Raw genomic sequence first — 72,089 nt, forward strand, 5'->3', positions numbered from 1 at the left:
GTTTCTGCCTTGTGCCCTGTGCTAGCTGGGATAGGCTCCAGCACCCCCTGCAACCCTGTTCAGGACTAAGTGGTTTAGAAAATGACTAAGTGTATATATGTAGTATACAGTATATATATATGCATTTATTGCTTGTTATAGTACTTGCTGGTCTTAATTTTAAAACTTAATTGTCCATGCTGTTCTAACACCTTCAAAGACATTTAGAAGAACATGCTATTTTCACAGAACTAATAAAATTCAAAGATAAACTATAGCAATACAATTACTCCCAGTTTTTGTATCCCCATTTTGTAAAATTATACCAATAATTCCAAACCAGTGTAATAGAATTATATGCTGCAAGTCGAAATTATGAGAGACTGTTGTCTCAGAGCAGTGAGCTGCTCTTATTGTTAATATTATACAATAATAACTTACATTTGATTTGCGGCTGTAATAGCCGGTGTACCAAAACTCCAGCTGCTATGTGAAAGTCAATATTGGCACAACTGACTAATATCCAGTTTTTACAGGTGTGCGTCTCTTTTGTTATGCATCAAGCAGGAAACGGGGTAAAGTGTGGCATACAATGAAATGGACATTCGTGGCTGACAGACCTTGACTTTGCTGACAACATCACACTGCTCACAGAAACAAAAAACAGTCTTCAACATGTAATAACTAATTTAGAAAGGGCTACAGGCAAGGCTGGCTTACGAATCAGCGGTGATTAAAACTAAGACCATGGATAACAGTGTTAGCCAACCAAAAGCAACCCAAATCATGGTCAACCAAACACCAGTTGAAGAGCACAACCGGCTTACCTGGGCTGTATTCTGACCAAAAATGGTGACAATGAAGTTGAAGTAAATTACAGCATTGGGAAGGCTGCAGTGGTCTTTTACTAAATGCGTTCAATATGGTCAATGGCAAGTATCAACACCAATATCAAACTATGCCAGTACAACTCTCTCATCCTCCCTACTGTGACATATGCTAGTAAAAAATAGAAAGTCACTGTGCAAAAAAACTGAACGTTTTCCATCAGATGTGTTTAGAAAGAATACTCCATGTCATATACATCGATCATGTTCCAAGTGAAGAGCTTTTCTGTAGGGCTGGTTCCAAAACACTGCAAGTTATTATCACAGAGCGAAGATATTGTTTGGCTGGCCACATCTTGCTGTTACCAAACAGCAGATATATAAAGATAGCCATGAGTTGGACGCCGACAGAAAACCAAGACGGCCTAAAAGACATGGCGCAGTACATTCCATGAAGATCTCCAGCACGTGAACATTAATTGGAAACATGTTGCAGAAACTGTGTTGAACAGAGCAGAATAGCGTCTGATTGCTGTCCAATTTGCCTAGCATCATGGGTGGACCTAAGTCTAAGTCTACACACAGGAAAAGCAGAGGGACCAGATGTAGCCTTCTCATTTGAACCTGTAGGGTGACATCACATGAATTACTTTCAGACAACTTGCACTTACCTCTACACCATCTGTCTTGGAGTTGCAACCCCACCTAAATTTTCGTTTTTTCTCCCAAATATACAGTTCCTTGATATTTTCACTGAAACACACCATACAGCAATGGACACATACCATTTTCAACATTTCCATTTGTTACTAAACTAATTCCGTTGAAATTTCAAATTTCAACATATTGCTCTATATTTACCAGAATATTGAAATGTTTTCATCGTGACACCTTGTAGCTGCTCCCCAAATAACATATAGGCAATACCTGAGAAAATATAATTTTGCACATTTAATACAGTGAATGAGAAATATTTCATACTGATAAAAATGAATACATACACGATTTAAACCCAAATTTTTTCTTTTCAAGGCAGACCCCTACACCACAGTTTCTTTGGAAACATTACACACCTTCCTCATTATTCTAAGTCAAACTGTGTCCTTCTCTTGCCTCCAAAATGGAGTAAAAGTGAGTTTTACAACTCATTTCACATATGAGGCACAGTTCCATTATTTCCTTTCACCTCTATCTGTTGCTCTTTGTACAGATAATACTGTCTGATATACAGTATCAACTAAGAAAGAACTATAGACCAGTCTTACTGGTGGTGTGGTGGTTAGCATGCATGCCTCTCAACCAATAAGTTGCAGTTCAATTCCTGTGCATGACTTATACTTTTTCCTTTAATGATCAACAATTATTTCCATATATTTGTCATTATTGCTTGCCACTGCTTGTCAGCTTACATCTCTCATAGTTCATGAGTGCAAAAAGACATTTTTTCATACTGCCACCTTGTACCTGCTTCCCAAGTAACTTTAGGTAAGGCCTGAGAAACTATGACCACACTACATACAAAGCAACCAATGACAGATTTTGAAATAAAAATCCTTTGTAGGCAGGATTTGACCACATAGTTTTTCATTTAAGGGCGGATATGCTAACCACTACACCACAAATTGGTGGCAAATTTTTGGCACAGATAAAACTTTACTATTTCTTGACAATCACATGGTGCCCTCCAGCTGCTCCTAAAAATAATGAAAAGTGACTTTTACAACTTATTTTATATATATTAGGTAACATTACATTATTACTTTCCATCTCAGTGTAATGCTCTTTGTTCTAATTGAGAAACAGGTGCTCACCAGTATTAACGGTAGCATAATGATAGGATACACATCTATGAACCAACACCTCAGAGTTCAATTCCCACAGATGACCGACAGCTTTGTCTTTCCTTAAATTAAAAAAAAAACAAAATACCTCATCCATAGTTGTCATTCCTCCATGACACTCCTTTTTAGGTTTTCTGTGTCTCAATTGATTATGCTTTGTTTTCCAGTCAAGGCTTAGTCAATTCCACACACAAAATATGTTCTTCATTACCTTATTAAAGGCGTCACCAATCCACATTTATGTGTACACTCCTGATATTCACATTGAGAAGCCACAAGAACAAATCATCACCAACATCTCTCATAGTTCAAAAAGCACAGCAAAGTGCAATATGTTCAGATTAAACGAATGTGACTTTAACAACAACAACAACAACATTTATTTATATAGCACATTTTCATACAAAAAGTAGCTCAAAGTGCTTTACATAATGGAGAGAAGAAAAATAAAAGACAAAATAAGAAATTAAAATAAGACAACATTAATTAACATAGAAAGGAGTAAGGTCCGATGGCCAGGGTGGACAGAAAAAACAAAAAAAAAAAAACTCCAGAAGGCTGGAGAAAAAAATAAAATCTGTAGGGGTTCCAGGCCACGAGACCGCCCAGTCCCCTTTGGGCATTCTACCTAACATAAATGAAATAGTCCTCTTTGTAGTTCGGGTTTTTCACGGAGTCACTTGATGCTGATGGTCATACAGATTTCTGGCTTTTAATCCATCCATCATTGTTGGAACATCATGGTGCTTTGGGTAGATGGTGGTGGCACACGCCACCACCAACAGGACACCGGAAAAGGAAACAGAAGAGAGAGTAGGGGTTAGTAAAGATTTTGAATGAATAGTTATTATAATGAATTAGATATACAGAGTATCAGGATTAAATTACAGTGAAGTTATGAGAAGGCCATGTTAAAATAATGTGTTTTCAGTAGTTTTTTAAAGTGCTCCACTGTATTAGCCTGGCGAATTCCTACTGGCAGGCTATTCCAGATTTTAGGTGCATAACAGCAGAAGGCCGCCTCACCACTTCTTTTAAGTTTTGCTCTTGGAATTCTAAGGAGACACTCAGTTGAGGATCTAAGGTTACGATTTGGAATATAAGATATCAGACATTCCGATATATAAACCGGGGCGAGATTATTTAAAGCTTTATAAACCATAAGCAGAATTTTAAAGTCAATTCTGAATGACACAGGTAACCAGTGTAGTGACATCAAAACTGGAGAAATGTGTTCGGATTTTCTTTTCCTGGTAAGGATTCTAGCAGCTGCATTCTGCACTAGTTGCAAACGATTGATGTCTTTTTTGGGTAGTCCTGAGAGGAGTGCGTTACAGTAATCTAGCCGACTGAAAACAAACGCATGAACTAATTTCTCTGCATCTTTCGATGATATAAGAGGTCTAACTTTTGCTATGTTTCTTAGGTGAAAAAATGATTCAGATTACAATCAACGGTTACCCCTAAGCTTTTTACCTCCGATTTGACTTTTAATCCTAATGCATCCAGTTTATTTCTAATAGCCTCATTGTATCCATTATTGCCAATCACTAAGATTTCGGTCTTTTCTTTATTTAATTTGAGAAAGTTACTATTCATCCATTCTGAGATACAAGTTAGACATTGTGTTAGCGAATCAAGAGATTTGGGGTCATCAGGTGCTATTGATAACTACAGCTGTGTGTCATCAGCATAGCTGTGGTAGCTCACATTGTGCCCTGAGATAATCTGACCTAATGGAAGCATGTAGATTGAGAAAAGCAGTGGACCCAGGATAGAGCCTTGTGGAACACCATATAGAATATCATGTGTCTTTGAGTTATAATTACCACAACTAACAAAGAATTTTCTCCCTGCCAGGTAGGATTCAAACCAATTTAAGACACTGCCAGAGAGGCCCACCCATTGACTAAGGCGATTCTTAAGAATATTATGATCAATGGTGTCAAATGCGGCACTCAGATCTAAGAGGATGAGAACAGATAAATGGCCTCTGTCTGCATTTACCCGCAAGTCATTTACTACTTTAACGAGTGCAGTTTCTGTGCTGTGATTTGTTCTAAAACCTGACTGAAATTTATCAAGAATAGCATGTTTATTGAGGTGCTCATTTAACTGTATAATGACTGCCTTCTCTAGAATTTTACTTAAGAAAGGCAGGTTAGAGATGGGTCTATAATTTTCAAGAGCAGAGGGATCGAGATTATTTTTCTTAAGCAGGGGTTTAACTACCGCAGTCTTAAGACAGTCTGGGAAGACCCCCGTATCTAATGACGAGTTTACTATGTCAAGAACATTATCACTAAGCACACCCGATACTTCTTTGAAAAAATTTGTTGGTATTGGGTCAAGGGCACAGGTGGAGGGTTTCATTTGAGAAATTATTTTATGTAAATCAGGTAAATCTATCCTAGTGAAAGACTTTAATTTGTTTATTATGGGGTACTGGGGTTTAGGAGGATCCTTAGTGTTGGGGAGATATACTATGTTATTTCTAATATCATTAATTTTTTGATTGAAAAATACAGCGATAGCCTCACAGGTTTTACTGGAAGTACTTAGGAGGCATTCCTTTGAGTTACCTGGGTTTAACAGATGATCAATTGTTGAGAATAAGACTCTGGGATTACTAGCATTGTTATTTATAATCTTAGAGAAATAGCAGCGCCTCTCAAGACGGACTGTGTTATTGTATTCTGTTATTTTAACTTTTAATATTTCATAGTCAATAGTTAGTTTAGTTTTCCTCCATTTACGCTCAGCTCTACGGCATGTTCTCTTTAAATCAGACACTCTTTGGGTCTTCCATGGTATAACAATGCTAGAAGATTTTTTTAACTGTCTTTTCAGGTGCAACTAAGTCAACAGCAGCCCTCACTTTAGTATTAAATCTTTCCACCTTACTATTTACATTCTCCTCGCTATTATAGTTGGCACTATAAACGGACTGATTGGTTAGAATGTTTGAAAGTTTTAAAGCTGCTGATGAGTCAAAGAAGCGTTTTTTAACAATATGCTTCTCATGAGTGTTTTCTATCATTATTTCTATATTAAATAGTAGAAGAAAATGGTCTGATAGACCCGTATCAATGACCTGCTTTATATCAACTTTTAGTCCTTTAGTAATTACTAAGTCTAACGTATGACCTGCTTTATGTGTAGGCTGATTAACGAGCTGTCTCAAATCAAAAGAGTCCAGGAGGTTCATAAATTCTTTTACTTTTTGGTCACATTGATTATCTATATGAAAATTAAAGTCGCCGACTATTAAGAGTGTGTCATAGTTCGTAATTAAGTGACTTTAAGTGCCAAGCTGCTGGAATCCATGTTGTATTACAGTACAACTTGGTAAACATTACAGCTTTATTTAAATGTCATATATTAGAAGACAATATTTCAGCAGTTGGTCAAGAAATAGTATTCTTATAACCTTTTCCCATCCTCCTCTGCATGATTTTGACTTCTTCAGTGATTACTTTCACAACTCCATGTTCACAAACAAACCAGTTTAAATAGCATAGTGGAAAGGGAGCACAGTTGTTGATTGGGGGCCAGGGTTCAGTTCTTGCATTATACACACACTTTTGACAAACACAGCAGCTTTTCATTTTTCTTATTAAGACTGTAATAAAGTAAGATTTTCCTCTAAATTCAAAAGAGAATACAATTTCACAACATGTTGCTCTTCTCTTCCTTTTGCTCTTATGCACTGTGCTCTCTGGCCACTTCTACACCTATACGGTCTGTCTCCTGTTGGATGACCCCATGCTGTGCCACCATCCATACCTTATGAATGTAATCTTTAAGTAAGTCATTAATGTACAAGTGTTTCCTGAAATCAATCCTTAACCCTGCTTTTCCAGAATAGAAATGCAGAGAAAGTGGAGTCTATCCCAGAAAGTCTTGGGCACAAGAAGCAATCCCTGCAAAGGGCACCAGCTACACACACATCAAGGGACAACTTAGCATCAACAGTCCAAGTAACATGCGCATCTATGGACTCTGAGAGGAAACCAGACTACCTGGAGAAAACTCACACAGGGAAACATGGATACTGCACAAAGGGTGCACTCGTTACGTGAATTTCAACCACTGAACCGATTCCAAAATCCCATTGTTACAAAGTGGCATGCTCTTTCGTTATCTCCACACTCCTCAACCAATCAGCAGTCACTAAGAGTTCCTTAAGTTGGATACCTCTTGCGCCCACAGAAGTTGGCAAACAGTGATCACCAGACTAAGCATATTAAATTAACGTCATTACATTTTCTCAAGCTTTGAAAAGCTAAGATTTACAATTGAAATTATATTATTTCCAGAATGAAATGCATGTGTATGATAACACCTAGAGTACAGTGTCTCTGAGCATTATTCTGCAGTGCAGCTCTATTGACATTCTTTTACAGTTCTTTCTGACTGCTTACACTTGATTTCTGAAACTACAGCTCATTTTATCCAAACTCTACACACAATACCCATACACACTCACACAATCCAAAACATGTCAGACATCTCATGTAAATCACACACTTCACTCAAACCATGCTAACTCTTCTAAAAATGGTATTTTATATCAAAACTCCACATCAAAACATCATATGAATAGCTAATTCTAAACACCAACAACACACTAATAGGAAAATGCAAAGTAATGCAATCCATTTTGCTTTTCAGTGTGTAGTGAAATTGTTGGTATCCGTATTTAACTCTGCGATCTGCTGCTTATGGATTAAATACAAGCTGTCTCTCCCTCTTTCAGAGTCTTTTTGTACTTCTGAAAAAACACACGTTTACTCATCTTTGTGTATTTTTTGTGAAATGTCCCATATCTAAATCTACAGGTACTATAAGTATTGCACTGCAGAGGCCACAGTTACTGTACCCATCTTCATTTCCAAATTATTACATTATGCCAGCTACTGTAAAAAGCAACACATTGGCCCACACATGTTGACCTGCTTCTCTCATGTTCAAGCCATGGTTGATGACATGGTCAACTAGTGTTGCCTGCATCTCATTTGAGACACTAGTGTCTCTGCCTCCTCCTCTACTCCCTCAGTTGCCTCCATGGTGCTCCGCTGGGTAGCAGGTAGGCACAGAAGCTTCATCACTTGCCTTTGTATTCAGTTCACTGCTCAGGCTGAATAACAATGTGGTAACTCATTGGTTGAACCCTGCCTGAAAGGTATGTGAAATTCCTCCATTGTGTGGCTTTGCCCTATATATATGTTACAGGCCAAACCCAATTTTAGGACAAACTAATTTAGACTAATACATTACCAGCCAAACTCAATTTTAGGTCAAAATATCCATCCATCCATCCATTGTCCAACCCGCTGAATCCGAACACAGGGTCACGGGGGTCTGCTGGAGTCAATCCCAGCCAACACAGGGCACAAGGCAGGAACCAATCCCGGGCAGGGTGCCAACCCACTAAAGAGGTCAAAATATGCATATATATATATATTGTGGCACGCGGCTGGGGGTGGCACCCAGCCGGGACGCCCAGGAGGACAGGAGGAGAGCTCATGCCTCCTCCGGACCACGAGGGGGTGACCACCCTGGTTCCTTTGGGGGCCACAGGTACAGAGCTGGGAAGCTCAACCCTGTAGGGGCCCATGGTCACCGCCAGGGAGCGCCCCCATGCCTGGAGAACCCTAGACCCCAGCACTTCCACCACACCAGGAAGTGCTGGGGGGAAGAAGACTGGGGACACCCGGAGGGGAGTGTCCACGGACGAGTGTCGGGAAGCACCTGGAGCCCATCCAGGTGTGTATAAAAGGGGCCGCCTCCCTTCAGAGATGGCCTGGAGTTGGGTGGAAGTGGACAAGAGTTGTGTTGGAGAGGAGTGGAGGCGGCCTGAAGGAAGCAGGCACTGCAAAGAGAGGCCTGGACTTTGGGGGATTGGTGCTGGAGGCACTGGGTTTGTGTAGTGACTTTTGTAAATAATGTACATAATAAACGTGTGTTGGGTGATATAACAATGTCCGTCTGTCTGTGCCCGGGCTGCTTCTCACAATATATATATATATATATATATATATATATACAGTACCCCTCAAAACTTTTTCAACACCTCAGTTTTTCTTCACGTTTAATCAGCTGAAATGCAATCAATGACCTAAAATGCTGATAAGAGAAGCAGTAAACTGCCAAAGGTTTACATTTTAAATTTAGCTTCACAAACACTGAAAATGAAAATATCAGACTATTACAAATGGGCCTTTTTCAGGGACCAACTAATAGGTTACCACCTAAACATGTTCTGCAGCAATTCAAGTAAATTAAGCCTTTCAAATTGAAGCAAACAGTTTGCACAGATGTTTCAACTTCTGTTGATTACTTCAAAAACTTCTGTCTGTCTTAAAGCAGAGTTGGAACAGACTGCATTATTACACCTTCTGATGTACTGCATGGACAATATTACATTGGCAGTAGTGTATATGCACACTCTGAAGGAACTATCTGTTATGTATAGTGCAGCAGTGGTAGCTTTGCATTCACATTATTGTACAAATTTGGCCATGTACCTTGTGGGCTTAGTGGTTTGTTGCCACCTTTATGTATTTGGTTTTTTTTATTCAGTCTAATGCTTCTTAATGATATCATATTTACAATATCATATTGAATGGCACTGGTAGAGAAGTGTGCAGAAAAATTCTGCAGTGTTTGTTCTGTGGAGTTCTGTGCTATGTTGCTGATTTCCAGATGTAGGTGTTATCTAACATAACATTAGGAAAAGGTGACATGAGAGTTCATTATACTTTGTACTTTAGTGATTGAAATCTGTGCAATCAGAAAACATCATCGCACTAATGCAATATTATTTGAAAACAAACATCGTCAGATTGGGTGTAAATTTATGCGGATGCTATTACTTAGGGTCAGATCCTTGGGGATGGAGGGGAGAGTGTGAACGTGACGGAGAGAATAAAACTGAAAAAAGCTACCATAAATTTAAACCACTGTTCGTTTTCAAATAATATTGCATTAGCGTGATGATGTTTTCTGATTGGTACTATTCAGGTCATAAAATGATTTCTTCAAAATGTCACATATATTTGTCTCTTTTTTTTTCCCGATGCTGCGTTGGCATCATGGACCAGAAGGCATGAGCTTATTCAGTGCGAACAGGAGCACGCAGGTGGCCAGTTGCTGTGTGCTACAGCAGGCATTTACTAGGTCCATTGAGAAAAGAAGACTGTTCTTGGCTCACCTTGCAGACGAACTTCGTCATAGCTTCTTACAAGAAAAGGCGATGGAAAAAGAAAAAGAGGATGCAACATCGACAAGCTTCTGTTCCAAGACCGCCGCTTCCCCCAGGAAAGCAAACTCAGTCAGTGTCAAGTGCCCCTTCAATATAACAGGAACCACAGCATACAGAGAGGTGTGTACATTGCAACAGGTACACATGTCGTAAATGTAGGAAGGACGGTCCTTGGGTGTGTGGGAATTGTTAACATTTGAATTTGATGACTGTATATAGTGCTGTGTACGATTCTTTCCTCTGCATGTCCTGGAGTACAAAAGAAACAACACCATGCACCAAAATGTGGAGATTGGGCGAGATCGAGGGAAAAAAAAAAAAAAACTCAGTCACTGATTATAAAACCTATGTCTGTTTTTTTGTCAGTGCTACTTTGACATCATGGACCATAAGGTGCGTACTAATTCAGCGTGAGCAGGAACACTCAATAAAACTGAATAAAAAAATTTAAGTGACAATGAGATACCAAGAAGGCAGATTCACCAGAGTTCATGTGTCAGCTTTTATCCCTCCAGATTAGAGAATTTCCAGTTCCATTGTCTCAAAACACCACTCACATCTACAGTTATTCCCAGTGTCAAATAAAAACTAACATTGTCAGATCTGGTGTGGTGGTGGTGGGGGTTGTATCGTGATCGTGGCTGAGAGAATAAAAGTGAAAAAAAAACACGCTAACTTTACAAGTACTATAAATTTACACCGGCTGTTACAGACGCAAATCAAATATATGTTTTTATTGTATAATATTAACAATAAGAGCAGCTCACTACTCAAAACTGTAAATATGGGTGGTAGCCAGGATCGATCCAGTGATCTCTTGATTACAAGTGAGCAGTTCTTACCGCTGCACCATGGAAGCTGTCATATTACACTTGGCCCTTTTGATATTTGGACTTCAGGCTTCACACATTATACATTTCATGTCTACAATTTGTCATTTATTACTAAAATATGAAAAACATTTGTCTTAACGATGTGTTTACACAGATTGTTGTAGACACAGAACATACATGAAATGTATGTATTCCAAATAACAATATATTATTTACCCTCCACAACCTCCAGCACTTCACTCTAAGATAAACACTGAGCACTGAGAACATTCTTTGCGAATTCAGCTGTGACGGTGTGTGAGTGGATGGGATAGCAGGCTGCTTGTGTTGATCGACACATTTACAAGACAAAAGTCGATGACAGAGAGATGTGAAGGGATTTAAGGTGGGCCGGGACTACTTGTTTTTTTGTAGGCTTTGCTAATTTTAGTGTTAAGGATGAGAGACTGGTGGAAAGGAATCAGTAACAACAACATTTACATGAAAAATGTATAAAAGAGTAGTGGCTTCAAGCTTCTTTTACAATTACTGTCTTACAAACCAAAAATTAGCATTGTTTATTTAAATGAAACGTTCTTATTTTCTGGTAATTGCCATTCATCTTACCTTACCTGAATATTTTTTCTCTTGACATGCTGAAATGCTGATTTTCATTTAATGAGTACACACTATGAAATATAATGCTGACCAAACAGGTTTTTAGAACCTTTTAACACCACTAAATTTGTTATTTTAGTATGAATATTGTTGTATGAAATTTCACGTTAGGATTACCCTTGGGATTATTTCAAGCTTCTTTCATATTATTTTATTTGGGACACATTGTGTTCATACCCTTTAAAATATGGCTAATTTGATCAGAGTACCACTTTTTTTCATCTGTGTGATGTGGATAACAAATAGTACAAGTCTAAGCATTTCACATTCATTGTTCACTAGAGTTGATGATGATAATATATATCTTTAGGAAGGTAAAGTTAACAAAATTTTAAAAATCTGCTTGAAAACAACAAAAAAAAATCTCTTCCACTTTTCTGTCTTTACCTATGTGTATTCTCTACATCTTATACTCCATGTGGTGGATTTGCAACATGAATGAATAAAATAATTTGATGAACACCACAACACTGTGTGGAATGCCATATGATTTTTATATGCCTAATAATTGTGAAATATTCTGCATTTCAACATGTAATGTTTTATTCAGTCTTTCATAACTGCTAAAACACAGCCTAAGGTCATGTGGCCAGCTGAGAATATTTTTTTGTAATTAAACCACTGATTTTTTATTTACTGTTTGGTAGAGGTAGTTTTCCAAATTCGATAAGAACTAAACACTCAACAAGGAAAATGAACAGATTAGTAAAATAACCATGTTGTTCAGTTATCAAAACATGTACAATATAAAGTATACTTACATGTACAGTATAGTTTTATGTCCTCCCAGCTATCGGATCTTACTTTATTCATTGTTATTTAGTACTGCCTAATGTTATTTTAATTTTTTATAAACTTTTCTTTTTTCATCTTTAAAGCACTTTGAGCTACACCATTTGTAAGAAAATGTGCTACATCAACAAATGTTGCTGTTGTTGGTATTCACAAGCATCTTGAAACCATTTAAAAATGCAACATGTAGAAAAAAAAAGATCATTTAATGTTTATGTGGCATTCTTTTGGCTTAGAGCGCTATAGAAACTACCAAACACAAATTTACCAACCAAATTATCAAATTTCAAGCATAAAGACCACAATTTTGAAGGTAATGGTATTTGTCAGATCATTCAATTTCATATCATCAAATTGATGTCTGAAGTCTGAAACAGATGTACTTTAGGAACACTGACAGTCAATGCATGTGGTCATAAGGCAATTTTATAACTAAGCATTTAACATGCAATGAAGAAGCCTTATGGTCTGATACTCGAACAGCATAGTGTTACCTGGGGAAAAAGTCTCTTGACATCAGTAGAGATAGAAAAAAAAAATCGGATCTTTAATAGCATAACCTCCAAGGCATATGTGTTCATCTTGTTACATTAACTGAGATAACTCTGCTTCACCTGCTGACAGCACTCATTAGTTTTGCATAATCATGATCAGTACAAAGAAAGAAGTGAAATGAGTTTAATTATGTTCATTTTAATTATGATAGCATAGCTCAAAACTAATTAAAAATCACTCAATAAAGACAAAAATGACATTTTGAGAAACTTTTTCAATCTCAATTTTTCTTATTAAAAATACCTGACAAGATTGCTACTGCAATTAAATCCCAAAAGTTTTACAACAGAAATGTGTTTTGGTTGATAATAGCAATGGGATATGGAGTTCCCTGTAGTCTCCATTTATTCTGTAATAGCCAAAATCTTAATTTACTTTCTTTTCATTAATAAAATAGTTTGCTAATAAAATCTTAAGTATTCAGGGATGGGGTGACTTTTCAGCAATGTAGGGCTATCTATAATATTATTAATGAATTGGTGTTATGCTATAAAGTTTAATAGCTTGGGCAAGGGAGGACATACATTCTATCCAAACCCTCAGGACACAACTAGATCCACTTTCCTTATCTATTTAATCTTATTCAGGATCATGGGAGATTTTGAGCCCACAGTGGTCCACAGCATGGGATATAAGCATGGATGGGACAAAAATCTCCTGCCGAATTCATCCACATAATGAGGCATTTTATTAATTTTAATTAACCTCAAAGCATATTTGTAGACTAGGAGGGAATGTATATAAACGCAGGGACAACAAACAAAGTGCCTGCAGAAGTATACATTTAAACCAAAACCCATGATGCCGTTATGACAGTTATACAATGTATAACAGTAAAGGTCTATTTCTCAGTAAAAGAAAATACTTCTTTAGATCAGATTTGCTCTCTGAAATGTGATCAGATACATTTGGGTTTTTAAGGTAAATTCTATGCCATTAATTAACAACTCAAAAAAGTTATTTTTATCTGGTGTAAAGTCCAGTCACTGCCAAATGATATTTCTAAGTTGTTTTTAAGGCCAGTATTAACTAAATATCTAATATTCTCTCACTGTTTTTTGCTGGATACTGTCTAACATTTGGTCCATTCCAGACATTTTAATTTGTTATACAAAAAAAATTGACCCTGTGTATATATTAAATAGAAATTTGATCATGTGTGCCATAAATATGTCAATACTGGTTAATTTGGCGTTGTTCAGTATCTATTATATGACCTACTTATTCTTTCAGTTTTTCCAACCTGCTTATTCCAACACAGAGTAAGTGTCTTGTCAGTTTCTCGGTGACAAAACTTAATCACACACACTCAAATAACTCAAACCTAACAAGAGTGTTTTTATAGTGTTAAGGAAGCCATAGTAATTACAGAAAACTCACGTGGACACAAGAGGAACATCTAACTTTCATGCTGATAATCTGGATTTGAATCCAGAAATGTTACCCACTGTGCCACCCACTGGTAGAAATTAGTTTAAAAAAATAAATTAATAAACAAGCTTTTGTCTCTATTTACCACCAGACTACTTGCACTAATGGGGCAGAAGCTGTGTCAGATGCATGTAAATCCAATTGTGAAAGAATATTTCAGTTATTAAATAGGCAGTTTTCAATGGGAAGTCTACAGTATATATTTCACTGTTGTAGCGAAATATAACAGGTAATGATTACCATTGATATTTTCTTATTATGTGATGCAGTAAGTAGGCTTGCATGCCTAAATTTCTATGTACGCCCCAGGTGATTTAAAACTGGACACAATTCAGTGCTGAGTTGTTATTTCTTTCCTTTAATTCAGCACACCCCTAGGTCCTACTAATATGATTCCAACAGTGATTTCATCTCATTTTCACCACCACTGTTTGTAATGTACACTATTTTAGCCAGCAAGCAACCCTTCATCCTTGAGCTTTTGGGATTTCTAAGTGCCTAAGTGCTTTGTCATTACAACAAATTGATTTTTCACACACCATGTTATTTACTGTACATCCCATACTTTCAAAGAACAGAATGACTTTTCTGAACTTACCAAAGACTTTTTCATTGCTTAGAGGAGATTAGGCTTAATCAGTAATATGCAAGAAAGACAATATTATTCAGCATTTATTAAACTAAGAAGGAAATTGAACATATTTTTAACCAAATAGGATATTGTGATGTAAGGTCTCTCTTATAACTTGAGTCAAATCAAATGTAATGTATTTCACGAAATGCATACATATTTGAATTCACTCTATTTGAATAATAATAATGTATTGATTAATTAAATGTTTGCAATAAATTAGTTCATTGAACATTTTCATTAAGGCTGATATATAAACCAGTACATGTAAAGCAAAAGTAAAACAAAATGACTAAGAAGCTAGTTATAGTTATAAATTAAAAATGTTACCTGTTTTTAGGAAATATTCTCTGTCTCTTGGACAGATTTCTAGAGATTCTGAACTTTGTTAATTTGAATTGGCACTTTTAATTTGCTTTTGCAGTCACTTCATTTAAATGATGGATTGCTTTGTATGAGTATAATTGAACTTTTAAAATAGAGAAGGAAGTAGTGGACAAGCTATCAATTAAATAAACTTGAGCCATGGCTCCATTAATCAAAAAGGAAGGGTTTTGTGCCCCAATGGAATGAGAGTCCTAGCAATCAAGGGATGGCCTGACAATAAAGGAATGAAATGTGCTTTCCTCCTCCTGGTAGCTTTCCCACCTTAATGAATAGTGATAGAGAATCTATAGCTGACACGATGGCTAATAATTTCTTTAGCATGCTGTCAACTTTATTAAATAAATAAACTTAGTCTCACACTGATGAATTTGCAATTTACATGCCATTTCTAAAATGAGTAATGTAATGCTGAACCATAGCCACAAAGCACTGAAATTAATGTCCTAAGTTAGAGAAGAATATTTTTTGTTGGAGAAGCTTACTCTTTTAAATTGTGATCTTAGTGTAGTCTTAAAATGCTCTCAAAATTTGACATAGACATATATTTTGCTTGTAAATAATTATTCTTCATTTGAGGTATGATTAACATAAACAATGGAGTGAAATATTTGTGTTAAGTCATATCTGAAATATTTTCTCATTATGTTTCACTGTCAAGTTGTATATGCTAACTGGCATTAACTTATTTTACTTAATATATACAGAAATTTTGTTTATATTCAGTTCTTGTTGAAAAATTCATTTTGTTAGGCATGAAAGTATAGCTTTGGTTATCATGTCCAATGTTTGTAGTTGTGCTATCGGCTGGAAAGCATATTGATTTCTTTCATCTTAAATACTTAAGGGTATGCATGAAAAGATAAAGAAGCTTTCCCATCTATTTCTGTAAAGGTAGTGCTGGTAGCTAGTGGGGGGAGAGAATAATAATATCAAAGTTTGTGGAAATAATACAAATTTAAGCATATTCTTCTAATACACCACGTTAACTCAGTTTTTAGGGTGGCAATGCATATCCCAGCAGCCTCCAGCTAAAACAGGAATTGACCCCCAACTTGAGATGGAATCCATAATCACACACACAGCCACATTCATTCATGCAGGGCTAATTTTGAGACACTAGGCCAGCATTAAATATGTATCTTTGATATGTGGGAGGTATTCATATTAGTTATTTTTCGTGTCAAATCCAATCTTTTGTTTAAGCAAAAAAGTAATCCAAATTTGTTGTGAGATCCCAGTCACTAACTTGTTTTCCAAAGAATAACAAACAAAAGAAAGGTAAGATTTTTACAGAAAGTACCCACTTCTAAACTGTCACCCTGATGACCCTGTGCAACGTCTGGGAGATATAACTTAACTTAGGAGAAAGTCCTGAACATCAGGCACTTAGCATAGTGCTGCCCAAAATGGCAATGATGTCATTTTGTTACATAACAAAAATACCTGTAACTTCTATAATATTATAGCTACAGTTAATAATAAAAATAAGCATATACACGGAATCTTTATGTTTCTGTCTAGAAGTTATTACAAAAAATTATTACACTAAATAAAATATATTAACCCTGGTGAAATTACATCATCATGCTATTCAAATAATCTGGTAGTCACATTCTGAAGTCGAGTCGTACAGGGTGTTTGCAGAGTTTTCTTCACCTTTTTGGTTCCTTTTCACATCATTTCTTTTTTGGTGTTTCCCTTTGTTTCATGATGTCACTGAGGTGTGTTTAGGTGTTATGATATTTGAGTATGGTCAAGTTGTCACGTTGTCTTGATGGTCATTTTGACAGGTTGAAAGCATTATCAGATCATCAGTTTTTCTGGTCATTCTGGAGGACCCAGAGTCTGTACTTTTCAGATTCAATTATCTTAATATTTTCTAAGACGTTTTCCATGTGGTTTTGTATTTTTATACATTATTTTTCTTTATGTTTTTGAGCATGTTTTGTTGGTTAGTGTTCCTATCATCTTCGCTTGCTTGAGGCTGTTGTCTTTCAGTCCGTATCACTATGTTAATTTTATGCTTATTTAGGACTTAAAGTAGGACAGTGCTTCCATTGTCTGAGTTAGCATCATTGGATGAAGCAAGGCTCTTCCATTTAGCTGTATCTTTCAGGCTGATGATAGTAGTTGTTAAGGCTTACACTAGCTACACTTTGTATGTACTTTGATCTCATGTCTTTACTACAGTAATATTGTGGTGACAAACAGGCATGTTTGATTCTTAATTTTTTTGTACCAGGTCAATTGTGACATTGTCGAAAACAGACAATTGTCAGTAAACTATTCATATCTATCTATCTATCTATCTATCTATCTATCTATCTATCTATCTATCTATCTATCTATCTATCTATCTATCTATCTATCTATCTATCTATATTATTTTTGGCATTATGAATGCAGTAATGTTAAGGCCATTCTAAACTGTATGCATGCACTGGTCTCATAGTTAACCAAAGACACTTCAAAGAAATCAAGTAAGAATAGAGTGACTGATACTTGAAAGCCTAAAGGCACTGTTTGACAAATTAATTTTATTATATCACCATTGTACAAATAGCCAGAAGTGGTCTTATAAATTACAGAAACACATATAGTATTAATCAGCGGATATGGTTTCATTACATACAAAAATGTAAAATAAATAAACTCATAAGTGCTGGGACTGTTAAGTGTTGCTCATATAAAAGTGATCTGAGATTGAATAAGCCCAGCTTCTGAATCTCACTAGCTGATGTTGTACTTTTCCAGATGTTTTCACTTGAGATGTATGTTTAGGTTATACAGGTATGATATTTTTGTGTCTTCTTGAGTTGTCTTGTTGGCCATCTTGGGAAACTATAACAGCAGGTTGAAGGCATTATCAGATTGTCAATTCTTCTGATCTTTTTTGTACTTTTAAAATTGAGTTATATTTATATTTCCCAAGACTATTTCCATGTGGACTTGTATTTTTTACATTATTTTTCTTTGTGTTTTTGGGGATGTTTTGCTGGATAGTGTTTCTATACTCTTTACTTGCGGTCACCTTTGACTAATTAGCACTGTGTTAATATCATGCTAATTTAGGACTTTAAGAAGGGTAGTTCTTCCAATTGATTGTGTTAGAGCCATTGAAGCAATGTTCTGCCATTTAGCTTTATTTTTCAGGCTAGTGATAGTGTCTGTTAAGGCCTGCACCAAGTGCAATATCTATGTATTTTGACCTCAAGTCAGTACTATTGTCCAGGTGACTAATTGGCATGTTTGACTGTCCTTTTTTATTTTAGTTTTGTACCGGATCAAATTCTATATCTGTATTCAAAAATATAAGCTGAACCAGCTAAAATATTTGGAATGATTTAGTGGGAGCCAAACAACTGGTTACTTTCTCCTTTATCTATACATACTGCAGAACTTAGGTCTGATTATAGTAACATCTAGATATCCATCCTGTGTATTTTTAATGCATAACATGCTAGTTTGAATTATTTCACATTATATCTTTGCAAAATTTAGAAAATGTCAGCTCTGTTCCTAATGTGTAATCAAGCACTGCTTCTTTTTATCAATATATGTTTTAATAATAACTTTTGAAAATCAAAATCTGCTTAATTTCTTACTATTTTTAAAAGACCACAGATGTATAAACTTAATATACAATATATTTTTTGCTATTTTAGCAAACCACACTAACATTAAACTGTTGAAGCAGTATAAAATTATTTATAGCAACAATGGATAAATTACCAAATATCTTTCAAATGTTTCATTACAGAGAAAATCAATTGCCCTTATCAAAGTGTAAACAACATTCCATTTGTCTACGTTTGGCAGTGCAGTTAATAAAATTTAATCAAGAATACACAATCATGTCAATTTACCTGCACGTCTTCCAGCACACTTTCAAATATTCTTTGTTAAAATGGTGTTGTAACTTCCAATTTGGGCTGCAAATGACTTTGGAAATTAGTTTTGTATTGCTATGAATCATGTTGTATTTCTGTTTAAAATCTGTTCAAAAGATGAGAAATCTTACATTGAAAAGAAAATGTTTTGTGAAAATAATTTTTAAGATAAAACCGCAATTTTTCCAGTCAGTCAATCTATTGAATCTACAGTATGTACATGAGTATGGATTGTGTGTCCTGCAATAATAATAATAATTAATAATAATAATTTTTTGCATTTATATAGCGCTTTTCTCACTACTCAAAGCGCTCAGCAATTGCAGGTTAAGGGCCTTGCTTAAGGGCCCAACAGAGCAGAGTCCCTATTGGCATTTACGGGATTCGAACCGGCAACCTTCCAATTGCCAGTGCAGATCTCTAGCCTCAGAGCCACCACTCCACCACAATGACCAGAGACATCATATTCTGGATGGTTTCCTGCCTTGCACACAATACTGTCGGGATAGGCTGTTAGGCCTACAACCCTAAACTAACTTAAGTGGATTTGGAAACATATTCAATAGCAAGAACAATCACAAGGTGCTTTACAAAGCAAACATGAAAACAATACATTATGAAATATATAAATATGAGTGGTACATGAAAACTAATACAGAAAATGAGCAAGTGCCACATTGTTTGGTAACAGCCTGTAGGCTACAAATATTTCTGACCATTTTAAATAAATATCAGAAGAAGCTTTAAAAAAGAAAGGCATTACAAAGATACAATATAAGGAAAAGAACATCAAAAAATAACAGTACAAAATTGACTTTCACCTCAATGATTAAAAAAATATTCAGTAATTCAGTGGGATAACAAACCAAATTATTACATGTACCTGCTTAGCTGAATCATAACACTGTTATGAATTAATAAAAGATAAAACCTGACATTTTTAGTAATCATGCCTTATTTGGTAAAGTAGAACAGTTAATTATGTATTTTTTGTGTCATTTTTGTAGGCTCAAAGCAATATCAATATCAGATTACCTTCCAAACTTAACAATATGAGGAAACATAAATTCCAAGAGCAAAAATTAAAAAAAGTAAATAAAATGCAATTTTAACAGGATCACTCAAATTATAAAATTGGAGCGATGGCCATTTAAGTAACCTGCCTGGTTCACGTGCTGGACTAAACTTACAGCTTTGATTTTTACAGTTAAACCCTTTGTGCACAGCTTACCTGCTGGATCAATAATTAGAAGTGTGAAGTTCTAAATTTTTTATCATAGTGCAACTTGCATGAATTTCAGTGTTGTTTACTTTTATGGGTGAGTGGTCCAGGTTACATTGAAAAGACAGAATCATTTTGAAAGAAAGACAGTTATTCATAGTTTTTCATTACCCCTTCAGCCCTTTTATGCTATTAGAAACACACTCAACTGTTAAAATGTTGTCGGAAAAGTAAACAAAATAAGAAAAAGAGGAATAAATGCAGCAAACATCAATTTGTAAAAAGTAGATTTTGCCAGAAGGAGGTACCTGATAGTTTTTAAATTAAAGGAAAACATAAACAGTACTGCATAAATTCTATATATTGTACTGAATTATTTGTATTTTTACCTTTGGGAAATTTGCTGTGCTATTCACCTAAAAAAATATTTTTTAAAATCTAAGCTGCCTTTTTTACAGAGTCACTTCTTTATTTGCTAAATGCCATCTATGGCAGGACAATGCATTGTAGTTGAAGTCAAGGTAGGAATTCAGTTGATAAAGTGTAAAGGTTCACAAGGAAGGTATTCTTATTTATTTCTTTCTCCTTTACCTGAGAAATACAGCCACAAAAGAGGCCAACCAGGAAACTCCGCTTTTCATACACATACATTGTATAGCTCCATACATTTTCCCATACATTTCTTACTGTATTTGGAATTTATGAGACCAACTGAACATAGTGAATGTTAATGCAACGTTTTGATGGGGGTGAAATGAGTTGTGTGGCTCATAGGGAAGAATATAAGTTTGGAAGGGTTATTTGGAGAGTTCTGTCGAGTATTTCAGTGGTAGATATAAAAGATCACACGAAGGTTGTGAGGCTGGTCCAGATTACAGAATGCATATGTTGGAGGGAAAAAATGCAATAGCTGTTTGGTTTGATATATTAATTAGATAAAGTAATAACAAAAGTATTTAAGGTGTTTTAGTTACTATATGTAATATCTCCCTTGAAGACACCAATGATTTATGCAAGTTTCAGCATACAGCTGTGGGAAATTGCAATATTCAAAATGTGGCTGCAGTCATGCATATGAAAAATGTGAAGAAGAATCTGAAATTATGTGTTGTTCCTACAGAGGGGCACGTAGCACTGCCAAGGATTTTGTCTGGTATTCTAAAAATCTTGGGAGGCATAGAGGATTAAAAGGCTTATAAAATTACTTAGTGTATGTAGAGGCAGCAGAAAATTGATTCATTTTCCACAAAGTGCCAGGTGAATTAAGGTGGGTTGAGATACTGTATGTAGATGAAGTAAAAATGTTTGCTGAGGCTGCAAATTTGGGAAGTACAAATTGATTGACAAAATTTCACAATATGTAATGACCGAAAGATGGATTTTCTTAATGTGTGCCAAAGTAAATGAGTGTGTTATTGTGGAAAGAAAATACAATTAAATATGGTATAACTAGATATTCAGAAATGTCTTGAATCCCCACACAATGATTTGCACTGTAGAGAGGAGGTACGCATACATTGACTTTAAGGGAGGTGACTGAACAGTAAATTGGTATGGAGTTGTAAGTCAATATACTCTGAATGTAAGCAAGCATTTTAAATTTAAATTTCAATGAAAAATAGGAAGAAATATAAAATCTTTACATGTGAAAAATTCTCTATACAGTGGAACCTCGGGTCACGAACGTCTCAGACCACGTACAAATCGGGTTACGACCAAAAAGTTTGCCAAACTTTTGTATCTGTTCACAACCACACACTCGGGTGACGAACAAGCCAGTTTCCCTTCCAGTTCGTATGCGCCAATGATTTCCGTACGTGTTCAGTCTCTCCCTGTGCAGCGAGAGAGAGAGAGAGCATGAGAGAGCGAGCGAGCGAGCGAGAGAGGGCTGGCCACGTAAGGCCGAGAAGGCAGTTAAAGAATGCACCGGGCTTGTTTTTAAAGAGACTGATTCGAGCATTGTTTTGACCTCATTGTATTTAATGAAGACTTTTTTCTATTGGATTTTAACCTCCACCTCTGTTTACAGCGATCCGTTCACAGCGTGCATTGTTGCAATGTTACTTTTCTTGGTTGTTTATTAAATTACGGATTTCTCAAATGTTCATGATTTTTCCCTGTGCTTAAAACTCATTAAAAAAAAGTGCTTACAGCGAGCGGTTCGTAAGGCTATAGCGTGAATACTTGCAATGTTACTTTTCTCTGTTCAAGGTTTTCTCAGTGTTATTCAATGTTTTTACATTTAGTCTAATATTATGCTGTGCATTCTATGGTATAATTAACTATTTTTGTGCAGTTCGTACAGTCTGGAATGGATTAATTGTATTTACATACAGTCCTATGGGGGATATTACTTCGGGTCATGACCAAATCGGGTTACGACCAGAGTTTTGGAACGAATTACGGTCGTGACCCGAGGTTCCACTGTATGTTATTTGTATACAAGACACATTTCTAGGTAGACAATTATCCTTTAAAATACTAATTTGTTCCTTTCCAGTTTGGGATTTTGGAATATAAGGATTTCATTTCTTACGTTAGTGTTTTTTTTTTTTGTGGTTTGATGGATGTTATTTTTTGTTTCTGTCTTATTGGCTCAGTTGCATCATTACTGAAATAGTATTGTACTAGCTGCAGACCAAGACTAGTATGATACTAGGTGGAGACAATCTTCACGTCTAAGTGCTTTTGCATTCAACAGTGGAACAAGATCAATACCAAGCTTAAAAATAATAATACACCGCTATTCTTTTTGTTGTTTTGTGTTTCTCCTTAGTTTGCTCAACTGATAGTCTGATTGCCCATTAACACACGACACACCAGAAATTAGCGCCTTGATTTGAAGGGATAAAGCACAGTAAAAAAGTACTGCATGTCCTCATGCTAACTTAATAGAAATTATTGCAATGATTAAGCTACTTTATTTCAAAATGGATTTTGCTGTCTTTTTTATAAATACTATTCACATTGAGTGTCTGAAAAGGTCATGAAATATATGGAAAGTATATAGAAAGTAATGACGACAAAAGGTAAATGTTTTAAAATCATATGCATAATTGTTTTTCTGCACATGGGTGGGAGTTGATTTGTTTCAAACCTAATTTTGTTAAACTTGCTTGAATGTTATTTGATTTAAAAAAAAATCAATAAAATGCTTAAAAAAAATTGTCTTTCTGCAGCACCACATGGATGGATAATGATCTTCTATCAACAGGATTAGCTGCCAAAATTATCCCTCCCCTTTAACACCAGACTGGAAGATCAGAATCAATTCAGATTCCTTCTGCTGTCATCAACTGAATTGTGATACACCTACAATCATGAAATTTCAAACATCTCCCCCTCCCTCTATAGCACCAGCATCTTTCAGTTTCAGTGATACTTCACAATCTTCCATATAATACACATACGTGATTACTCATACATTATATTGTCTCCCCTCAAACTGATGTGCGAGTGACCACAGGCTTACATCTCTGAGGGAGAACATCCCCCCAGTTCATTTTCTTTTTATATGTGCTGTTCACAGAGTGTATTTATATGCATGTGATACCCTGGGGCCTCTAGGACTCTTAATCTCGTAATGCTAGAACTAATTTTCTCAATTACATAGGTAATACAGAAAAATTGATACTTGTGATTAATTATACACCCAGCATTTCCTAATAAACAAATTAATCCAACAGTCACCAAAGCATATTAAATGCCTGTTTAGAAACGGTACAGTATTTGTAAAGAATGCCTCATTGCAGTGCAAATTTTACAATAGAGCACAGGCACTATAATACACAGCATGAGAGATCTTATTTTAAATCTGGAGAATACTTGCAAAGATACCACTGACTCTCCACAGGCTTACAGTATTGAGGAAACTAGCAGCATCATTTAATGAGAACTCTCTGAACAAGCAGCCGAGTGATTTCTTATTTAGAGACACAGACTCTGTGCCTTTTTACTGAAGATTAATGATATGTATGTATATTAATTCATATTTTTCTATTTCTTAGATTATGCAATATAAATGTTTCAATCCATTGCTTGACTTTTTCTTTGGTATTGTGTTAAATATATTTGATTAAGTATCACACTATATTTAATTTCAAACATAAATCTAAAATATGTGTTTTTAATGGCACATTTGTGATTTTTCATGTTTGTAATAGTCTGATTGATGTGTGTGGAATTCATTTTCTGATATGACCCACCATATTATGTCCATTAAACAATTTCATGAGGTGGTCTAAATTAGTACACAATTTTGTTCACCTTTCCCATCTCCATGAAGCACATTACAACTGCACCTAGTATTATATTTGATCTTCTGCTTGTCTGTAGCTCTGAGGTACACTGCAGTAGTGCTACTCCCTGCTAAGCTAGTGTTGTTATGATAAATTCATACAAAGAGAAGACCAGGGGGGTATTTTCCGTACGTCGCTTAAATCATCTGAGATCAGATGCCTCATCTTGGATGAGTTAATGCCAGTGAAACTCATCCGGGATAAGTCGGTTTTTCAAACGCAGCCGTGTACAGTAATTCCTCCTCCATCGCGGGGGTTGCGTTCCAGAGCCACCCGCGAAATAAGAAAATCCGCGAAGTAGAAACCATATGTTTATATGGTTATTTTTATATTGTCATGCTTGGGTCACAGATTTGCGCAGAAACACAGGAGGTTGTAGAGAGACAGGAACGTTATTCAAACACTGCAAACAAACATTTGCCTCTTTTTCAAAAGTTTAAACTGTGCTCCATGACAAGACAGAGATGACAGTTCTGTCTCACAATTAAAAGAATGCAAACATATCTTCCTCTTCAAAGGAAACAGAGAGTAAAGCAAACAAATCAATAGGGCTGTTTGGCTCTTAAGTATGCGAAGCACCGCCGGTACAAAGCTGTTGAAGGCGGCAGCTCACACCCCCTCATGAGCAGGGAGCGAGAGAGAGAAACAAAGTCAAAAATCAATATGTGCCCTTTGAGCTTTTAAGTATGCGAAGCACCGTGCAGCATACTTAAAAGCTGCACACAGAAGGTAGCAACGTGAAGATAATCTTTCAGCATTTTTAGACGAGCGTCCGTATCGTCTAGGTGTGCGAACAGCCTCCCTGCTCACACCCCCTACGTCAGGATCACAGATAGAAGAGAGAGAGAAAGAAAAGTAAGTTGGGTAGCTTCTCAGCCATCTGCCAATAGCGTCCCTTGTATGAAATCAACTGGGCAAACCAACTGAGGAAGCATGTACCAGAAATTAAAAGACCTATTGTCCGCAGAAATCCACGAACCAGCAAAAAATCTGCGATATATATTTAAATATGCTTACATATAAAATCCGCGATAGAGGGAAGCCGCGAAAGGCAAAGCGCGATATAGCGAGGGATCACTGTAGTACATTAGTCTAGCTGGATCTAATCATCCGAGATGAATGCGCGCACCCGCGCTGATTGAAAAGCACATATATATTGAGTCTAGAAAACATGATCAGCAAGTCTTTGATAGGCTGTAACAAAATGACAAAAGACCGGGCACATTTTTTTTTTCACACAAGCAAAGCAAGACCTTTCATTCGAAGGACATGAAGAATTTCAAGATTTAATATGCACAAGGGGTAACACTGCAAAAGCAGCCCAAACCAGAAAAGACGTCTGGCAAAAAGTGGCTGACAAATGAAATGTGTGTGCAGAGAGCAGCATTTCATTTCCTATGTGTCAGATTAATTATTATTTAATATGTCATAATTCCAGATCAAACGTGAGCACAAGGAGAACACAGGAACAGGTTAAAGTGAAGTACAAGAATATACTTTAAACTGGTAAATATTGGTAAATAACTATTTAAAGAATTGTTGACATAAAGAATCATATGTAATGTAAAGAACATCAATTTTAAAGCTAATAAGAAGACAGACAAGCAAAAAACAGGTGGAGGTCCATGCGGTCCAGACCTAATCCCTGCAGAAGAGTTGGCTCTCCAGCAAAATGCCCATCGCCCTGTTTCTGAGGGCATTCCACGGGGAAGCTCCTCCTCAGAACCAGTGGCAGGATGCAGTGGTCACTTAATTTCAGGTAAAGGATGGTCATTGCATATATTTGTCCTCAATGTGTGCCATAGGTATGTACCTATAGCCCTCTTTTTTTGTTGGGTCAGTTGCAGGGAATGTCATATCCCTAGAACCTGTGTCTGACCAACGAGATATTGACAAAGGTCAAACATTTGATGAAGACACTGTGTCTGATTATTCATCAGGAGGAGAGGTACATTTTCCAAATAATGTTTGATCAAACTCCACTCTGATCAGTCCCATGTGCCCCAATCACATTTGGAAACCCTGGGTAATGAGAATGTTAGGCTGATTGTGAGATTCTTTATGGAACTGTGGGTGTTTTAGCCTGTGTATTACCTACCTGCAATGGCATGAAACGCCTCTTTTGTCTGCACACGCAGGTGTCCAGGAAACACAATGAAAACCCAAAGGAAATATTTCAGAGCCAAACAGACTTTACGAATTGCCTGGCAAACTGCACTTTTAGATAGATTTTCCACATCGCCTACACTCAGGGCTATTCAATTGGCGGCCCGCGGGCCACATGCGGCCCAGAATCAACCTCCGAGTGGCCCAGCCCGTGGTTCCACCCATAGATAATAAATTAATATATATTATTCATAAATTGTTATTTAATATAATTTAATATAAATATATATATATTATATTAATATAAATATATATAGTATATTAATATAAATATAAAGTATTTATTATGTCTATGGTCCCGCCAAAAACGCGCATTCCTACGTAAATTACGTAGCCTGCAACGCGCAAACAATGCAGATCGTGCCGGTAGTAGCTTAGATTACTATCAATATGTCTTTCTCAACACTGAAACGTAAAATTGCCAATGAAAACCGTAAGTTTAACCCTGCCTGGACTGACAAATACTTGTTTATTTTACTGCCACATCCAAACGCCAAACCGATGTGTTTAATTTGTAATGAGTGCGTTGGAGTATTTAAAGATTACAATGTGCGGAGGCATCATGTTGAGAAACACCACACTTTTCGCACCAATTTTCCAGAGGGATCTCAAGAGAGGGCTGCAAAAGTGCAGAGTTTGATTGCATCTTACAACCGGAGCAGTACTACCATGGTGCAGTCATTCACAGCCCAAGAGAGAGCTACTGCAGCATCCCTTCGTGTTTCCTGGATACTGGCAAAAAAGAAAAGGCCATTCACAGACTCTGAAACCGTGAAGGACTGTATGCTGGCTGTCGTGGATGAGGTGATAAATGACGATAAAATTAAAATGAGCGTGGTATCTGCTATAAAAAACGTACCCCTGTCAGATACTTCAAACATTCGTAGGGTTGAAATTCTTGCTGCAGATGTGTATGAAACGCTGTTAGGAGACCTGATGAAAGCTGATACTATGTCTATAGCAGTAGATGAATCCACAGACAAAACTGATACTGCTCAGTTGTGCATATATGTCCGTTTTTTTGATGGCAAATGCTTCCAAGAGGAGCTGCTCGGCCTACTGCCGTTAGAAGGACACACAACTGGCGATATAGTCTTTGGGAAAATTTCCGCCTTTTTTAAAGACAGTGGTCTGGATATGAAGCGTGTGTGCATGCTTGTGACAGATGGAGCTCTGTCCATGACAGGGAAAGTGAATGGTTTGGCAGCACGTTGGTCCGCTGTTGCACCTCAGTTGATCTCCTTACACTGCATTGTGCATCAGGCGGTGTTGTGCGCAAAACTAAGCGGGGCGCTCAAAACGACAATGGACAGCGTTATGGCTATAAGTAATTTTATTCGCTCCACATCAAGCCTCCAACACCGCTTATTCCGCATGCTGCTGTCAGAAATGGCTGCTGAGCACCACGACCTTCTTTTGCATAATGACGTAAGGTGGCTGTCCAAAGGCAAAGCACTTGAGCGTTTTTGCGGTCTCAGAGAAGAGATCATAATTTTCCTCCGCGGCAGCAAGCAAAAAAAGGCAGAAACGCACTTAAGTCGCATACTGGATGACAACTTCATGGCCGATGCCTGCTTTCTGAGCGACATATTCAAACACCTGAACGATCTCAATTTGGGACTACAAGGCAGAGACAAAACTGTCATCGACCTTGTGGAACAGATGCGCGCATTCCAAGTTAAACTGGACCTTTTCGCAAATGATTTGAGTACAGGCCGAGTGCTGCATTTTCCGACACTCCGCAAATGCATTTCATCCTCCGCACAAATCACAGATGTGATGACAGATTTCATTGCGATGTTGAAAAATAACTTTGCTGGTCGATTGGGTGGACTTGATCTGCCCACAGAGTTGGCCGTTTTTGTCAGAGACCCGTTCACTGTTGCAATAGAAGGGGACTTATCCGGGAGATGCTAAGAAACTGGTCCCTTCCATTGACGAGGGGAAATTCACACTCGAACTTGTTCACATGCAGTCATCTGTAACCATGGCACAGGAGCTTTCCACTAACGGGCCTGCAATGTTTTGGACTGATGTCAACGCACATCAGTTCCCTAACATTAAGAAAGTAGCGATCGTCATGCTCAGTATGTTTGGATCAACATATACATGTGAGTCAAGTTTTTCACACATGAACTCCATAAAAAGCAACTCTCGTTGCTCCCTGACTGACCATACTCTCCACCAATGCCTTCGAATTGCATTGACAACTTACGAGCCTAAAGTCACGGCTCTCGTTCAAAACAAAAAATGTCACTTCTCCCACTAAGTCAGCAGGGTAACTAGCCTACAATACATCAATATAATATGGGATGCGTAACAGAGGCATGCCTAATCACACATGGTGATTTAAAATATGTTCCCTCAGTGTTGTTATAGTTGTGAATACTGTGCACTTTTTATTTTATGCACTTTGAGATGTTCCTGGGTCAAATGTGTGCAAGTTGTTTATTTTGTTTCAAAAGGAAACAATGTTATTTCTAATAGCCTACTACTGTGCACTATTTTGTTTTATGCACTTTGTGATCAGATAGGTCAGATATGTAGCCTAGGTCAGTTTTTTTTCTTTTGTAAGTGGAAAAAATAGGGGCTACCTCAGATTCTGTTAATTCAGCTCTTTTTGTATGCACCTTTTGCTCTGCAAACTGACCAAAGTTAAAAGAGAAACAACGAATAAACCTTATGTTTTTCAATAAATTTGTTTGTGTTGGTTTTAAAATTTGTCATTACGAGCTGCTTTGCCGCTAAAATGACTGGCCCAGCTAACCTTCTTGGTTTGACAATCTGGCCCAACTGAATTTGTAATTGAATAGCCCTGGCCTACAGTATATAAAAAAAGTGCCGCTTGCAAAAAACCTCAATGCAATACATACTGTCTGTGTGGTTGTGAGAGCCTGACTTCGCCGAGTTTGACTTTGAATATAAGGTCCTAATAAATTTTTGAGGTACAATATTCCCCCTCGGCGAAAGCAGTATCTTTTGAAAAGAATTTCCTCCGGGAGGAATAAGGGATCTTGCAGATCGCGCAAACCCCTTCTATATGAAATTCTCTTCTTATAATTTGCGTACCGATATCAATTGGTAGACAGATTCAGGATCAGGCCAAATCGTCAACAATTACATCCGGCTAAACGAGTAATCCACGGATGAAAAATAACCCCAGTTCAGAGCACCCTGCAGCTGAAACATTTTGTTGGAATTTTGTCAAATTATCGTCATGTTCCTGTTATAGTTTTGGCAGGAGGTTATGTATGCAACATCACTAGTAGACATCCCTTGGTGGATTTTATTTATTTATTTTTCTGTTTATTACTCAACTTTTGCTTTGCCCTTTGGTTTTGTTTACTTGGTTCTAACTGTCTTTCTGGCTTTAACCCTAACTCACACCCTGACCATATGTTTTGGCACCCATATACTGTCCTGTTTTTATTACCAGCTAATAATAATGCCGATCACACATCTAGTGGTCACAACAGATTGATGCTTTACGTTAAAAAATAATAAGAATTTATTTCATGTATAGTCCAAAATCAAACAAGGAATGCCTCAAAAGGTTCGTTTTTTTCGATAGGCAGAAAATGATGGTGAATATAACTTGGAGAGGAGGCTCTGGTCTGGGCTTGATTTTGTATCAACATATCTTATTAGGGTCAGTGATTGGGATGTTTTTGATGATTATATTGATTACATTGAATATGTATCAAAAGTAATGGAGATCTCTAAATAAATGGAGCTTTAAGAGGGTACATTGGAGAACGTTTTATAACATTTGTTATATATTGTTTACTCATTTTTGACTTCATTGACCTACAGAGTGATTTAATGTAATTTAATTACAGTATTGTTTGAGCCAGCATATCAAGCTATTATGCTACATTTGAGGAGAACTGAAAGAAAATGTTTTACCTGGTGGACTACTGATTGTACAGTTTTCTTAAATATGTTTTGACTTTAGAGGCTTATTTAGATTATCGAAGGAAAAAACCTTAAAAAAGTAATAAAAATGCAAATAACGGGGCATAATGGTGGGTTTTTTTTACAGCTCACTTGGCAAAGAAGTAGAATATCTATGTATTTTGAAGAATCTTGAGTAGAATGGATGGGATTAATAGATTTAAAATAATTCCAAATTTGATAGACATCAGGATTTCACTAAGCTGAATGCTTAGGCAACTGCAGTACAAAAATAGTGTGCGGATGACTGTTTAAGAAGTTGTCAAAACTGAAGAAAAAATACATAAATATCTGTTAAAAAAGTTAGTTATTTTTGAGTTTGTTAGATGCTGAGCTAACTAAGTCTGAGATGAAATTAACTAGTAATAGGGCCAAAAATATACCTCTGGGATAGGATATGATTACTCATGTAATGAAAAAGTGTTTACCCAATTCCTCATTGGTTATTCTACTACAAATGTATAATGAAACATATAAGAATGGCTTTCTTCTGAAGAACTGCAAAAAGCAATAATTTATGTTGTCAACTTCAGAAAAGATCTCTTCAAGTGGGTATTTATAGCTAAATCACCTTTTGCATGTTTTATGTAAATTGACTGAAAAGATAACAGTGGCCAGAGTGAAGTATTTAGAGTATAAATGATCGATGAATTCTTATCAGTGTGGACTTTGGAGAAATAGATCAACATTTTTCAGTGACGACTAGTCCTAGATATTGAAAAAACATACAATATTAGGGACAAAGGAGCTTCTAATTGAGTTAAATCAAATCAGTATTAGTGGTAGATTGTGTAACTGGATATTGGACTTCTTGTTCAGCTGTTCATTTAGAGTAACCCTAAGCCAGTTTTACACTTTGGTAAAACATGATAATGATATCTAGTAAGGCTGTTGGTTGCTTCCTGTCAGTGCTTTATATTAAAGTAATATTTGCAACCTTTAAAGAACAGTTAGGCATGTCCCAAGAACAAGTCCTCCATAAAAAAAATGCTTTTGGGATTTCAGTGTCTTGTACATAAGTAAGCCATTGCATGCATTCTTTCATTAATAGGTGCTCATCAGCTAAACTTTAACATAAGGAGTTTTAGGAAGTTGACTAAAAGCTTGGTCATCTTCTGAGAAGCAGCTTATCATAGTCCTTACATTCCTGCATCCTTTCTAGAAGATTGGTAAAGTTTTTCTTTATACTTCAATATTTTCTTGGTGTATAGTTTTTGATCCATGTGCCAGTCAGGAAGATAAACTTTGGCAAGACAGAACCTTATTGATTAGTGACCGCCCAGTATAATGCAGGCAAATGGCTGTTCAATTGAATCTGACATATTCCTCCATTGCTGGAAACAGCCCCTAGTATGTGATTGATGCCATATGGTGAAGTTGGAGTATTGCCTCCAGAACACAAGCCTGGGTGTAATGATATGAAGATCAGCTGTTACCCATGTAGCGTAGCATATCCTTTGTATATTGTCGATAGCTTCAAAGAAATGGGACTTGATTTTATATAATTTGGCACCAGTGATGTCACAGGAACTGTTGACAAGATACTGAGGCTTTCCAGTGCATTCACAAGGCAGTGAAAGACTCATGAAGACAGCAGCATATAAACTTCACCACTGCTCTACAGCAACCTTATGAGAGTCAATTGTGTCCATACAATATTTTATTTTTACATTAAATACAATCTGCTTTATTGCATTCATAATGCTGATTATGACAATAAAAAATGTCTGCCTATTTTCTTTAAAAAGAATAAGGATCAATGAATAAAACAATTAAATAATTATTAGAATAAACTATGTAAAATATATTTTATGACAAGTTTTGTGTAATAATTGCCAATGCAGATAGAAACTTAAGTGCAAATTAAATCTAACATAATAAACCAAAACAAAGTTTTAAATGAAATAATATTTACTAAAATAAGCAACCCTATAATATCTACTTCTGTTAAGTTGTAAACTCTACAAGAGCAAGATTATGGCAGCAATCAAAAAGATTAAAAAATTCTTTTAAAGCACCCCATAAAAGATTTCACTAGTTTTCTCATATGGTCTTACTGTCTCGGACTGTTCTTTGTGTCTGTTTTATTGTGAATGTACATAAATGCTTTATTCTCCAGACATTATTCTCTTTTGTGGGAGGGAGTCAGACTGTCTGGAGGCTTAAAAAAAATACCTCATTTTAATGCAATCCATAATACAGTAAATGAGCAAAATACCTAACAATACCTTTTAATTTCATATCCTGGTTAGTGATTTTGTTTTTATAGTTTAAATCATTTTAATTTTTCATCCATTCTTGTTATTCCCCACAGTCCAACTTTAATCGCCTACAAAAGTTCGTCCTTGAATAAAGTAAGCACAAACATACCACAAAAGCAGGTCAGGGTCGTCACGGGCCAGCCCAAAAGAGTTTCAGCTCTGACCAGCAGCCACACCGCAACCCCAAACACTTCCTGTTAGGCCTCTGCCTGAAAAGGCCTAAAGTAGAACAAGTGGCTTTTAATGTTCAAAATATCAAAATGCCTCAAACAAAGAGAAACTGTGAAAAACACTGGCTTATTACAAACCACATGGTTAAGTATTATAAATTGAAAATGTATTTAAGTAAATAAGGAAAAAAAAACAAAAGAGCAAAAGAAAACCAAAAGAAAACTTCCAGTATGAAAAACCAATGACAAATCCAAAAAAAAAAAACATAGAATAAATAATTCACAAAAAGCAAGAAATCCATCATGAGAATACTCATAACAAAATACTCAAACCAAATTTGTTGAATCCTTTCTTCTTGGATACTAATAAAGACAGATGTAGGACCCAGCAGCAGTAACACCAGGGTCATAATAATAATACTTTTTATTTAATAGGCATCTTTCTTGGCCCTCAAGGTCATCTTACAAAGAATTAATCAACTGTAATAAAGATAAAAACAAATAGAACAATAAAATCAAATAGCAATGAGGTAGAACAAACATCAAAGTCTGTATTAGTGATAAAATCATAGTTGGTATGCCTATTTGAAAAGATATGTTTGAGATTTAAATTTAAATTGTTTTGAGTCCAGCTGACAGATGTGACAGAGAAGAGAATTCCAGAATTGAGGGGTATTATTAGAGATTTCTCTAACTCCCATTGAACAGAGTTTGATGTGTGGTACAAAAATTAAACATGCAGATGAGGATCTGAGTTTGCAAGAGGGAGTGTAAGTCTATAGGAGATCAGTGAGGTAGATAGAAGCAAGATTGTAGAGAGCTTTACATTTTAAGAGCAGTATTTTGTATTGTAGTCAGTAGTAGATAGGAAACCAGTGAAGTTGGGAGAGAATAGGTGTGACATATTCAGTGCACTTGGAACTGGTAATTGTCCTAGCCACAGAATTTTGTAAGCAATAAATAAGTCTTTTAGGGATGCCAGACTGAATAACATTACAGTTATCTATACGTGAAGTGACTAAGGCATTAACCAATATGTCAGTACTATGTTGCGTAAGAACAGGACAAAGTCTAGAAATGTTTTGCAGGTGGAAGAAGGCAGTTTATGTGTTGATTATATGAAATATAACCACTTGAATGTGGTCTATCTATCTATCTATCTATCTATCTATCTATCTATCTATCTATCTATCTATCTATCTATCTATCTATCTAAGCTCGTTATATTAATTATAATTGTGTCACAAAAGTAATAACAAAATAATACTAACAGTGTCATCAGGAGGAGTGTGAACATGTTTCATAAACTGTGTATCAGTCTTTTAGCCAGTGACAGTGATGTGAAGAAATTGTGTTGTCTGTTCTAAATAAGGAGATGCACTGAATGTGAACCTTTCATGTGCTTGGTGTCTTTATTTCTGAAAACGGTCTTCATTCTATTGACAGAGCACTCTGCAAATAAACCCCTTATCTGCTACCAGTCATCCCACAGGGGAAGGACTTTCTTAGAATGTTGCTATGAGGCTTAAGGAGTCATTTCTGGACAAGTGCAGAAGTGTAACAACAGACACCTTCTTCACATTGCTGTTGCTGGCTAGCAGATGGTGGCAAATTACACTAAACACTTTTACTTAAGCTCCCCCCAATCTGACAACTACTAGTATTATTTGTTCAGAAATGGCTCCATATATTGAGCTTATGTCACTTTAAGGTATTTATAATGGCACTGATAAACAATTTGTTGTTTCTCACTTACTGATACAAGTATCCTAAATTTACACAGACTGTTACTAATTTATATCAAAAGTATGTTTTTATTATATCAAATGTAGCAGGCTGAAAATGAAACACAAACACAGACATATGCATGAAAACATCTTTATATTGTACTGACTGATAGTTGGACTTCACAGTTACAGCAACATGTCATTTGAACAATTATTTTGTTATTTAGTTTTTTTGAATAAAAGTACACTTGTTTTGTCATACCTTTTCTGAAAGTGATTATTTTATATTCCATTAATCACTTGAATGACAATCAAATCTTTTTGTCTCTTTTACTCTCTTTCACTTGCGCATGTATACAGCAACAAAGGTGCCTACAAATAAATAAAATGTATTATTATTATTAAAAAGCAAATCCGTGCTTGAAACACGTTCACGATGCCCTTGATTTGACACTGTTAGTATTATTTCGGTCTTACTTGTGTGACACATTGATAATGTACTAGGGGGCTCGCCCACCCTCCATCTATCATATAGTGCCTGTCACTATCTATCTATCTATCTATCTTGATATTGACAATCTATAGATAAATAGCTATGAAAGGTATATATATAATAGAGAGATACATCAAGCTTATGTCACATTAGAGTAATTAAAAAGGCACTGATAAATAATTTGACTTTGTAGCGCTAACTTTATAAGTACCATACATTTACACAGACTGTTACAGACTTGGATCAAATGCATGTTTTTATTATATCAAAAATGTCCGTTTAAAAATGAAACATGCAAGCACACACATGTTTAAGCAAACATGTTTATTTTTTACTGACTGATATTTGGATCTCACAATCTTTAAACCTTCACAGCAAGCCAAATTGTTGTCGTTTTTAAGGGTGCCATTGTATTGACGGCAGAAGACAGAGCAGCATTGTAATGGTCTATTAGTTCTGATGGTGTGGTAGTGGAAGGAGAATCAGGCTGTAATTGCAATACAGTGATCCCTCGCTATATCGCGCTTCGCCTTTCGCGGCTTCACTCCATCGCGGATTTTATATGTAAGCATATTTAAATATATATTGCGGATTTTTTGCTGGTTCGCGGATTTCTGCGGACAATGGGTCTTTTAATTTCTGGTACATACTTCCTCAGTTGGTTTGCCCAGTTGATTTCATACAAGGGACGCTATTGGCAGATGGCTGAGAAACTAGATTGCTTACTTTTCTCTCTCTCTCTTGCGCTGACTCTCTGATCCTGACGTATGGGGATTGAGCAGGGGGGCTGTTCGCACACCTAGACAATACGGACGCTTGTCTAAAAATGCTGAAAGATTATCTTCACGTTGCTATCTTTTGTGCAGCTGCTTCCTGAACCGACAAGCTGCACGGTGCTTGCATACTTAAAAGCTCGAAGGGCACGTATTGATTTTTGACTGAAAAACAAACTCTGTCTCTCTCTCTCTCTCTCTCCCCCTGCTCCTGACAGAGGGGGTGTGAGCTGCCGCCTTCAACAGCTTTGTGCCGCGGTGCTTCGCATACTTAAAAGCCAAACAGCTCTATTGATTTGTTTGCTAGAGATTGTTTTCTCTATCTATGTGACATTCTGTGCTCCTGACACGCACTCCTTTGAAGAGGAAGATATGTTTGCATTCTTTTAATTGTGAGATGGAACTGTCATCTCTGTCTTGTCATGGAGCACAGTTTAAACTTTTGAAAAAGAGACAAATGTTTGTTTGCAGTGTTTGAATAACGTTCCTGTCTCTCTACAACCTCCTGTGTTTCTGCGCAAATCTGTGACCCAAGCATGACAATATAAAAATAACCATATAAACATATGGTTTCTACTTCGCGGATTTTCTTATTTCGCGGGTGGCTCTGGAACGCAACCCCCGCGATGGAGGAGGGATTACTGTAAACGAATAAGGCTCTCTGGCCTTACAAGCTTGGGTGGCCCCGCCTCCCCCAACTTCACCCACAAAGTGCACTTTTTGTTTAAAGGGACAATGTGTCATTAACAAATAATAAATAAAACTAACAGAAATAACATAACAACATGACAAAATAATAGAAAATTAACAAAAACAACAATAAAACACGAATAAAACATAAATCCTCATAAATCCTGCCTGTAACACAACAACACAAAGCAAAATGGATAAACAGAGACAAATGAAAATAAGAAAAAGCTAAATTATACTGCAACAGAGTGATTTAAAAAAAAAACTATTTCATTATTATTCCTGGGCGGCACAGTGGCGCAGTGGGTAGCACTGCTGCCTCGCAGTTGGGAGATCTGGGGACCTGGGTTCGCTTCCCGGGTCCTCCCTGCGTGGAGTTTGCATGTTCTCCCTGTGTCTGCGTGGGTTTCCTCCGGGCGCTCCGGTTTCCTCCCACAGTCCAAAGACATGCAGGTTAGGTGGATTGGCGATTCTAAATGGCCCTAGTGTGTGCTTGGTGTGTGGGTGTGTTTGTGTGTGTCCTGTGGTGGGTTGGCACCCTGCCCAGGATTGGTTCCCTGCCTTGTGCCCTGTGTTGGCTGGGATTGGCTCCAGCAGACCCCCGTGACCCTGTGTTCGGATTCAGCGGGTTGGAAAATGGATGGATGGATTATTATTCCTTGTTCTCTGTTAGGCTTCTGTTCTTTTTGCCTTTGGGTGTTCTTTTTGGCTTTCTAGGGCTACGTACAAAATCTCCAAATGATTGGGAGCCACTTTCATTCCTAATCCTTGTTCCTACCAATAAACAAAATAAAAAAAAATGGTTTTATTATTTTTTTTTAAATGATTAATGCCAGATGTTATCCTTTTTGATAAAAATCTGTATAAAAGTTAACTCTTTTAGGGCTATTTTTTTTTTTGTTTCTTTTCTCCCAAGGCTGAATATTTTTCCAAAAACTAACTTTTTTTAAAAAAAGAACATAAAGTAATTGAAATCAACAAAAAATATTTACTTTTGACAAATGTTACTGTCTTGCATGTTGTATGAGCCTGCATACTCTATGATTTCACATACATATCACATACATTTTACACAGCAAAGTCCTGCAAAGTCTGATCTCGCTCAAAGCAGCCAATTTCAGTCATTGCCACATTGCACTGCTTACAATATGTGTTGCTTTGGTGCCTACTTTTCAATTGTCTGTTGCTGCACTTTCTCACGTATATTGTTAGTGTGTACTGTAGAGAGACAAGTCACCCGTTTGCCATCGTGCCATGCCACTGCCACCAAGTTTTCTGCCCGCATGAAAACTGTATTGTCACCTCTTTTCATCTTCAGCCTGTCTGGCTTCAACTGTGAAGGCCTGTGTCTCCTGTTCACCTTCACTGTGCAACAAGCTCCAATTCCTCTGCTCTGTAGCTCCATGAACAATTCTGGGCATGTATAAAAATTGTCCAAATGCACACAACATGACCCAAATGTTCATAGCCCTGAAGCAGCTCCAGCACAACCTGACTTGTCAAGGGACAGTTCTCTCTTTGAAAGAAATACTTTCCTGTATATGTAATTACTTTCAGGCAGAAACCAGTGTTTGCTTCTGCCAGTACAAAATCCTTTATGCCATACTTTGTGGGCTTGTCTGGCATATATTTGCAGAAGAAAAGATGGCCCTTTTATTTTATCATAGATTCATGCACAGACAAATCACAGCCAGGCTGATAAAATTGTTTCTATGTTGGTTCCACAATGTCAAGCAGGGGCTGAACTTTATGCATGGCCTTATAGCCTGCCTCACCCCATGGGATTTGCTTGTGTTTATTACAGAAGTGAATAAAACTTTGCAGCATCACGTACCTATCATCACGCTGCATAACCTGTCCAAAGCCACTAGGGGACAAAGCACGTTTGGACCAATACTCCCTGAAGTTATATCAGCAGTTCTGTCCCATCTCTACTTTTAATGCCAAAGCGTGCTTCATCTCGTCTTTTGTTGTGGGTTTCCACTTTGAAAAACGAGAATGCGATGCAAGCGCAGCCCGCGATTCAAAAAATTTCTCTGCCTACCTGTTTGTCTCATCTGACAGTAGCTGAAAAGCAGCATCAGGAGAGAGCAGCCTGAAGTAGTTCAGCAGCTGGTGATCTGTCGTGTCCAACAGCAAGCCATGCCGTCTTGTGAAGTCCGGTAGCCAGTTCGGCTCCCACAAATCAATGTCTGTGTATTCCTCCCACGCGAACCTTGCCGTAGATGCATCGGCTGTGCGAATGTGCTCAGCTGGCAGCGGATCAGCTGGCGCGGCATCGGCTGGTGTCCGATCAGCTGATGCCAGCTTCTCACTCTCTTGTTCGATCTCCTGATCACTGTCAATAAAATCCGATTCTGAAAAATCAGAGTCCGACTCCGCGATAATGCGCAAAACATTGTCTGCCGAGTGTTTTCTTTTCTGCACTCGCTTCGCTCCCTTGTGACATGTCAATGCCATCTTGCCATTGTTTACATTTCGCAAGTCACGCACACGCAAGGATTAGTTGCAGAGTTGCCTAGCATTCCTCCAAGCACAGAGGGAATGCCTGCGACGTGACAGTGAGTTTTGTCGCCATTAACAGCTGATTGTCGCCCTCTATCCCTGGATGTCGACTTTTGTCGACATTCGCCCTCAACCCCTCCTGTCGACAAAAGTCGACATCCCCCCTAAAAGAGCTACGATTCCCCACACTACGATCAGACAAGAGCCCTGGAAGTTTCAGTGAACACTTCTGATTTTAAATTATGTTTGCTCGCCTAATTAATAATTTATAGATTCAGGAAAGACTTAATGCTGTAAGCCCTTATTTGCTTTTTGAGTTTGACTTTTAGTGTCTTAATCCTGACAGTTTGATGACTCATTGTTAAGCAGTGTCCATAAAGCACATTACAAAGATACTGTATGCTGTTTGTCTCTTGTTGCAATAAAAAAGTTGCCGTATTCGTTTTCTTAAAACTTGTACATGGAAAACCATGCTTTCTTGCTTTCTAATCCCACACTGATGTGGTGTCAAAAGATCTAATGCTTATTTACCAAACACACAGAAGGGAGCTGATAATTATAGGGAAAGCTCAAATTACAAAAAACAAATAAGAACAAATAAAATCCCTTTGTCCCCTCCATGCATGTTTTTGTGACATGTTTATCAGGTGGCTACTTTTCTTCTTACCAGTTACACAAAGCAATCCCATTCTCACTTTCCATTAATCGTGTTCTCTCCGTCTCCTTCAAGAGTGTAGCTTACCTTCATTGTGCTAGTTGTCACGTTTTTAAGATTTTGTGCAGGTTTTTATGTCATTTCTGATTATTTATTCTATCAAGTTAGGGGATCTATTAAGTTTCATAGCTATGATTACAGTTTGGAAATTGTAGCATAAATTATGTCATATGCTGAACAACATCTCTTTACTATAGCATTGTGACCACGTATGTGTGTTGTAATGTGTGAGTCCTCTGTCTTGCACCCCAAAACATGAAGCTTAGTCTCAGTACTTTAGCAACACCAGCTTTATTCAGCTTGAAATAGGAAGAGCACGGTTATTTATTGTTGCACGATCGTCCACTCTCCTATACACAGCAGTCAGGCAGGGTCATGGCCAAGTAATACTGTGCCCTGCACATTTATAATGTTCCTTGTATCACCCATCAACGGCAGGCACTTATAGCATGTCCACGATCTTTTTAGATTTGCTTTTATGGCAAACTGCTACAGCGCTGGGAGCCTGCAGTTGCTTCAAGATGCTCTTCCGCGTGTTATCCCGTTGGGTGGAATCCCAAAAGAGTTTAGAAACCTTACTCTGCGTAAAGCATTTTTTTTTTTTGTGTTCAAATGTAGTGACTCTTCGGGGAAAAACAACTGTCATTGGATAGTTTCCTTGTTAAAGTTGCAAAAAAAGAAGAAAATTCTAGTGAGCCAACAGATAGCAGTTAGTTACAGTGAAAGTCGTCCTACACAATAACTTCTCTTTCGTCTCCCTCACACCAGCCATGATTCTTTTCAAAGGTAAAGTGCAGGTTAATTTGTTTTATGTATTTTTACTTTATATTTTGTATTAATCATTTTTGTATGAATAGTTTTGGGTTGTGGAACGAATCATCTGAATTTCCATTATTTCTTAAGAGGAAATTCGGTTTAATATATGAGTGCATTGGATTACAAGCACGTTTCCGGGACGAATTATGTTCGCAATCCAAGGTTCCACTGTACTTCCAAACTTCAAAACATTTACTTTAACCCAGCTTACCACCAACAGTGGGCTTCACAAAGACATCCTCTTGTCCTCTTGAAGCACCATAGCTAGAAAAGGAATGAACAATCTTTTAATCTTTTCAATTAAAAATTATATTTATTTGCAATAAAACCAATAGCAGCAACTATAAGTGATACAAAGAATTATACAACCTGGATGAGCCATGTCTTCACTCGGTCCCAGATGGCTTATTTTTCTTAGTTGCAAATTCAATATCCTTATTTGAAAAATTAAATGAAAAAGATTTCTTGAGAGACAGAGAGCTCTTTTCCAAGTGTCTAGTAGCTAGGAGAGAGAGCTCCATGAAATTGTTAGTTACAGCTTTTACAAAGCAGCCAAGACAGAGAATGGCTCCTTGTAAGTGTCTGCCTTTTTAATTGGGCTGAGCTCTTCACAAAAATGTCAGAAAATTAGAAACTGAGCTGAAAGAACACTTTTCAAAAAAATGTCTAATAAAAGGGAACTGAAAATGCAGACAATGTTACTAACTCATTATCACAAACTCAAGGTTATTTTTCTTATGGTTATTTTTCATGGTTAAGTCACCATGAGAAAAAAATAATTCAGTTGATCAATGTAGTACATTTTAACACTAATATATTTATACCTGTCAGGGTTCTGATAGTTTCTGATATTTTTATTTTTGTAAGCATATACTGTAGTTGTAAACCAGGCCACGCTGCAGTAAGCAATACTTGAAGTACAAGTGTCTAATTTGCTGACACCACTGCAGTCCATCCATCCATCCATTTTCCAACCCGCTGAATCCAAACACAGGGTCACGGGGGGCTGCTGGAGCCAATCCCAGCCAACATAGGGCACAAGGCAGGAACCAATCCTGGGCAGGGTGCCAACCCACCGCAGGACCCACTGCAGTCCTCGTCATTAATATCAGACGAGCGAAACATGACAACTACTTTAAAGCTACACAGACATCAGCATACATTATAGACTATTACTATAATTATAGGCTATTACTTTCTTACGGCAAGAAAAAATGAATTGATAGCACATTAAACAAGAAGCTATATTCTATTTTCTTCATAGTCCTTACTCTCTCTATATACTAACAGTGAAATTAACAGGATGCTGTCTTTTTTTAACAATAATGTGATTTACCTAATTCATAAAAATTTCACCAGTTTAAGTGAGGGTAAGGTGTTTTTATCTTATTAGAAATGATTCCAACATATGCCAATGCTTGGCAAATGAGATGTAATAAATCAATTTTAGTGATAAAAAACTAAACAGATTTAGAGTGAAGTCTATCATACCTTTCAGTCTGTAAAATAACATTTAATAATATAATTTCCAATATTTTAAAAATGAGACATCTGCCCAACTAGTTATTTTATCCTATATAACAATTTTATCTAAAGCTAAAATGACCAGAAATATATTGACATTCTTAAAAATGTGGGTAATTCTGCAGAAGCAATGACAACTTAAACATTTTGCATTCTCAGTAATAATGTTTTAACACTTGCTTTTAAATGTCAATAAAAGTAATAAAGTTAAGGTAACTCAAGAGGAAGAAAGTCTAATAAAAATATTTACACACACTCTATAATAAAATCTCATACCTTCCAGAAATAACTAAATATCATATTCTATTGCCTCAGTGTATTGAATTTTCCATGTCATGTACATGCTACAATAACGATAGCAGTATTTCTGTATAATATCAGTAATTAAAGTATGACTTTACTTATTATAACAATAGTCTACACATAGTGCAGCTTAACATATTATCTTATCCCCCAAAATTGTATTTTTTGATAATTTGAAAAGTCTACATGTCATTGTCTATAACTAAATTATGCACTGATCAGCTTTCATTTTAGTTTATTTTCTGTCATCCATCAGGTGTTCAAATTATATTTCTATTAAAAGAAAACAATATATTTCCATGTTTGCCCAGCATGCACTTCTTACATGTTGTGTCTTTGCCCTGCACTGCTCAGTTTCACAGAGTTTGATGTAGTATTGACAGAACCAGTGGTGTAACTAAAGGCAATGTAGGCAGCATAGTTTCACCAGGATGTATGGAGCTGGGGGGCCCATGGTGACTGCATGGTTGTTGTTTTGCAAGGCTTTAATATTAACATGCTTACCTATCTGACATAGAAATGAAAAGACTAATGGTGTTATCATTACCACAACCCCAGAAAGCTTAATTATGAATACTGTTTTATGTAGCTTATATGTTTAAAGGAAAAGTTTGGTATTTTTCAAGTTGAAGTTATTTCTTTACAAGTATATTATACAGTATATTAATTTGCCACATAAAAATGTGTTCTGAAGTGAAGCATTTTTTATAAATTTTAAAAAGAAGGGCACATGGGTCCAGAGATAGAATCTCTGTTCTGTAGTCGACTAGTTGATTATAACTGAAAACGTCACGTTACGATCACTTATACTCTTTCATCATAAACTCATTTTATTATTTCCCAAATATATTTTGCCACTGGACTGATGATGGGTGAGTTTTCCTCATGCAATAAGAACTGAACTAGTTCCCTGACCCCCTTAGAAATCTGAGTGAGCTGGAGCACAAGGTACCTGAACACACCAGTAAACTTACTTCAAATCTAGGCATACATCCATTCATGAGGTCAGTATAGCAGGCAAAGCACAAGACAGGAGTGATCTGTGGACAGGGCCAGTCCACAGTCCAAAAAAGGGTGAAAAGGCACACAGGCCAGGGGCAATTTAGCAACCCAAACTCATCTAAGTTCAATCAGGTTGAAGTTTAGTAAGTTTAGTACCAATGTTCTAATGTAGGCACAGTCTTCTTCTTCTTCTTCTCTCGGCTGGTCCCGTTAGGGGTTGCCACAGCGGATCATCTTCTTCCATATCTTTCTGTTCTCTGTGTCTTGTTCTGTTACACCCATCACATGCATGTCCTCTCTCACCACATCCATAAATCTTCTCTTAGGCCTCCCTCTTTTCTTTTTGCCTGGAGCTCTATCTTTAACATCCATCTCCCAATAAACTCAGCATCTCTCCTCTGCATATGTCCAAACCAATGCAATCTCACCTCTCTGACTTTGTCTCCCAACTGTCCAACTTGTAGTGCAGAATTGTCATTCCTGTCTCAAAGTGCCAGGGACTGCATGGATTTTCCATGTTCTCCTCATGTATTTGCAGATTGACTGGAATGAGTGAGTGTCAGTGAGTTTACTCATAAATATATTAATCTCAGTTCTTTAATTACCATACCCTCAGCAAGAGTGACTCATGTTGCATTAAAAAAAAGTTGATAGTTTGTAGCACTTCAACCTGCTGGATCGTATACTAATATTGTATACTAATCGTATACTAATATTATAGGACATTAAGGATAATATAGCTTGGCAAAGGAAGGTTGGGAGGGGTGGTGGTGGTGTGTTGTCATAACTCCACTCATGACGGCATCAGTGAGCAGAGGAGTGAACAGGAAATATATTCTTACTTTGGAAAATACAGAATGAAGAATCTGTGATAAAACAAGGTATTTCTGATTTCCTTTCATTATCACTAGGATGCTTCATAAACATGCAGGGCATGTTTTCTAAAATCAAAACCTTTGCTGTTTCAACGTAGACATATTTAGTACATTTTAAGAGTTTTTCATTCACCTATAGACCCATGTACCCTTCAGCTCCATTCCACAGTGCAAGAATATGTAATGTATTTTTAAAATTTAGAAAAAAACACTTTAAAACATGTTTGTGGCAAATAAATATATACTATGAATGGTAAGAAATAACTTTGACATTTGAAAAATACATGGAGTATCCTTTAAAGTAGCTCACTGACTGTGGTTGTTTTTTAATCAGAATTAATTTAATTTCTCATGAGGAGGGGCTGGTGTATTTGTTTCACTAGGGCCCATCAAATTTTACTTATGCCACCATACAGAATGTACAGTATATCATATTTTTGAAAAAAAAAAAACAAAAAACCCAACATTATGTCTGTACCGTCCATCATAGCTTCTCAACCCGAGAATTACAATTGATTATGGTAGTAAAGTTTCCTTACCCGGAGAAAAAACAATATATCTACATATATATGAACCTCATTTAACAGAATAGTTTGAGTGTGACAAGAAGGCATTACTAAGAGGGAGGTTAGTGATGCCTTAGCATACTGTATATAAGAATTGGGATAGCAGTAGCATCCCCAAGAGATCAGTGCTGATTTCTGCTGAATGAAACTCTCTTTTTTAATTTAACATTTTATTTTGTGCTGCTACAGACAGAGCCACTCTTGATAAGTAGCAGCAGTATAAACTTTATGTTTGTCCAACAAGTATTTAAGAAATTTTCGCTAAACTTAACATATTACCGAGCACAGTATGTCAGTACTCATAACAATGGTCACTGGCACTCATCGAAGATGTAAGACTCTGACCTTTTTTACTGAGGGCCACAGCTGTCGGTGTCAAAAAGGGAAGTTCTTGCATAATATAAAATCAGTATGTTTCCTTCAGAATGTTAGGCTTAAAAATAAAACAGAATGTGTATGTTTACTTGGTAATCATGTCAATATTTATTAATTTTTGAGATTAAATCTTTATAAAAACACCAATGAGCATTAAACAAAGAGACACTAGAGCACTGTTTTACAGTTAGTACGAACAAATTTAATACTTCAACCCTCTCTCTAATTAATAACTAAATATACCCACCATACTTTACTTGAATAGCTTTCTAAATAAAATTATTAACTTTTCATAAATACCAAATGCTTATATTAATAAGCTTTTCATTCTAGATAGATAGATAGATAGACAGATAGAGAGATTACACTTTATTTGACCCCATGGGGAAATTTAAATTAAAATTTATTTAATCTTATTTTCTAGAGAATTAATTCTTTATAGTCAAAAGATAGATAAGTGAAAGCACAACGAAGTTCTGATTGCAGATTACTGTCCACAAGATGTGCCGGAAAATGTGACCTAATTTGGTACAATGCAGAGAAATTATTCACACGTAATGAGAATCGCCTGTCGCAGTGTCAACAAATACGAGGCAGCAAAATGACTTATAGTCTTAATATTGCTAATACTTATTTTACATGCAGCTCATTTCATCCTTTAATTTTCTCACTCTCAGATTTAGATGGCACCATCATCCCCTCCTCTTCTGCATGCCCCACCTCCTAATTGTTTCTCATTTGCATTTTCTGATCACAACAGTTAAGTGGAGAACACACAATGAGCAGAAGTTCTGAGGCATCGAAAGAGATTGCTAGATCTTGGTTCATCACCATACAGAAATCTGAACAAACTAATAGAATGGTAAAACGGACAAGAAACAATATGTTCAGGTAAAAGAGCAAAAGGGTAATATCCTTTTAATATCCTATCTTGAGTGGATTGCTTTTCTTTATTGTTAAGATCCAGTTCCTAACGCAGCCTAGAATCATTTGAGGCCTTATTATGAAATTAGTAATATAGTTTTGAAATTCTTTACTTATTGATAGTGGTACGCAGTCATAGACTGTTTAGTAGATAATGAAATAGTGTTAGAAAAGTGAGCTACATTGCTTGTTGCATGTAGAGGATGAAATGTTTTATGGAAGGTTATATTTAGAGGTCTGGTATAAAAGTTTCCAGATGGCTCTGTTATGTATGTGTCATGTGCAAAATGCTGTGTATTTTAAGGAAGGAGGAAACATACAGATAGCTTGTAAAGTTGCAATTAATACTAAATTTCGTCTTACATTGGATGTATTAGAGTACATAGTAAAACATGTAAGGAGAAAAAAATACAGAATTTACTGCTATAGCAAGCCATTCCAACTGCCTGTGAGACTGAGTTTTAATGGAACATTAGGCTCCATGTAAACACTGTCATAATATAATCACTCAAACTGCTATTGTACTGTAGTCTCCAAAATCTTGTACATACTGTGTTTACATTCATTCATACATAAGTGTTTTTTAATTGAAGTACTATGTATCACTACTTATACAGAAATACTTCCATTGCCAATTTTATTTAGAGCATGCAGTCATGTCATGGGAGTTCTTCATGTTTACATGTGCTTCCCAAAATTTGGATGAAAATTTTTAGGTAGGCTTTCTGCTTTAGTACAGTTTTCATTCATTCAGTTTGTTCCTGTTGTTTTGTCTCATTATCTTGTTTATCTATACCAGTGCCAGATGCTGACCTTGTGTTCTAACTGTTCCCTAGTTTGTTCTTTTAAAACAGTTTCTGATTTATAAATTCTGGCTAGTGAGTTCGGTTTTAACCATGTTGGTTTTTTCTCTGATTCTGAGTCTCTCTCACCATAACAAATGCTTCAAAAATATTTCCACCTCTGTTGGCCCTCTTAAACATATCCTTGCTCTTGATATCTGTAAGCAGTTCATCTTTATAACCTGCTGTGCACTTGAACTATACATGAATAGACTGTGTAGTCATTATAAAGGAAGCTTTAGTTGAGAGAACAGTACCAGGACTCATATTTAAGCAGCTTCAGCAGTATCTATCTTAGAAATAGTACTGCTCTTGAGGATTATTTAACAACAACCAGCAAAAGAGAACAAATGTATGTAAGTATAATAAGTTTTGAATTTGTATGAAGCTGCTACCTTAGTGAAATACCAGCATTTCCTGATTATAAGGGGTTTGCAGTCATACACGCATGAGAATGTCAAGTGGACCTGGGTGATTTAACAATTGAGATGTCTTGTTCTTTTAGTTGATAGCCACACTAGTATATGCACAACAGGTCAATGTGTTTATGAGGCTGTGTAATACCATTTAAAAGATGTTTAATTCACATTTTCAGTATATTGTCATCAAAGTCAAGTTAGAATCTGTGATATAAGTGGAGTGCATTGGAAATGGCATAATGTTCAACTACTGTTACAAATCTCTATTAATTGTATTATGGGATTCTGAGTAATTACTGGACAAGTGATTGGTTGGTTTGTATTATAATGAATACGTCAGTAAGCAGAAATGGCGTTAACTGTTGTGATAGATAGCCAGAGACAATGCCTGGCTGGAATGCCCTTTTGAGTAGAGGACTGGGGGAGTGGACATATCACCAATAGTACCTCCCCCGGGACATGAGAAGGCAGCCCCCCTGGTTTACATCGGGGCCATGGGACTGGAGCTTAGAAGCTTAACCCTGCGTGGGCCCATGGCCACCACCAAGGGGTGCCTGGACAGTTCCAGAGCCGTGGTCTACAGCACTTCCGCCACGCCTGGAAGTGCTGTCAGAAGAGGAGCCGGATTCCCATGCAGCACTTCCACCACACCCAGGCGTGCTGCCGGAACTTGATCAAGGAGAACCTGGAGCACTTCTGGGTGCAGTGTAAAAGAGGCTGCCTCACTCCAGCAAGGGAGCTGGAGTCGGGAGGAAGAAGACAGATCTTGTGGGAGAGGAGTAGTGGCAGTCGGAGAAAAGAAAAAAGGACTGAGCTTTATTGGGGTTTGTGCATTGTGCTGTGCCAAAGAATAATAAACGTGTGTGTTCTGGACATTGTTGGTCTGTGTGTCTGTCTATAGCCAGGCTAATCTCCTACACTGTGTATTTTGTAAAGTTCCAAGTTTTCTTCCTCTGGCAGTCTTCCAGAACGATTTTGTATTAAATTCTTTTACCAAAGGATTTAGTAATTGATCATATATGTTTTTTCATAATTTTGTCTTAGATAAAAAAAATTAAGTGATAAACACACTTTCATTTGTGTCAGTGCCTTCCTGCTGAAGAATGTAATTAGCACAGTTAGTAACAGCTGTTCTGCAGCGTACTTATTACATTAATTATTTATCATCTTTATAATATGTTTGCTTAATATAAATTCATTTTTTAATTTTAATGGCCACATGACATTTCCTTGATTCTATGCTTCAGCCTTATATTAGCTGTTAAACACTGATGTTCTTTTTATCAAATCTGTAGATGTCTGGATTTTTTTATATCATACATAAATGTGTTTAGTTTATTAAATTAAATACCACTGCACCACAAGTGCTGCTGATTCATTGATTTCCCAAAGTCCAAAGACATGCAGGTTAAGTAAATTGCTGATCCTAAATTGGCCCTAGTGTGTGGTTGGGGTGCGTATGTGTGTTTATGTATGTTTGCCCTGCAATGGATTTGTTCCTGCCTTGCACCCTATGCTAGCTGGGATAGTCTCCAGTAGTCTCCAGTAGACCCCCGTGACCGCTTTCAGGGCAGGTTAGAAAATGATTGACTGACTGACTTTGTTGTAAAAAAAATACAAGTCATGTTTACACATTACATGAATGTATTCTTCTTCTTTCGACTGCAAGGAGTGGCCACAGTGGATCTTCTTTTCCCATATCTTCCTGTCCTCTACATCTTGCTCTGTCACACCCATCACCTGCATGTCCTCTCTCACCACATCCATAAATCTTCTCTTAGGCCTCCCTCTTTTCCTTTAGTCTGGCAGCTCTATCTGTAACATTCTTCTCCCAATATTCCCAGCATCTCTCCTCTGCACATGTCCAAACCAATGCAATCTCGCCTCTCTGACTTTGTCTCCCAACCGTCCAACCTGAGCTGACCCTCTAATGTCCTCATCCCTAATCCTATCCTGTAGACCTTCCCTTTCATTCTTGCTGATACCCGTCTGTCACAAATCACTCCTGACACTTTCCTCCACCCATTTCACCCTGCCTGCACTATTTTTTTCACCTCCCTTTCACAATCCCCGTTACTCTGTACTGTTGATCCCAAGTATTTTATAAATGATTAATTACAAGATACTCACACAACATAAACAACAATATTACATAATGGTTTACAGTTTTTATGTGGGTTTTGTTTCTGTGTATTATTTTTACAGCCCAAAAAAGCTTATCGTAACTAGGACTCTGTTCATCCCAAAACATCCTATATAAATGTTTAATAGATCTTTCTATTTAATTCTTCACTTGTAGTCATTTAAACATGTTCAGATAATTTGAAAATATAATACCTTTCCAAGCATATCCTGTAATCCACCAAATAAAGTGTTTGTAAATTGATTGTGTTCAGGTGGTTGCACTGGGTGAAAACCAAATGTTGGAACTGAAAATAAACTGGTTCTTTTGTAAAGCATTTGATTAAATGGCCATGGAATGTTGCAGGCACAAATTAATAAATTATCTTACTATCTGATTTTACTAATTTTGTCTCCACCTAAGCCAAAAGGTCCTAAGACATTACAATGACATGTAATTTGCTTAAAAAATAAAGCTCTCACTCGCATACTGTATATATATATAAATATATTTAAAGAACATTATATAGAATGTTTATTATTTTCCTGTCTAAAAAACACATCCTTTAACTATAGAAACATACACTTTCTATCATTATTTTTTAAAAATAAATCTACAAACAAAGCATAGAAAATCACAGTGGCTCAATTTACAGTCAGCAATTACTTCAGCGGCATCTTTTTGTACTCAAGAGAATATGGAATTACTTTGTTCTTTATTATTGTTTTCTCCTAAGAATGATGCACTGATTGTGAAAGTGGTTGGGTTAAACACTATGGGCATTCCAAGGAGAGAACTTGAACATCACTGTAGTATGCTGCTGTCTATGTTTCTGTGTGTGCAGAAAACTTTTTGACATTTGTTCTTATTGTTGCTAATTAAAGTGAATGAAGACTGCTGCGGAGTTCTTTGTATTGCTTACATTTGCTGCTGTTGGTTTTGATGCAAGTAAATATTTTCAGTAAAAGTTTAAAATCAATGCCTCTGTCTGATTGTTACTAGAAAGCAGAAAAGCTACAATAGATTGTCCATTCCTTGTCTTACTGTGGTCTCTTAAGGGTACTAGATGATTCACTTGTGAAGCCCTCTATTGAGGCTAAAACTGTGTTGAAGTAAAACTTTGTAAGTGAAGATAGTGAAGATAGTTCGAGGCAGCAAGCAGTACATCATTATGTCCTCACAGGTGGTGCAGTGGTAGTGCTGCTGATTTGCAGTAAGGAGACTATGGAAGATTGTAGGTTCACTTCCTGGTTCCTCCCTGTGTGGATAGCGCTTTGAGTACTGAGAAAAGTGCTATATATATGTAATGAACTATTATTAATGGTCCCTCAGGTTAAATATGAAGGGTACAATATGGACAGTGAATCAAGCAAGAGGTTGCAGGTTTTGACATTTCTTACTATCTATTAAGAAAAGAACCTAAAGGGTTGGTTATTACCTTTAATGTTTGGTTGCAACAGATGATCTGAAAACACAATAAAACATCATCTTAATAATAATCTTGAGTTCATCACAGCATCCTATGTAAGCCAGCACTCTGTTACTCTTATTAATTGCTTCTGGATACTGTCTGAATATGAGCAGTGACTAGTCTATTTTTAATCCAAGTATTTCTCTAAAGTGTATCCTCAAAGGTTTTCAACTTGCTGTTGTATAGTTATGCCTAATATTTTTATATTTTATAATATTTTTTCCTATCTTAGATGAAAAACTTTACATTTATACACATATCAATTTTTCCTTCTACATATGCACCCAAACCTGAATTCTGTCAAGTTAAAATTTTTGCTGGCTCTAGGTTACCTATCATTGGACCTATATTAGTCTGACTGGCAAATATATTTTACTTGTTAGTTATTTTTGTATTGAGACAATTTATATAAATTAAAAAGGGCAGCACCTCCCCCTTTGAGGAACCTGCATTGTGCATAAATTAATTCAGAATCGTTTCTCTAATCATAGCCCTTTAGTTCTTGTGTTTAAGCCACGTTTGCACTTTCTACAGACTGCACTTTGATTTACCACTTTAACATCCACTAACCCCTCATGAGGTACCTTATGAAACGCTTTTTGAAAATCAAGATAAATAATATGTTCAATTCTTCTTATAATTTCCCACATCTAAATCCATGTTGATGGTTTTCCAATTTTCCCATGTAACCCATGTTGACAGTTTACTAATACACTCATTAATTTGAGTCTTTGGATGTCTTTGACTGCTTGAAAGATTAATCAATTAAACCAATATTCAAAACATTTTCCTTAAAATGATGGTGCTTTCAGTGAAAGTTGCTATGTATATTAAAGATCCTCTTTGATGTTGATCCATTAGATCTAAACATTTCTTAAAGAAAACATTTCCTCTCCCAAGCATTGCAAGTAAGGTCTTATTAGACTTTTTTGGTCTGTGTCTCTTTTATAGGGCTATTTAGAAAAAATGTTTAATGGATTCTGTAGCTGCAACTTAGCAAAAATAGGACAAATAAGAATAACAATCTTAATACTAATTAGGCACCAAAAGTTAATGGCAAGGCAATCTACATTCATAGGAGAACTAATCAAGGACATTTTATCATTGATCATCCGGGTTTTCCTGTATGTGGTAAGCACTGTGCAATTTCTTGCTCAGTCATAGGAATTAAATACTCTTAAGTACAAGTGTGGCAAGTTATAGACAATAGACAATAGCATGACTGCCTCAGAGAGCCTAGTGTATTCTAGAAGGGACAAATGTTCACTGAGAAACCGATCTTTCATTTTTTCCTTCAGCTAACAGCTTAATTCTTTTACACTCATCTCATGTTGGAAGGAAAATAACTTCTGTAGTAAAGAAAAACCAACAAATAGCTTGACTTTAATGTTAATGATACACATTGAGGCTGCACATTATCATTAGAATAAAAGGCTCTAAGAAGAATCTGACAGACACCTTTTAGTCTTCATGCTACTGAACTCACCCAGCTGGACCCAGATGGCTTTGGAAGAAATGGCGCAAAAGCTACATATCTTGTTGATTTCCATACAATTTCAATCAGTTGTTACTCCATGGTGAATACAGCAGCCATGGAGTATGGTAGCAGTTTTTAATGACTTTATTCTGATGTTGCATATAAACATTACTGCAGGAAAAGATGCAGTTATAATACTCTCCTTTTATGCTTTTACTTCTTTCTGTAATGTGAAAATTCTTTCAAAATCCTGTTATACTAAACATTTGTGTCAGATCTTTAACTTTAGATTTTTTCCTTCAACGTGTTTGGATGTTTACAATTGGAAAGGACATTGTATTGCACAGCTTTATTGTGTCACATTTTTTTGTACAAATTAGATAACTAAAATTCATAGTATAAAAAAAATGGCAGAAATGGAAAGAAATCTACCCACAGAAACAAGATCTTGTTGACTCCCAATGAATGCATTTAGCAGGATAAGTAGTTCAAAGACAGCTAAGAAAAGAAACAAATTTGACCATAGTGTTGCAGTTCCGTTAAAAGAATTACCAAGTCAGAGAATGTGAAACCTGATTCCAGGAAGAAAATTTTAGAATTTATTCTTGAGAAAATCTACTCTATATATATTTAGGCTTAGGATTTTATATGTATATATAAAATCCTAAGCCTAAAAGTGCAACGATTTTGTGCAACAATTTTATGTGACGTTTTTATGTCACTTTCTTGTCACGCTTTAAATCAGGCTTATTTTAAAACCTACATATATATGTGTGCTATCATTCTTTTCAGAATTTATCAAACTTTAATCTGATGTTGTTAGATTTTCAGATTGTTATTCTGTTTTTAAATTATAAACTAAAAAATATCAAGAACTCACATCCCATGAGACAAGACTTTGTACCAACAGATTTAACCTCGCCCAGGGCCGGAAATAAAAGACAAAGAGTAGATGACAAAGACAGCTGCTGTACAGGCTTTTAAATGTTCGAAGTGCCGCACAAGATGCAGATCACGCTGCATGGCAACAGCAGCAATCCAGCTGCTGATCAAGCAAAGAGGAGGTAAAAAAAAACTGTATTTGTTTCCCATTGTATCACTGAATTTCGAAGGAGCGTCCGCATTTCCTTGGGGTGCGTTTAGCCCCCCTCTTTACAACACGAGCGGCAGAGACGCAAAGTGGCTGGTGCATATTGCGGGCAAGGGAGGGTGCCAAGCGAAGCGAGCATGGCGTAACCCCCTAGTAATGATTATAAAAAGAATCTATAAGCCCAAAGGTCTGTTGCAGAAAACAAAGGAAGTGTTAACTGAGCAAGTCAACAAGGAGTTCATGGACACTTACATGAATACTGAGGTACATATATTGTTGCTGTGGAATGAAAAAATAAGTAGGTTAGAGACCTTTGAAATGTAGACATGGAAAAATATGAGAGGATAAAATGGCAATAACACTTGATTTGCAAATATCGATCATGTGCCATTTTTAACATCATTCAAGAATAAAATGACTTGAAGACATTCTAAAGAGGGAAAGCTTACTGCTAGAAAAAGCCATTTGGGCAGCTAAGAAATTGTATGCCTAATATGAAACAAGGAGCTAGAGAATGTAAGAGAGAGGCAACAGATGTTTTATAACTGCCTTTGGGAAGAACATTAGTAAAAATAATATTACTATTGCCTTTGAAGCACATCCTTTAGCTGTATATCTTTACTAACACATTTTAAATGAAATCTGGAATTTGTTGTGTTAAAATACAGGAAACAGAAAAATATTATGTATAAATATGTTCAGTTTCACCATCATCTTGCTGCTTGCTAACAGCTAATCTCAAAGTGCTTAAATCCACATTTAGCACAGCATTATTAACTTCTAGAGCGGCAACCTCATTTTATAATATTAATGAATATTGCTGTCATCTAATTAATCCCACCATCCTACCCTTCATTTACATTCACAACAGCAGTCCTGGCTCTTATACTGTCAGGATCAGCAGCCTTCCTCTAGTCCAAAACATCTGGCACTTAACCAAGTCAGTTTAATGAATAGAAATCCCTAGGAGTTGTTTTAACATCTGTTTGCAGGGAAGGGGAAGCTGATGGAGACAAAGGCAAACATTTCCATGGGATCATTTTGCAAGCCACATCCAAGGACTGTTAAAGAGTTGTTTGCAAAGCTGAAATGTAATAATCTGAATAATTAGTTGACTGATTTGCCATTTCGAAATGAAGATGTAGCTTTACTTTATTTTCAGCATTTTCATACTTTCTAGGAAGTTCAAAGAGCTACTCTGTAGTATTATTTAAATAAATAAATAATGTTATTTGAAGATTCATTTTTAACTGAGTACGACTGCATGTTCATGACCTTCCTTTCAGCTTCTAAGTATCTCTAACATCAATAAGACCAAATCTTGTCTCTACAAGGAATACAGCTGTTTTCACATAATTATATAAGGCAATGAAAAGCACACAGTAAATAGCAACACTCTGTAGAATCATTTCCTTGTTTAAAATATATTCATATAACTTTGCAGAGGGATTTCCAGTGAATATTGTCATATCGTGGAAGTCAAAAATTGAATATTTGCGTCAAAGAAAGACGGCACACAAAATTAAGCATGATAGCCGTTACATAAATCTTCCTTTTCCCTATATTTTTTCAATATTCTTCATTTTTCTATTAAGCAATAATCAGATATTTTAGATGAAAGCATGACTTACTGTATTTGGATAGCCTTTTCTTATCCTTCTACTACCTGGGTGTTCTTTCAATCAAATTTTCTTAAAAATTCTGTCACTAACAGATAGGAAGCCAATTGATGATTTCATTCTTAAACTTTGGAAAATTGTTTTAAGGAGCGCTACAAAATTGCATGCACAAATTTGAGCAATCATATATGAGCCTTGAAATGCATAACTTTGGGAACAGCAAATAAATTGAAATTAACTATGATGCTATTATGTATGCAGTAACTGGGAAAAGATTCTTCTCTTGTTGCCTTGAGGATGAAACAAGTGATATTCACGGACCTCACAATTTAAACACATCATTGCAAACATTTGGCATTTTGGTTCTTAGTGTAATTAGTTGCAAAGGTCAACGACAAAGAAATGAGCTACAAATTTTAAAAATGGTGGAACAGTAGTGATAGTTTCACAAAAGTAAGCTATATTTTGCTTTTGTAAAAGAGAGAAATCTTATACTGTGTGAAGGCTTGCTACAGGACAGCATGCCTGTTGATGCCAAGTCTGTATGGAAAATGTATTTCTTGTTGATTCTAAATTATATTTCGTTTTTGTTTTAATTATCGCATGTAAAGAGACACAGTCTAGTGTATGTTTTTCAGCCAGCTGGTCATTTGAATGTCTTGGATCTTATAAATGTTGACCACAGTAAAATCTGTCTTAATGGAAAGTTATCATTTCTCATTATTGTGTACTGTCAGGCAAGTAAAAAAAAATTCTAAAGCAATAGGATTTTTAATATAAATTGCTACAGCTTATATATGCTGCATGTGTTCTTTTATAAGACAATGCACAACATTAGCCTATCTTGTTTCACACTTTGTATGATAACTTGCATTATTTTTCCTGAAACCTTAACTATAAGGTTCTGTGGTTATACTACAGTTTTTGACAATCCAATGCCATTAGATTCTTTTCCTCTAACAAGTATTCATGCACAGCTTAACTTTTAAGATGTCAATTTATTGCTTTTTTGATGCTGAGTTGCATAAGACTGTCACCCTCCACATCAGAAAATACATGACCACCAATGCAATGCATGTAAGTAGAAAAGAACAAAAAAACATTTGCAATGGTTGTTAAGTCTGAATACTTCTGCTGTTCTCAAAGAAAGAAATAAAATTGCTTTGCCTGTGAAAAAAAATGTATTAACTTTTTGCAAATTACATCAGTGTTTACAACATCAAAACTGCAAGGTATTACATGTCCTTACTTCTTTTAGTATCAATAGATGTGGCTAATAGTAGTATAAAATTATGTTATTTTCTTATGTTTTATCATAGAAAGGCTCTTTAAGACACCTCTCCTCAAAACATATATTTCTCTTACCTGAGCAGATTCTTTTTAATGTGAAGTACAGCATAACATCTAATTCTCTTTTGCCCTGACCTTTAACAGCACTTGGGATAGACAGCCCACACTTTATTTTCTACATTGTTCTATTGTATCAACTCTATTGGAGTGTCTTCCTCACCCATCCATCTAACTAATGCACTTCAGTATACTATTATAATGTATATTATACAATCTTATTTGCTCAATTGAAAGAAAATTAAGATGTGGCAATACACACCATACAACCTTATAGAGCTCCATCTTTCTCAGGCAGCTCTGTTCTCACATTGCTGTTAAGGATGTTCAGTTCATGTGCAGTGTATAAAAACTAAAGTCTTATTGGTTTTGGAAGACCCTTAATCAGCTGTGTTACTGACTTTATAAGATACTCTAAGGGTAGTGTGGTCATCTAGTCCCTGAAGGACTTGTAAATCTTTGTCTCCCCACTTATCTTCCAGAAACAGAAAAAAGGTGTTGTACCATTTTAGCCATGATGGATGCAGTGAGAAGTCAAGCAATATGACACCTTTTGTTGACTAATTGTTCAGTAAGCCAATAAAAGATATCAGGTGTCATTTTGCTTTACTTTTTACTGGAAGCAGAAAAACAAAGTCTGCTTATGTAGTTTAGTACTCAGAAGCAGCGTTTGTAAAACCACACCAATAGCAGAAGGCTAAAGCAAAATGTGTACACACAACCTCATACCCAGAGGTGGATGTAATGAAATACACTTGTGAAACCATAAGCTATGTGGCAGCAATCAATATCAACAATAAAACACACACACACAAGGGTATACACACATTAAGAGTATACAACTGTCAATAATTAAGTAATTAAACTAAAAATAAACTAATATTACTGACACAACCAGTTCAATATGATATAAATGAGCAGTAAATATTAATTACGTGAACAAAGTACTGAAGAAAGTAAAGATGAATTCAGAGTTCACATAAAAGTCTGACCGACATGTTTCAGACACGGTAATTCCTTCTCTGGTGCTGAATATAGTCACCATAAGTACGGTAAACAACTATTGTAACAAATTAGCATTTTATGTTATTATGACAAAAAGTGGTATTCACAGGGTTAATCAACTATTAATGATAGTAGCGACTTTACCAAGGTTGAGACAAACAACCAGACAGCTTAATGCAAATCTCATCTTGAAAATTGTGAACAAAAGTGAAAATACAAGTCAAATATGACTAAATGAATGTTCAAAATACTACTAAGGAACTTATGGAATAGTTAACAAATACCGAAGCTGGCAAAGAAAGATACAATGAGGGGTTATAGATAACCAAGAGTTTTACACAGTCCACAAATGTATAATCTCAGGTTCCAAGTTCTGTTGTGTGTGTTCAAAAATAACAGCTCAGTTCAACAGCTTCACTAAGCCGACCTGGAGTGACCATTCCTAATTAATAAATCTGGAATGCCTGTATTACTAATAGGAGGATTTTGTAACCTCTACTTCTAGAAGTTTATGGATTTCAGTAATGGAATAGAGCATCTGTTTTTCTGTATGCATTTTTTTGATGAAATGTCTCAATATCAGGTGCTTTTGTTTTATTATTCAGCTATAAACTTAACTGGTGAAGGCAGGTGGTGCAAGTGCATTAAGAAGGGTGGAGACTACGTTGAGAAATGACATTATCAGTTTTGTTATGGTTCGTTCAATTTTGTAATAAATCCCATTTTCTAACTTTACCTTGACTCCTCCTTGTAACATTTGACGAGGTGTCCCTCTGCGTTCACACATGTGACTATTACTGCTTTAAAGTGTATATTCCAATTAAGATATCTGTCCATCCATCTGTTTCCTAACTCACCTATCAAGTTCAGAATTGCCAGAAGCTATTCTATATCCTGGTAGCAGATGAGGCACAAATCCATGGCAGGGTATGTTCACACAGACCCACATCCACTTCTATAGGCCTAGGTTACAGTTGCCAATTAAGATAATATTAATTTATACGATACTTAGCAATAAAACCATAGTACCCAAGGAAAACCCCTCTCGTGCAGGTTTGAGAATGTTCAGACTCATCACAGGCAGTATTTGGCCGAGGACCTGAGCAAAGAAAACTAGGAAAGTGAGACAGCAATACTAACCACCTTTTTCAACATGTTACCCACCCTCTGAGTACATGATTAAAAACATAAGTTACTTTCAATTATATGCAGACAGTACTACATCAATCATATTTCTGCAACAATATGTTTAATTAATTGCTCTAGACCCAGAGGCCACCCAGCCATATACAAGGAGCACATACTGATCAGCTGATAGGAATATTCTTTAGCATCATTTAATATGTACCTCATCTGCTTAATGGCAGTTGCCATTGCTTCAGAATACCTATAATTACATGCTTGATTGACTGTGATACCCATGCGTTGAGGCCTGTACATCCAGCATATGGGAAACATCAGTTTGCCTACAATGCAAATATATTCATTGAACAAGTATTTAAAACTGCCCTTACATCACAAAATCACCTTTACAAAAGAAACAGTTGCATAAAATGCTGTTCATTAACTACATTATGGCATGCATTAAAATCTTTCCCCTTTAACCTTTTGAATAAACCCCCTCTGTAGCTAGATCCAGGACTTCTCTCTTGGTGAAACTCAATCCATTACTCTTGGAAAGCACACGTCAAACATTCTTGCTCTGAAAACACGAGTTCCCATTCTCTATTTTCAGATTTGCTAATAACACAAATGTAACTGGTGTGATTATTAATAATGACGAGACATCTTAATTTTATGGTAATGTAAAATATAATGTCAATAAATAAAAAATGCTGTATATCAGAATTAACACAAACTAAATTTTCCTCAAAGAGTAGCATGGCTTTATAAAATAAACTCAAGATGCAAGTTCAAGTAACAGAAGTGAAACCCTAGTAATATAATCATAGAACAAAAGAGTTGTTTTTGTCATCAGTTGCAGTTTACATGAAAGAACATAATTTTGTGTTCAGTAGGGTGTCAAAATATTGCCAGCTTTTTTAATCACTTTAGAACATAGCAAGGCACCTATCTCCGCTAACCAACCAGTTTTTAATGTTCAAAACCATACCCTAAATAATGAAATTTAAAAAGGTCACAGTAAATGAAGCATGCAAAAAGATCTATATAAATGTTAATACAGTAATAAATAAACATGTGCAAGCTTACAAAGTGGATATTTTCTTAATTAAACAGCACTCTTCATAGTATGGTGTGTTACTTAGTTTTCATTAGGCCAACTGTTAAATTTTTGCAGCTGAATATAGAATAAGCCTTTTGACTTTCCCAAGCCAATTATGAAAATGAACTGTTACTCCAGGGATCTATTTGGCAAGCTAAATGAACACACCGGAAATATTAGTGAGACGGGTAGGATTAACTTCTGTCCCTGTGAATGAAAAAACCCAATTTGTACTACCTGTATTTTGTCACACCTTAAGGATGTGATTCCTTTTTTGACATTTTTTTCCATCCTGTAATTCATTTATTTCAACTTTAAAATTCATAGGGAAAATCCTTTCTAAGCATGAAAAATATAAAATCTTTAAAGAGACTACTGTGTTCTGATCAGCATTCAAAGGCTCACTATACTTTTCACTTACTTTTTTTATATTCTTTAAGAGAGAGTGAAGGTAATGGTAGTAAAACATAAAAATATACAAGCAATTCGGAGAATAAGAAACCTAATTGAATTGTAGTAAAGCTAATAGCTGTACAGATTATCAGAAGAGGTACACTGCATACAACTCGGATAAGCTTAGAAACATAAGGTTTGATATATACACTGTATACAATGTAGTGTAACAATATATGTTGCATTAAAGCTTGAAACTAATAACTTTGTCTTATAATTGATTGTGACCAATAGCAATAAAATTGATCCAGTTGCACTCAACACCTTTTCCCTTCACTCTCCGTTGTCCTTTGGAAGAAACCCATTTTTTTCATATCAACTATCCAACAATATCTTATTTGGTCTCAAATTTGGCCTCACCTCTCCAACTCTTCTCCCTTCTTTCCAGCTTTGCTTTATATTCTGTCTTCATTAACCAACCTATAGAGCTTTTATATACATTACCCTTCACTTCATTAGTGCCAAGGGCACTAATTTAGAAGTCAGAATAAAAGACAACTCCTAGAATTTCAGCTGTGTACCTCTCAAACGGGCATCCATGCTGTGCTAAAAGCACATTCTAAGTAGAAGAACTTCACTACTTTTCCCCAAAACCTGTGTGTATGTTCTGACCAGGTGCATCACTGTGTGGTTTGGGAACGGAAGTTTTTCTGATTGCAAGATCCTACATCAGATAGAGAATGCAGCAGAAAAAATCATGAGGACTTCTCTACTGTCCATTAAAGAAATCTTTATCAAGTGTTGCAGCTACAAAGGCTACAGCATTGTGAAGGGCTGGTCCCACACCTCCCATAGCCTCTTTGTCCCACTTTCATATGCCAGAACGTTCTCTTGAAACAAACTTCAACTACTGTTTCAATTAAACCTTGATGCCCTTCACACCAACCTGCATAGTTTTCTTCACCTCCAGTTGCTACTACTGATGGCAAACAGATCCCCGATATACTGTAAGTTAATGAAACACCAGCAGATTATCTACAGTTTAAGATTGACTATTTCACTTACACTATAATTTACCATAAGAGTACCTTATTCATCTGGTGACCAAATGGTTAGTCATTGTAGTAAAGTTTTCCTCTCACTTATAACTGAATAGCCTTGCAAGTCTCATTTCATGCAAATTACTATGGCCAGACATACTAAAGCACAGATGGAATTCATTACAGAAGATTTTTTATTACTTATTATTATTATTATTATTATTTGGGTTATGTTATTTATGTTAATTGGCAATTGCAAATTGTTATGTGTGTGAATATGATGTGTGTGTGTTTATGTGTGTGTGTGAGTGAGAGTGGTCCTTGTGATAGACTAGCTTGTCAATTCCTGTTTTCAGCTTTTTCCCCAATCCTGGTGGGATAGCTTGTAGCCCCTGCAACCCAGAAATGGAGTGAGAAAGTTTTAGAACCTAGCTACTGAACTCAGTCCATTGAGGGTTACAGTGCCTGCACAGTCCTCGAATGCATCTGAATGTTATGCCATGCGTACATTTTGTAAACTTCTGTATATTTATCTCTGACTTTGATGGGAAATGCTGAAAACCCTTTTATAATTTCCCATTGAAAATTAAGTACAATATGCATTTTTTATCATATCACCTGCATAAATGCAGGAGCTCAAGTACTAAAAACATTACTTAAAACATGTGGTTTTTACTTTTTATTTCCTATTTGAACAAAGACAATTTCTTGAACAAGATCCTGATCAAAAAAAAGCAAAAAAGCATGCATAAGCAAATTCATAGGAAAAAGCTAAAGCAAACACAGCTCTCCATTAATCTCACCAACTCAAGTGAGGGACTTTTAAATTTTAAGGTAGCCAGGGGCATTTTTCACATGCTGTGGTTACTCCCTTGTGCATGTGGCCTCCTTCAAGTACAGATACTGCACAAAGTTTAACTGGGTCATGAGAACACTAGATAGAGGACAGCAACACAAATATGACAGCAGTTTAAAAAGTGGATACTATGCACTTGTGAATATTATTATGATTCTCCCCAAAAAATATGTAAATTAAAGTCTAACTGAATGTAGATCTTCCACTAATATGCAATTAATCAGGGAATGGGTAGACGATATGACTCAGCAGTACTATACAAAAAATCACTGACTGCTCTATAAAATTCTTTTAGGTTAATATAAAAAAAGCAATGCTTGAAAGGTGTCATCCAATAAGGGTTAATTTTGTTTCTAACCACAGGAAACACTAGAATTACTAAAGCCTATAAAAAAACTTGTAAACCCGGCCCACGTTAAATCCCTTCGCACCTCTCCGTCAGCGTCTTTTTTCTTAAAACTAACAACATCATATCTGGGGTGGTGGTGGTGGGGCGGTTTTATCGTGATCATGACTGAGAGAATAAAAGTGAAAAAAAAAGCTAACTTTTACAAGTACTATAAATGTATACCGGCTGTTACAGACACAAATGAAATGTATGTTTTTATTGTATAATATTAACAGTAAGAGCAGCTAACTACTTAAAACAGTAAATGTGCACAGCACCCAGAATTGAACCTGCAGTCTTTTGATTACAAATGAGCAGTTCTTACCGCTGCACCACAGAAGCTGTCGTATTGCACTTGCACCTTTTGTGAAAGTGTTTATTTGATATTTGGACTTCAGCCTTCACATTATATAGTTCATGTCTACATTTTGTCATTTATTACTAAAACATGAAAAACGTTTCTGTTTTAACAATGTGTTTACATAGATTGTTGTAGACACGGAACACACATGAAATGTATGTATTCCAAATAACGATCTATTATTTTCCCCTCTAAAACTCCAGCACTTCACTCCAAGATAATCAAGGCTTGAGCTGGGAAAACTTCTTCCCCATTCTGTGGCGGTGGGGGGATGAAATAGCAGGCAGCTTGCTGCTTGTGCTTATCAACACATTTACAAGACAAAAGACGCTGATGGAGAGGTGCGAAGAGATTTAACGTGGGCTGGGTTTACAAGTTTTTCATAGGCTTTGGTAATTCTAAGTTTCCTGTGGTTACAATAGTAAACATAATTTAAATGCAATTTTTGAAAATATGTTAATTTATAGGGACCATACCTTGTCAGGGCTGATACAGATGAGTTTCCATTCATTCCTTTTAGGCATTCAGGGGCTACTGGGCGACAGACAACTTGGCGAAAAGACAACTCGGCAAAAGACAATTCGGCGAAAATATAACTCGGCGAAAGACAACTCGGCGAAAAGACAACTCGACAAAAGACAATTCGCCAAAAAGACAACTTGCCGACATCCTTTATCAGTTAGGTAATAGTTAGGTTCAAAGAGTTTTTTAATGATATTTAAATGACAAAGTAGGGCGCCGGAAAATCCACAGAATCACCTGCTTTATGAGAGTCCCAATACATTGAGAGTAAAGATATTCCTTAAGCCATACTCGCGGGTCACCTTTTGTATTCTAAATAACATTATCATACGATTACAATCAATACAATTTATTTAAAGGATTAATAATTTTAGTTGCAGAAGATAATGTAACATAAAGTTTGTTCCATCTGCAGAATAAAGTTCGTTCATCAATTATATAAACTTATTTTCAACATTTTAAATCATGTCATTTAAATATAATTAAAAAATCTCTTTGAACCTAACTATTACCTTACTGGTAAAGGATGTCGCCAGGTTGTATTTTGCAAAGTTGTTTCTTCGCCGAGTTGTCTTTCACCAAGTTGACTTTTCACCAAGTTGTCTTTCCGCCAAGTTGACTGTCGCCCAGTTGCCACCGATCCCCTTTTAGGATAGTGGGCAGAAGTTTTAAATTGTTTACTAAATCTGATTTAGTTAGAAGATTCACATTCATTCTTGAAGTTATCTCTGAATGGTAGACACCTGTTAACTATTTTCACTCTTTTATATTCATATGCCAATTAATCTGCGGTGGGTTGGCACCCTGCCCAGGATTGGTTCCTGCCTTGTGCCCTGTGTTGGCTGGGATTGGCTCCAGCAGACCCCCGTGACCCTGTGTTCGGATTCAGCGGGTTGGAAAATGGATGGATGGATGGATGCCAATTAATTAAGACAACAGAGCAAATGGCAATTTGAGTTACAGCAAAGAGAATGATGATAAATGGATCTGATGGACAGATGCTTTATTTTAGCTTGTATCAAAGTTTGCTCAGAATTCTTTCTTTTCTGTACCCTCATCTTCCTTTCTAGGTGGCCTAGGTCTACAGGACTGAGACTGTGTATGACGTTTCTTTTGAGTCTCTCTTTTACAATTGACTGTGGACTCCTCAGGGGCTTGTTTTCTCCACAATGCTATTTCTGATGTGTTTGATTTTCTTACTTCTGTTCTAAACTATTTGCTTTAGGGAAAATTCCAGCAAAAGTTGCCATTGACTCTCACTGGAAATGCCCTCAGTTCTTTTCAATTCACATCTGGAAATTGCCTTTTTTAATTTGATCCTTCTGGTGTTGTTGGTGGTAGAGATCAATGGGGCATCTGGCTCTTACATCCATAAATGGTCTGATATAATATAGCTGATCTGAGTATGAATGCCCCATGGTTCTGGCTACAACCATATTCCATAGCTTTTCTTCTTTTTAATGGGACTGATACTGTGCTGTTCCATTGCTTGCTGGTCCTCTTCCTGTTCTTCTTAGTTTAAATGAGGCAGGGTTGTATTGTGTTGTGTTACAGGGGCGTGGGATGGAGGGGATTAGTTTGGTAAAATGTCTTGTATTTTTTTCAATACGTTTTGCTCTTATAATTCAATTTAATAAAATATTCAACAAATGTGCTTAAAATAAATGCAGTAGAAATAATGTTTTTAAATAATAAAAATAATTACAAAAACACTTGAACAAGTATTACATTAGGGAAAATTAAAAACCCATATTCCTCTATTTCAATTAAATAAATGTAGGTAGCTATTGAGCTACTGAGACTACCATTATTCTAATGAAAACTATCAGAGTTTTGAATGTCACTATATTAAAAGGAATGCTTTTTTATAGATAAATTAATTAGAACAATAAATGTGTCTAGAAAGAGTGACATTTCTTTTGTAAGAAAGAAACCTCTAAGCAAGGAAAGAAGTGTTCATAATTGGAGTTCATGAGAAATAATTAAGAACCATAAAGACCAAATTGAAAAGCAATTGAAAAGAATCCAATGGAGAGTTGTGTGACCAGAGAGTAGCAGTGCAAAATATAAAGTTGAGCTGTAAAGCAATTATAATGCTAAAATAAAGCATAAAAGTGATATAAGGAATGAGAAACAGGACTGAGTATGTGCTGCCCTAAACATGTACAAACCCAAGTATGCTGGTAGACTAAAAATAAAAATAACTAAAAACCGTTGTGATGGAATCACAAGAAATTATCAGAACAGGTGTACCAAGTGTATGCATGCCAAAAGACCATATAGTTAAATTACCATGTGGAACAGCAAATCTTAAGCATAAAGGACTGGACAAAAACATTTTTTGGGAAACAGTAAGCTATATCTGAAAGTTCTTTTCTACTGTGCAATTTCTGTATTGCACAAAAATGTTAGTTTGCTTTCTTTAAGACCAATGACATAGAAAAGGGCTTTTTATAATGTGTGAGATGGCAGGAGCCAGGTTGTTCTAGATGAAGATATACATGAAAATTATACTTGTTACTTTTTTTTTTTTATATAGTGCTCCTGGCATTGTTGGGTGAACCTCAGATCATATGTTAGTAAGATTTGTTGTCAGTTTTTTTTTGTAATTAAAGGCTGCCAGTTTGCAGGTGAAGGAAGAAATGACAGCAACCTTATAGAATAGCAAAAGAAAAAGAAGTCATTGGAGAAAGAGAAACAAAGGTGCAAGTATGAACACACATGAAAATCTTATTATGTGCTTGTTCTCCTGATTTTAAAAAAGACTATAAAAACTACTCAGGTTTATGGGTGATCTAGTAGTGTCAGGATCTGGATAGTGCTGACTATGAATTTTGCTATTTTTGACATTTTTTATTGATTTTGGTGCTTTGTTAAGTTTCTCTTCATCAATGTATTTGTTTAGTGTTAGCAGCATCATGTTGATATCATTATAAAACATATAAAGGATCTAACATACAGGGCTTACCTGTTGGATTTTTTGGTATTTTTATGGGGAGACAGTGGTGGTTTTGTCAGCTTTTATTTATTTAGAAAAATAATAAAGAAAAAAGAAATCAAATTGCTTTGTTTTAGACACAATCAATACTGCAGAAAAAGTACAGTGTTTGTTTCTAGAACTATTTCAAAGGGGTTCAGAGTCATTCTCACATTTGGGGATCTACAAAATAAGATTTAAACAAATATCAATTGAGGTTTTGTTTTTGGTTTTGACCTTGAACATGAATCTATTTCTGCAAAGACATCTTAAATGTATTTAATTGTATGGCCTATAGATATCTTGACAATAGGTTTTGTTATTTTGAAGGCTCCTTAACCTCTGCCTGTCATTTATTGAATAATCCCCTACAAGGGGTCCATTTATTGGCTTCAAGCTGCAACTTTTCAAAGTATGTAGCTTTTCTTTGTTGTGTCCTGCGGTTTATAGGCTTCCTGTACTTAATGATATTTTCGTTTCTAAATTCTCTGATGTGATGGATGATATTATGCTCTCCTATGATGAAGTTGGTAATTTTGACTAAAATAAAATCTTCTTGCAATTCATTTATATTTTAAGTTTCTTTTTAGCCATGGCTGGTACAATATCAAAGTATTTATCACCAGTTCTACCTTAGCAGAAAGGTGATTTTACGTTATATGTACACTTTTCTTATACGTGTGTCATTCTGTTAACATGGAGCACTTTGTTTCCTCATAAAAAAGTGCATACTAAATAGTATTTGTGTAAAATCCTTGTAACATTCTGAAAGCATTTGGAATGTCAGTTTATTTACATTCCCATAACAAGATGGCAGATTGATTATACAATAGCACTGTGTATACTCTAGCATTCATCCGTATAAATAACCACTGTCAGCTTTGCCGTAAAAGCTGGATGATACATTTCATTATGCTGCTGATAGAACGATAAATTACAGTTAGCCTCAGAGATACATTTGTCAAGGGTACATACCTGTTTATTGATTTTTCTACTTGGCCATATGGGTATGAAAAAGAGGAGAAAGAAATCAATTATATTGCTATTTTGGATCCATGGGACTGCATATGAGCCTGAAACTGACATTGTCTTAATATCCAAGGAACAGAAACAAGTTCATCACATTTTGACATGCAATGTCAGTTAAGCGGATTATTGTTTAAGAAGAAGCACTTCATCCTAATCACATAAAAAATGAATCGGCACTTACATTGTATATGGTATTTAAAACTCTTACCATATTGCATAGTTTCACAGCAACAGTATGTGACAATATGCTTTTGAAACAGTAACAAATTCTTCAGTTTTTTTTTAAGAAATAAAAACATTCATTGTTTTATATGAGTATGTCAAACAGCGGCATCATTGAGGTAGTAGCAATAAAACTGTCAAATTTTTAATTTTTTTCTCTATGTCTAGTTATAATTACAAAATAAATTGATGGATTAAAATCAGAGAAATGCTTTAGGAGTTGAAGCTTTTTAACTGGATTTTCATATTTGTGTACGGCTGCTTTAATCTTCTTAACCTTGGCAATAACAAGACAAATATGAATGGCAAAACTGTTTAAGTTTTCAAATCAATCTTTCCATTAATATTTTTGTTTTTAAATTTCAAATAGGGGCATTTTTTTAGAGAAATGTTGTTTTAAAGAGGAACACATCCACTTGCAGTGTGATATTCTGGCAGATGACTACAATCTCGACTATAAACCCCAAATCCACTAATTAGTATGACAATGAACCACCACTAGTTTAGGTTAGTGTAGTTAAATGCCTTTCATACTTTAAATCAGAAGAACCTCTGTGAATTTTCACATGCAGCTAACAAGGCAAAATAAATAAAATACTTACTTGGAGTGTAAACAGCTTGACACATTTTCAGAATTGAACATGTCAATGAATATCATTTCATATTTTTAAGAAGACAATAATAAATTGCCAACAGTATGTGTTTAAAAGACAGGCATAATCTAAACATGCGCCTTGTGCTATTTATTGTTCAATTTATGATTCATAAAGCACATACCCTAGTTACTTGTTGATTATGTTACAAGAGAAATAATTGTGTCTTATGTTCAATCCATATACCAGCAAATTCTTTTAACAAGCATGCATTTTAGAGTTTTAAGGAGGGGTCTTGTTCAGAAACCGGACGCCACTTGAGACGGCCTTTCCCTCGCCCAAACACTAACCTTAAGGTCAATAAAATAGGTCCCTGATGTTAAGTTACTATTTTAGGGCTAAAATGATAACAGAAATGTGAAACCTACTTATATACCGAATCTTAATTATTGTGAAACAACTAAGTGGCGTCCGCTTTCTGAACAAGAGCCTTAAGGAGTTACAAATAATGAATAATAGGAAGCAGGAGAAACAGTTCTGACATCATACTGGCTAATAATAATACACCTTAATGTACTATTACAGTATACTTTAATTAAAAAGAAAGATCAAAGTGCAGAATATTTTTGTCTGTCAATTGGAAACACTTTTCAGTATCTTTTAATTGCTTTTAGGAATTTTTTATTCTCTTCCAAGATCAGATCAAAATTCTTGGCATCCAATATAATTTCTTTTAGCCGTCAAAATCTCTTCTACAAGGAAAAACTGTTATATAGTCTACAAATGTACTTCAAATCACTTACGGAAATTACTGATACTATTCTATCCATCCATTCACTTTCTAAACTCTACCTCTTTCAGTATAGGGTTGTTTGAGAATCAGAACCCAGTAACTTCAAACATGTGGCAGTTCTCTCACTTCAATTCAAAAGGAAATTTTATTTTCCTGTTATTGATACGTGCCAATTGTATTTAACAATATTTTGGAAAAAAGCATGCGTTTTGCACATTTTGAGCATATAACTGGATGACCAACATATTCCTTGGACATTTTTTCATTGTTTGCAATTGTATGGCATAGGTCAGTGTTAGGGTTGCCACCTGTCCTTTAAAATACGGAATCGTCCCGTATTTGAGAATGAAATTGCGCATCCCGTTTTGAATCAATACGTATGCGTCCCTTATTTTTTTGTATTAAAAGTGGTAACCCTAGTCAGTGTTTGCCTGTATTATACCATAATTTTATTTTTCTCCATTATGCACAAAAAGGAATGATAAAACTTATTTCTTGCCCACTATATAAGAAAGGGCTGAGCAGACTCTTTTTCCTCTGGAAGCTTCTGTAACTAATCTTCTACAACTCTGTGATGGTGTGCAATTTTCAACGCTGTGGTGTGCTGTGCTGGTAACATCACTCTTCAAGAGATGCCTACCAAATTGACAGGCTAACTAAAAGGGCAAGCTCAGTTATAGAACACACTGTGGACCCCCTGGAGGTAGTAGCAAAGGAAAGCATGAAGAAAAAACTGAGTGCAATTATGAAAAATGTTTCACATCCACTCTCTGATAAAGTAACACTGAGTACTTTCAGCCAACAACTTATTCAGCAGAAGTGTGTCAAGAAATGCTACTGGGGCTCCTTTATTCTTACAGTAATAGGTCTGTATAATGCCTTACTGTGACTGTGGCTGCATGGTCAAAAGTTTTCTTTCTTTTTAATTTTCTTTCTTTTTAGTCATTCTGCTGTGTGTTCAGACCGTAGTGTGAATATATATATATATATATATATATATATATATATATTTATGTATTTTTGAAGCTAGTTATTTATTTACTTATTTGAAAGCGTCTATAAAAAGCCAAATTTCCCCCTGGGGACAAATAATGTTCTATCTATACAGTATATACTGCATATAATCACCCCTTGGGGGATTAATAAAGTATATCAAATTCATAAAACTAAGGTTTCCATATCTCCATATCCAATCATCTGTAGACAGGAAAGAATAAAGACCTAAAAATAGGAAGTCATTGTAACAGAGAAACGTTGCGCTAGACAACACAAGATGCTGTATCTAAGGATCAGCTTCTGAAAATCACTTCAAAAACTGCAGCTATTTTACACAGAAGTACTTACTGTTATCCTGAAGCAATTAATAAAAAAAATGGAACTTTTTTAAAAAAAAATGGAACATACTTTTTAGAAACTTAATAAACTGCATACCATTAGTTAAGCCAATGAAGTATGAATAATAACTAATAATAAAACTTTTTTTTTCTGACAGCCAAAATAAGTCACTAAAGGACCAGTGCTCATGTAAGGAAATACCTTTTCTGAGAAAAATGCTCTTGTGAAAAGAATGGAGATAAATGCCATCAACACATTGTACCATGTGAATGTCACTGAGAGAATAAAACAGAATAATAAAAAAAAACAAGTGCTAACTTTTACAAGTAGCCAAAATTGACACCAGGTGTTACAGATTCAAATGAAATGTATATTTTTATTATATTGTAGAAATAATAATAATACCAGCTCACTACTCAAAACACAGAGCAACGATCTTGAACCCAGCACCATTGGGTTATAAGGCAGCAGTTCCTGTCCCTACACCATTCAAGAACACATGTAAACTCCCTGTCGATTGACATTTCAGCTTGAGTTTTTAACTCAATACAGCCACATGTAAATCAAATGTTTTTTTTTCCTTTGGTTATATTCTTGAATAAAAATGCATGTGTTTATTTGATATCACTGCAAGTTTTTGCTTCTTGAACACTGTTGGGTGCTTCTTATAGATTTTTGGGTGCTGATCATGAATATACCATCATTTACCCATCACATACCGTTTCAGAGAAATCGACAGTTTTGTCATGATTTTTTCTTATATTTGTATCCAAACATTTTCGCTCCAGTAAGTGGCTTATCAACAACGGTTTGTGCAGCCTGGGCATGTCCAGGCATGGAATCAGGCCAGGTTGGAAGCTGTTCTGTGGAAGCTGACATCCTGGGCATGCCTGGGTAGGTCTGAACGAGCTTGACGCTGTCTCAGCATGCTATAAAGGTGGCTTGCATACACCAGTCTTGCTCATTTGGTTAATATAGATAGCTAGTATGTATGTATAGTATCAGTATAGTAAAGTATAATATCTGTAGCTATGTAACAGTAAATAAGCTTGATGCTATAGATGTTTTGGTGTCGGGCAATATGTCTCGTCAATGTCGTAACAGCCGCGATACATTCTGCTGTATCTTTGGCGAATATACACTTGCGCCTCAGAGACATTGGATGACTGCTCTTGTGAAGAAAGCTTATCATCTGTATTTCAGCTGCAAAATTGGTGATCAAGACAAGGAATGGGCACCTCACATTTGCTGTGTGACATGTGCTGTCAGTCTGAGAGCCTGGCTCAGAAGCACTTGAAAGATGATGCCGTTTGCTATTCCAATGATATGGCGAGACCAGAAAGACCATGTAACAGACTGTTACTTCTGTTTGACAAATGTGTCTGGTTTCTCTGCCAAAAACAAGAAGTCAATTGAATATCCTAATCTGCCTTCAGCAATGAGACCCATGCCACATGACGACAGTCTTCTAATTCCGAAACCACCAGAGGATTGGACCTTAGACAAAACATATGA

This window comes from Erpetoichthys calabaricus, chromosome 9 (assembly GCF_900747795.2).
Source record: "Erpetoichthys calabaricus chromosome 9, fErpCal1.3, whole genome shotgun sequence".
NCBI classification, from domain to species: domain Eukaryota; kingdom Metazoa; phylum Chordata; class Cladistia; order Polypteriformes; family Polypteridae; genus Erpetoichthys; species Erpetoichthys calabaricus.